Source organism: Glycine max, chromosome 12 (genome assembly GCF_000004515.6).
Source record: "Glycine max cultivar Williams 82 chromosome 12, Glycine_max_v4.0, whole genome shotgun sequence".
NCBI classification, from domain to species: Eukaryota; Viridiplantae; Streptophyta; class Magnoliopsida; order Fabales; family Fabaceae; genus Glycine; species Glycine max.
In genome coordinates this window covers 4,328,934-4,392,233 of record NC_038248.2, presented here as the reverse complement: position 1 = coordinate 4,392,233, position 63,300 = coordinate 4,328,934, and the positions used below count along the sequence as shown (strand labels likewise).

At 33.5% G+C, this 63,300-nt stretch overlaps 4 protein-coding genes and 1 pseudogene across 10 annotated transcripts; 4 read left to right on the top strand and 1 right to left on the bottom strand.

Moving 5' to 3' along the window:
- Positions 1-13,992: 13,992 nt before the first annotated feature.
- On the top strand, positions 13,993-21,295 carry LOC100787039 (pumilio homolog 2). 3 transcript variants are annotated; one of them, XR_005887537.1, is made up of 10 exons: positions 13,993-15,337; positions 16,696-18,224; positions 18,301-18,442; positions 18,528-18,635; positions 18,753-18,965; positions 19,046-19,156; positions 19,758-19,952; positions 20,365-20,539; positions 20,802-20,921; positions 20,949-21,295. XR_005887537.1 is itself a non-coding variant. In XM_006592123.4 (10 exons), the coding sequence occupies exons 2-10, from the start codon at positions 14,690-14,692 to the stop codon at positions 20,840-20,842; spliced, it is 3,162 nt and encodes a 1,053-aa protein (XP_006592186.1). In that variant the 5' UTR covers positions 13,994-14,169; positions 14,501-14,689; the 3' UTR covers positions 20,843-21,295. The 3 variants fall into 3 exon arrangements, 2 of the variants coding, with proteins under 2 accessions (XP_006592186.1, XP_003539627.1); XM_006592123.4 differs by having other exon boundaries at positions 13,994-14,169; positions 14,501-15,337; positions 20,802-21,295; XM_003539579.5 differs by having other exon boundaries at positions 13,994-15,337; positions 20,802-21,295.
- Positions 21,296-23,177: 1,882 nt separating this feature from the next.
- On the top strand, positions 23,178-28,580 carry LOC100500100 (uncharacterized). The gene is given in 5 exon segments (NM_001249872.2): positions 23,178-23,339; positions 25,094-25,263; positions 27,021-27,204; positions 28,207-28,313; positions 28,409-28,580. Coding segments are annotated over 5 exon segments (615 nt in total). The 5' UTR covers positions 23,178-23,267; the 3' UTR covers positions 28,491-28,580.
- A 12,792-nt stretch (positions 28,581-41,372) lies between these two features.
- Positions 41,373-48,520, top strand: LOC100779564 (pumilio homolog 2). Of its 2 annotated transcripts, XM_003539570.5 has the most exons (9): positions 41,374-42,553; positions 44,070-45,550; positions 45,627-45,768; positions 45,854-45,961; positions 46,086-46,298; positions 46,380-46,490; positions 47,031-47,225; positions 47,637-47,811; positions 48,071-48,520. In XM_003539570.5, exons 1-9 carry the CDS (start codon positions 41,918-41,920, stop codon positions 48,109-48,111), a joined length of 3,102 nt encoding a protein of 1,033 aa, XP_003539618.1. In that variant the 5' UTR covers positions 41,374-41,917; the 3' UTR covers positions 48,112-48,520. The 2 variants fall into 2 exon arrangements, with proteins under 2 accessions (XP_040863288.1, XP_003539618.1); XM_041007354.1 differs by lacking the exons at positions 47,637-47,811; positions 48,071-48,520 and adding an exon at positions 46,831-46,878 and having other exon boundaries at positions 41,373-42,553; positions 47,031-47,172.
- A 9,156-nt stretch (positions 48,521-57,676) lies between these two features.
- LUXB (transcription factor LUXb) lies at positions 57,677-60,500 on the top strand. Of its 4 annotated transcripts, none has more exons than XR_417058.4 (3): positions 57,680-59,023; positions 59,968-60,143; positions 60,315-60,500. XR_417058.4 is itself a non-coding variant. In XM_006592121.4 (2 exons), the coding sequence occupies exon 1, from the start codon at positions 58,094-58,096 to the stop codon at positions 59,012-59,014; it is 921 nt and encodes a 306-aa protein (XP_006592184.1). In that variant the 5' UTR covers positions 57,677-58,093; the 3' UTR covers positions 59,015-59,023; positions 60,315-60,500. The 4 variants fall into 4 exon arrangements, 2 of the variants coding, with proteins under 2 accessions (XP_006592184.1, XP_003539607.1); XR_417057.4 differs by having other exon boundaries at positions 59,968-60,229; XM_006592121.4 differs by lacking the exon at positions 59,968-60,143 and having other exon boundaries at positions 57,677-59,023.
- A 1,065-nt stretch (positions 60,501-61,565) lies between these two features.
- LOC100810761 (pentatricopeptide repeat-containing protein At5g59600-like) overlaps positions 61,566-63,300 on the bottom strand; it is a 1,843-nt pseudogene continuing 108 nt past the window's right edge.

Sequence of the window (63,300 nt, the reverse complement as noted above, 5' to 3'; positions counted from 1 at the left end):
TACCGGCGATGATAAGAAGATAAGAAAACTGACAATAAAAATCAGGTATAAAATTTATAGTATTTTTTTAATAAAAATTTATGCTTTTCAGCTAAACAAGGATTCCTTAAACCCATGTGTTCCATTTCACAACTGTGTTCTTGACCATTTAGGCCCCACTGAAAATTCCATTTTCCTTCCATACTAATCATGTCGCGCGTCTAACGTAAATGAAATAAGAAAAGTCAAATGTAGGCAGAACTAGTCAGTTGAACCAAACCATGGAATATGGATTGCACAAAACAACCATTTTCACCGCTTTCATTTGATTGATGATGGTGACTTCCCCCTTTTTCAGCTCACCTGTATATATTAATATGAATGGGCATTATAGCAATAATGAGCATTTTATAGTATACTTATTTGAATATTGTTCTTCGCAAGTTTAAGAAGGCGATGAACCGAACAGGCACACTTCGATGGACCATTGAGGATGAGTTTGAAATTATTCTTTAATTAACATCAAGTTAGCAATTGTTAAAATGCAATTGCTAATAATGTTCGTCCCTGTTATACATTCTACATTGATTAATTTACAGTTATCCACTAATGCTTATGCGATGCTTTTTGAATGAAGGGGTGATATTTGCTAATAGTAGTTATGAGAGATTCTCACAATTACGTATACGAATGATATACTAAGATTTTACATGTGTAGACTCATAAAGAGTTATTGGCCGGTTGAGTTACTCTGGTTACAGGATAGTCTAGAACAAATATGTTTTGTTAATAAATATTTATTTTATACCATTTAAATTTATAATAAATAAATGTTTTTAAATATACAAATTATATTTTAAATTATAATAGATGATATATAAGGTTTTTTAATTATTGGCAATTTTAAAAAAAATTATTGAAATTTAATTTAGAGATTGATATAAAAGATTATAGATCGAAAGAGATACATGGTTAAGATGGTCGTGTATACAAATATTGATAAACAATGATAGTTTTAGTTGGTTGAGAATTATTTTTTCTTCTAATTGCATGATAGTATGTGAAATGCACGTTTAAAGAATAAGAGATAGAATATTGTAATGTCTAATTGATAGAGTGAGAAATGTAAAAATCTCACTCTCGCTCTAAATTATGAATTCAAATTTAAAAAGGGATACATTTTTAATGAACAAACTTTTTGGCTGAGAGAATGAATTGAGTATAGTAAAAATGCAAAGCGGAATACAATCTGGGAGGTATCTCCTAATAAATCTCTATGAATAAAGCTAAGGAAAATAAAAATCTAAAAGAATATCTCTATAAAGACTATACTTAGCAAGAAGATTTGCTTCTCTTATTATATCACACCATTAGACCTAACTATCTTCAGAGGATATTTGTCTAATGTGATTAATAGGAGAAGCAATAACATGACTTGGAGGACACCCTTCATTAAGAAATTATATAAAAGAGAGTGAATCAAATTTAACAGTCCGAGATTGATGGAAAACGTCATTAGAATCTTTCTTTGGTCTTGCAAAACTCCAGCCCAGCAACATTCCCATAGTATTTTTCTACTAATAATTGAACTTTGCCTAATTATAGGTGGGGGCTTCCACAAAATCTCATTACTTCCATGAAATGGTTAGGAAATATCCTCAAAGGATGGATAATAGAGTTTGATTTCTGTAATAGATCAAAAAATTGAGGATGGCAACCACAATACTATTTGGACCATGATTTTAAGAACACCCCTAATTAATGAACCCCTTATTTGTCCTCAACCCACTAAATAATAGGTTGGGTTGAATCCATTTTGTCATTGGATAGTAAATCTCAACCCAATCCATTTATTTTATAACTGTGATCAATTTTGAATAATAAAAATAAATAAAAGATTAAAAATGTTTTTTTAAGAATTAAAAATACTGACAAAATATTTTAAAAAAAGACTAAAAATTAGAATCAACAAAAGTTAATGTACTAACTTTTTTTCAAAATGACTTTGCATATGTGGTTAAAAACTCAATTCTCACTAAATAGTTCTTTTGGTGAATTGAGAAGCATAATCTAATGAGATAATTTCAATTCATAGTTTTTGAAAACTTTTCAATTACATAAATACTATGATAGAGATAACCATATTTGATTAAAAAAAAATAAAGAAAGCCATATTTATATAGGAGTAATGCATATCTACCCAAGATTGATCACTATAAGTCTATTATTTTACAATCTATATTCTTAGTAAGATTCGTCCTAAGTAGTAAAGTTAAAACGAAAGTTTCAATCTTCACAAAGATTTTATTTGTATTTATGAAGATGAATATTTGATTAAGAAAAATATTTTGAAAGATTGTAAAAAATAGTAATTTAAATTGGCAGAAAATTAAATCAAACAAGAGAAAAAATTAAACAAAAATTTGAATTAAGTAAAGATAGAAAAAATAAGAAAATTCAATATTAGTATAGAAGAAAATTCAGAAGATGGAAATGTTGGAAACTTAGCCTACCAAAACTATTCTTTGATGTGATGTTAATGATTTTTCTCTATGTATAATTATTCAAATTTACACTTGTATCTACCAGTATACTCTAACTTTGGTCTCCTGCGTGAAAGAACTTAATTTATCTATTTTTTCTTCTAAATCCCTTTGCAGAGCTAAAATAGTACATTACATTAAGAATAAAGATGTACAACAAGCTAAGCAAATATCAACACATTCATAGTGATGACTTTATTTAGATATCATTTTTCAATTCTATTAGAAAATAACGTTTTCTAATGCTATCTCTAAAACTTATCATGCAAATGGGTGATCAAGCCACAAACAATAATATTAAGCACATGAAAAAATAATGCAAATATAATATTCATAACTAGATAGGAAGATAAATCAATAGTAGTTCTCTGTCAAGTTCCCAACAAAGAGGATTTAGTCTCTCATTGTCATAGAAACTTTACATTTGCAAGAGGAGAATATTTAGTAAAGGAGAAAAATAAGAAAGGGAATGAAGGGAAGGAATAATGTTTAGTTCTCTTTCTTTTAGCCTTTGCTTTTTATAAAGAATTGCATTCTCTTGGATTTTTTATTTGTTTTCCTTTTTCTTTTTTTCTTTTATAGGTATAGATTAACGAACTTCTGAATTAATCTGATTTCCTTAATTAGTTCTCCTTTCCTTAATTAGTTTGCTTTTCTTCATTAATCTATTTTTTTAATTTGTTCTACTCTCCTTAATTAGTCATGATTTTTTTAATTAGTCTTTTTTCTTTAATTAGTCTTACTTTCGTGAATTATCCTGTTTTTTGGACTTTATTTTACTCACTAAACATCATAAATTCATTGTTTTTAATATTCTTTGCACAAAAATTTAAATATTGTTAATTTAACAATTATTTACTTATAAAAGAAAAATTAAGAGAGAAAAATTACAAATTGTTATATAATTTAATTTTAAAATATACTCATAATTAGTCGTTATCACTACTTTTGGAGAGTTAGAATTTTCACTTGGTTTGAGATTGCAATTAGTATTAGTAGACTATATTGGGTCTTTATCATGATGAGAACCTAGTTTTGATGAAAAAGGATAACGAAATTCAATTTGTGAATTCAAATATGTAAAAATAAATGAAAAATAGTGACCAACTTTTGGTATAGATCTTGTGGGAAGGATTTAATTAGCACGGGTCAAGCTCTGCACAATATTTATTACATAGTTACCTTACCAAGCTTAATTTGTGCTTTAATATTTGAACGATACATAAGAATTGGACTTGTATAGGAATGAACTTGAAGTTAGTTTTTGTAAGTGTGATGCTTGCTTATTTGATGAATTTGTTCAATGAACAATCTGGTACAACAATGTGCATGCTTTAATCATTTTGAATATCTAGAAAACCTTTCTCTTTTATATAACTTTGACAAATGTGTTTGACTTGCGGATATGGTCAAGTGTATGTTTGCTTCTGCCTCACATACATGTGGTAACTCACAATTTCACATCAAATACACAGAAGCTACTTCTTTCTGCTTCAGCTTTACGCGCTTATACTCCTTGATAATGCCAAACCAAACACGTTGCTATATTAGTTTGTTTGAAGTCTTATGCATGAATGTTGGATAAGTTCCCCTGTGAAAGCAAATGCATGGTATCCAATACTTTTGGTTGGAATCTTATTACTGAGTATTGAAGTTTTTGCTTTGGAAAATCAATGATGATATATAGTTAAGAACTGTATATTTGAACAGAACGACAAAATCTATAATAGCGGCAACATTGTTTTGTTACGACTTTTCTAATATTAGGAGCTTCTTTGTGTTAATTTAATGGCTAGTGGCTCAGTTTATGGTTATGACTATCTTATTTACACACTCAAACTTCCCTATCCTACATATTTGAAAGCGATTTTTTAGAGATGTTATTTCGTCCTTGGGATGCAGTTTCTAATTTCTAGTTTTATTTTATGACATGCATGACACGAACCTTAAAAAAGTTGTGTGGTGTGCCTTAGCACTCTACTATCCTACATATGATGACATATCCAAGTGTTGCTTACATTTTTAATTTTGAATTTTGGTTGCATGGAATTGAAATGGTAAACCAATAATAAAGAGTAGGTCAGTGTTACAACTTACAAGAAATATGTTGTTAGCTCTCTATTATTACTAATGTTATAATAAAATTATATGATATTTGATGAAATTAATTTAAATTTATCACAGTTTTTATATATATATATATATATATATATATAAGGCAAAGATAATTTTTATAAGATAATATAAAGGTTGGTGAAACTCACAAGGAGTGGTAAGTCACAGTTACAGACTTACAGTTTCTTATATATTTGATGAAATTGTGAGAGTTTAATTCTGTTTTGGCTTTGTATATAAGAGAGAGTAATAGAATTTTAAAATTCTGTTATAAGTGCTAGCCTAAGAGTGAAGGGTTGTTACTTTGTTTTGCTTGTATAAAAGGGCAATCATACATCTTAATAAAGGGTTGTTTTCATTCTATCATTTTCAGTCTCTAGTGTTATTCCTAGTGTGTGTGCAATTCTGTGCTTAGAAAACAGTGAGTGATACACAAGTGAATGTGTGAGGGAGTGAATTGCATCTCTTGCAATTGAGTGAAGAACAGTGTGTATTCCAACAATTGGTATCTAGAGCATTGGTTTCGATAGAAGGGGCAAGAATCGCTAAAGAAAGGTTCTTGGAGGTGTTCTTGAAGGAGTTCTTTGATGGCTGCAGTATCTGGCTCAATTCCTGCAAATCTACCAGTTCTCACAGGAAAGAACTATGAAAATTGGAAGATTCAGATCAGGGTGGTGATGCAATTCCAAGGGGTTTGGGAGTTCGTAGAAGAAGGTTATATACCTGTGGGAAAGAGAGCAACAAAGGAACAAAAGGCTGCTGATAGAGAAAAAGAAAAGAAAGATTGCAAGGCACTTTTCATTTTGCACCAAAGTGTAGATGCTGCTAACTTTGAAAAGATAGCAATGGCTCAAACCTCTAAAGAAGCATGGGACATTCTGCAGAAATCTCATGATGGAGCCACAAAAACCAAGAAGATCAAGCTGCAAACTCTGAGGAGACAATATGAACTACTACAAATGGAAAAGAATGAATCAGTTGCTGAGTACATCACAAAAGTGCAGACAGTGGTGAATTCAATGAAGGGCTATGGAGAAAAGATAACTGTGCAATCAGTTGTAGAGAAAGTGCTTAGAACCATGCCACCCAAGTTTGACCATATTGTGGTAGCCATCGAGGAATCCAAAAATCTTGAAGAGCTTAGCCTAGAGGAATTGCAGGGATCTTTGGAATCTCATGAACAGAGAATGAATGAAAGGATAAATGAGAAGAAAAGTGAACAAGCCTTGCAAGCACGGTCTAATCCAAAGAAGCATGGTGATAGATGGAAGAAAGACAAAACTGAAGGGAAGAGCAATAAATGGAGGGGAAATCAGAACAGTGATAAAGACCACAAGAAAGGAGGGGGATCCAATTCCCAAAACTCTTCAAATAGAAAGAAGTTTGACAAAAGAAGTATTCAATGTTTTAACTGTCAAAAGTTTGGGCATTTTGCTGATGAGTGTTACAGCAAACCCAATAACAAAAGAGAACCTAAAGGTGATGATGCAAAATTGGCTCAGGAAGAAGATGATGACACTGAACAGGTACTGCTAATGGTAACTACTCAAATTGAAGGGGCAAGTGATAATTGTTGGTACCTAGACACAGGTTGCTCCACTCATATGACAGGAAGAAGAGAGTGGTTTCTCAACCTTGATCAATTTGTGAAGAGCCAAGTCAAATTTGCTGATGATAGAATCTTGACTGCTGAAGGAATTGGGAAGGTCCTTATCAAAACAAAGGATGGAGGTCAGTCTTGCATCACTGATGTACTCTTTGTACCAGGTATGAAAAGTAATCTACTCAGCTTAGGTCAATTATTAGAAAAGGGCTTTATGACTAAGCTTGAAAACAAGATGTTGAGAGTGTTTGACAGAAATCACAAGCTCATTTTGAAGTCCCCTCTTTCAAAAAATAGAACATTCAAAATTGAGATTGATGTGATAGAACAAAAGTGTTTTACTACTACAGTAAACAGTGAAGAGTGGTTATGGCATTACAGATTTGGCCATTTAAATTTTAGAGATCTGATTAAGCTAAACTCAAGAGAAATGGTGCTGGGTTTGCCTCAGATCAAGCCTCCTAGTGAAGTATGTGATGATTGTTTACAGTGTAAGCAATCAAGAAGCACTTTCAAACAAAATGTACCAATCAGGGCAAAAGAGAAACTTGAGGTGATTTACTCTGATGTGTGTGGCCCTATGCAAACTGAATCTCTGGGTGGAAACAAATATTTCATATCCTTTATTGATGAATTGACTAGGAAAGTATGGGTTTACCTAATAAGAAGGAAAAGTGATGTCTTTGAAGTCTTTGAGAAGTTCAAAAATATGGCAGAAAAGCAAAGTGGCTCATTGATCAAGATATTGAGAACAGATGGTGGTGGTGAATATGTTTCTACAGAATTTCAAGAATTTTGTGATCAAGAAGGCATAATTCATGAAGTGACTCCTCCCTACACACCTCAACATAATGGAGCTGCAGAAAGAAAAAATAGAACCATAATGAATATGGTAAGGAGCATGTTGAAAGGCAAGAGTCTGCCCAAGTACTTGTGGGGACAGGCAGTGTCTACAGCTGTCTTCATTTTGAATAGGAGCCCTTCAAAGAGATTGGAAGGAATAACACCTGAAGAAGCTTGGAGTGGTGCTAAACCAAATGTGAGCCATTTCAGAATCTTTGGATCACTTTGTTTTAGGCATATCCCAGATCAGTTAAGAAGGAAGCTAGATGATAAAGGTGAACAAATGATCTTACTCGGATATCACTCAACTGGAGGCTATAAGCTGTTTGATCCGAAGAGTAAGCAGATAATAATCAGTAGGGATGTGGTATTTGATGAATCTAGAAGCTGGAACTGGGAGCAGAATACTGAAATGAAGGGACCTTCAATAATGATAAGGTCAGAAGAGGAAGAAACAAGTGAAGGGAATGGTAATACCACTCAAAGAGAAGTGAGACCCCAGAGAAATGCACCCAAACCAGCTAGATTTCAAGGTTTTGAGATGTTGTCTGATGCTGATGTAAGTGCAGATGGGAATCTTGTACATTTTGCTCTGTTTTCTGAAGCAGAACCAATAAACTTTGAAGATGCTATGACTGATCAAAGGTGGGTTGAAGCTATGACAGAAGAGCTTAAATCTATTAAGAAAAATCAAGTGTGGGAGCTGGTATCTCAACCAAAATCGAAGAAGCCCATTGATGTGAAGTGGATCTATAAGATTAAGACAAATCCAGAAGGCAAGGTGGTCAAGTATAAAGCTAGACTTGTGGCTAGAGGATTTTTACAGAAAGCTGGGATTGACTACAGAGAGGTGTTTGTACCAGTTGCTAGAATTGAGACTATTAGAACAGTAGTGGCAATTGCTAGCCTAAAGAATTGGACAATGCACCAACTAGATGTGAAGTGTGCTTTCTTAAATGGTCCTCTTGATGAGGAGGTCTATGTGACTCAGCCACCTGGATTCTCTATAGCTGGCCAAGAGTCAAAGGTTCTCAGGTTGAGAAAAGCTCTTTATGGACTTAAGCAAGCCCCAAGAGCTTGGAACAAGAAAATTGACAGTTTTATGATGAAAATTGGCTTTGATAAGTGTAGCTGTGAGTTTGGAGTCTATGTAAGATCCAAATCAGTAGGTAATGTCATTATTATATGCCTCTATGTGGATGATTTGTTGATCACTGGTGGTAATGAAAGTGAGATAGCAGAACTGAAAAGGGAATTGATGAGTGAGTTTGAAATGACTGATATGGGGGTTCTATCCTATTTCCTTGGATTTGAATTCAAGAAGACTGAGAGAGGTATTTTGATGCACCAGAGCAAGTATGCAATAGAAATATTGAAGAGATTCAACATGGTTGAATGTAATTTAGCAGCAACACCAACAGAGGCAGGTCTTGTACTTGAAAAGGAGGGCAAGGAAGACAAAGTCGATGCAACTGAGTTCAAACAGATTGTTGGTTCTCTCAGGTACTTGTGTCATTCAAGACCTGATTTGGAATTTGCTGTTGGACTGGTAAGTAGATATATGAAAGGACCCAGAATTCCTCATCTCCTAGCTGCCAAGAGGATTCTAAGGTTCATAAAAGGGACCATTAATGCTGGAATTTTATTTCCAAATAAAGACAATAGCAACTCAGAGGAATTGATGGGATATACTGATGCAGATTGGGGAGGAGACAGAGATGACAGAAAGAGTACTACAAGTTACATATTCATGTATGGTGCAACACCAATATCGTGGTGTTCTAAGAAGCAATCCATAGTGGCTCTATCAACATGTGAAGCTGAGTATGTTGCAGCTGCAATGAGTGCTTGTCAAGCTGTCTGGTTGGAAACATTACTACAGGAATTAAAAATCAAGGAGAGTGATGGAGTGAAGCTTTTTGTGGATAATAAGTCAGCTATAAGCCTGTCAAAGAATCCAACCTCTCATGGTAGAAGCAAACACATAGAAACAAGGTTTCACTATCTTAGGGATCAAGTGAACAAAGAGAAATTGAAAGTGGAGTACTGCTGCACATTTGATCAACTTGTTGATATTTTAACCAAACCCCTCAAAGGGGAGAGGTTTAAAATGTTAAGGGACAGAATTGGCTTGATGGACTTAGGAGATCAGAATTAAGGGAGGGTGTGAGAGTTTAATTCTGTTTTGGCTTTGTATATAAGAGAGAGTAATAGAATTTTAAAATTCTGTTATAAGTGCTAGCCTAAGAGTGAAGGGTTGTTACTTTGTTTTGCTTGTATAAAAGGGCAATCATACATCTTAATAAAGGGTTGTTTTCATTATATCATTTTCAGTCTCTAGTGCTATTCCTAGTGTGTGTGCAATTCTGTGCTTAGAAAACAGTGAGTGATACACAAGTGAATGTGTGAGGGAGTGAATTGCATCTCTTGCAATTGAGTGAAGAACAGTGTGTGTTCCAACAGAAATGACAATTTTTTTATGATTTTGTACTATATAATAATATAAATAGTTAAAATTAATCAACTGTATTTGGCCTACTAGAGGAGATTGATTCTCCAGTGTAGTGAATTAAGATTTAAATATCTTCTGAAAAGTAATTCATATTTAATAATATCTTGAACATAATTATCTTTAAAAGAAGGATACACGTGAAAAAAAAATATAAAGTTAAAATAAAAAATTATTTCCCTCGCATATATAATTGCATAAATTTAATTTGTAAAGTAAAGGAGAGATATTGTACGTAATTCATCAAATTTATCTTTTTGTTATTTTTCATCATTTTCATTGTTTTGTTTAGATATTGTAAAAGAAAGCTTCCTCTCCTCCAATTTCATATGCTAATCCAATAACGTGCATGTGTTGGCAAAGTGTAATTCAACATTGCTAAACCAGAACAAAAGATGATAACTCGTCCTTAACTAACCTGCACGCTTTGATTTAGACTTGGTTCTATGCTGACTTTATTCTTGACAAGTATGTTGTGTTCCAAATTGATGGCACTTTTTCCTTCTTTCCACATGACCTCATTTATGACCATATTTAACTACGTTAGTAAAAGGTCAACAGGTTGTAGTTAGTAGTTACTACCAAGTTAACAAAAGTAGATCCTTGCAAGTCAATAAATTGATTCCCTAAGCTAGCCTTGATTTTGTGAATTTTAAATAGAAATTGAACTATTGCACATCAATAGCATAATAGAGAAAAAATAAAATCAAAGAGGTATATATATATATTAAATCTTGGGAAATCTATAAGATAAGAGGAAGAGGGTACAAATCTGGCATGCATAGCATTAGAAATAACATATAAGTAGTTAAAATTTGTTTGAATATAAGGTTATAATATTTTTGAGAGTTTTTCTATTGAATTTTTTTTTATCAATAGAGAAACTCTAAAAAATACTCATGACTTGTATCCAAACAAATCTATAAAAAAAAAAAACAAAATCTAAGAATATAATATGAAAATTAAAATTACATAAATTTTGAGGAATTATCCCCTATGCGACCCTCGTGTGCCAAAAGATTAAATTGTATTTATTGATACTTATTCAAGACACTCGGCTTTATTTATTACACAATAAGTCATAAGTCTTTACTTCCTTTTTGAAAATTAACACCATGTTTGAACTCCAATTGGTGCCAATTTAAAACACTTTCAAACTAATAATGCTATAGAATATCTCTCCATAGGTTCTATCTCACTTCCAATGGCATAATTCACAGGCTATATTGCCCATATGCTCACCAACAAAATAGATATGCTAAAAGGAAACATTCGCACATAACAGAAACTAGTATTTCCCTTATAGCCAATGATCCTTGCCCGGCCTTAAAAAATTGAGCTAAAGCATTTGATACAACAACCTTTATAATCAATCAACTTCCTATACTTGAATCATCTTAAATTTCCACTTGAAGTCTTGTTTCACAACAAGCTTGGCTACTCCAGTCTCAAATGCTTTGGCTGTGCTTGTTACCCTTACACTCAACCATACAACACCCACAAGCTAGAATTGACACCACAAAAATGTACATTCCTTGGTTTATAGCTCACAATACAATGGTTTCCTCTGCCCGACACCAAATGGTAAATTACTTATTTTTAGGAATATCACATTTGATGAATCTTCCTTTCCCTTTCAACATAAAAGTCCTTTGCCACCAGGATGGTTGTGTGAATTCTCTCATCTAGTTTGGACCAAGCTTGAAAAGTTTTTTATTTCTCAAACCAAAGCAAAAGTTAATCAGTTAAAAACCTAAATTGAAAGGTGTATAGAATCAAGTATCAACCTCAAAATTTCTGTTATGGATAAAAAATATCCTGGATTCCCTAACTGTAATTGGTTCTCCTTTTATGGTTGCATAACACATATGTCGTATTGGCAGATTTATTGAAAATTTTATAAATTGTCACATTGCTTGGGACTGCTATCATAGATAGGTTCATCAATAATCTTCCTCATCCCTTGGTTGGTCAAAGCAACCAACCTAGTTTTCAGCAGCAACAGGCTCTCATGGCAACTAGCAAGCCTTGATTCAACCAATTTGCAAGCCTTAATGTCTACCCCATCAACAATTGTTGATCTTGCTTGGTACCCCAATTCTAGGGCTTCCAATCATATGACTTCAGAATTAGTCAACCTTTACACAAAGTCTCAGTACAATGGTGAATAATTTGTTTAATTGGGTAACTCAGGTATTCTTGTCAAACATGTTTGCATTTCAAAAATTCTAACCTCAATCCCCATTCCCTTCAGTGTTGAATAATCTCTACATGTTCCCGGTCTATGTAAAAACCTATTAAACATTTATCAATTCTGTAAAAATTAATGGCTAGTTTTAATTATGCTTACCATTGCCATTCTCAAATGTTAACCTACCAAACAGATCCTTTTACAACACAAGCTTAGAGATGGATTGTATGTATTTGACAACCTTTTGTCTATCTCAATGTTTTGTCACACCAAGTTTGTAAATGTGTTGGTTACGATTCTTCTTTTATTTTGTTGCATTCAAGATTGATCCATGTATAAAAAAGAATATAAATCATGTATAGCAACAATGTGAACTCTGAGTAGTTGATTTACATTTTTAAATAAAATGTCTTTTGTTTGTGAATCATGTATGGGGAAATCTCTCCAATTGGCTTTTCAAACAATAACACCATTTATGCTAACATGGTATTAGAGGCAATGTGAATAAAAACAAGAGTTGAACACTAAGAGAGAAAATGAAAAGAAGACTTTCACTTTGATGATTGTAGTCTCGTTCAATAATTGTTTCAAAACATTTTATTTAAAAATAAAAGACAAACTAATTAGATTATTGTAGCTTCTTATTAAAAATTATTTTCAATTAAATTATATTTAGAATTTAAAAATGGAAACACTTATAAGTTATTTTTATTTAACGTTATTTATATGGTTTGTCAGTATAACTTTTCATACAACTATTAAACATCACAACCACATAATATAAATAAACAGGATAGTGTGATAATAGAGTGAATTTCTTCTAGATACTTGAGATACCTGTGTAAAAAAAGTTATTTGTACTGCATATTAAATTCTTTCTATTTTTAATTACCTTCACTATTTTAATTTTAGAGAGAAGATGTTGTGCATGACTTATATGTTATGGGCGGACAAATGATAGAGCATAGCAAAGCCAAGCGCAACACAGTGAATTGATGATATTGTATCGTAGGTTTAGGGTTTGTTACTATTGATAATAAACAATTGTTTGCATCTGTGCATGTGATTATCTCTTTAGAATTGTGATTGCTGTTGCTAAGAGAAGAAAAATATGCCAAAGAGGTGCTTATTTAGTAATAATGGTATATATTTAATTTTATAAATTAAATTCTAGAAACAAGGAAGTATGATAATAAACCTTATTTTATTAATTAAATCATAATTATATGTATCTTAAATATTATCTTGTATTTATTTTTAAACAATTTATTTACAATTTTTTAATATGAATGAGTTTAGATTTATTCTTACTATTTCAAAAAATAATAGATCTAATTTATTTTGTTTGGTTTCTTAAAATTATAAAAACAAAGTTAAAATACAATCAATTGAATTTTCTATTTTTATATACTTTTAAAACATATTCTCAAATAATTTTACCAAACAGATTCTTTTAATTTTTTCCATCTCTAATATTAATATTTTTTTATCTAATTCTAAAAAAAATTCTTCATAACCATTTTACAGGAGTAATTTTTAAAATAATAAACCAAAATACCATAACTCTAAATCAATCAGTGTGTAATAACATACGTAAAACTAAAAAATAACATCAAATCAAATTAAGTAAAGTAAAGGCTACTTTAATCAGTAACTTCTGTTTTGATGTACACTCAGTTACAGGACACAGTATTTCTACATCAATTGAGTATTTTGTAAAATAAAACTGAATAGCAAAAGCCTCTAATAAACTAACAATAACTATGTAAAAAAAAAATCAAACAATGTACCAAAAAAAAACTAACAATAACTGGACGAAGCAGTACTAACTACTAACCTAGTTCCGTTCCATGTAATGTAAGAAAGAAGAGGCACAAATTTGACATGACCAGTGTTGCAAGTAGCCATATAAAAAGAGGGTAGTTACTAAGAAAAGTTACAAAAATAATAAAATGTGAAAATTAAAATTACCATACCGTTGATAATAACACAGCAGAAGAGCTTAACTAAACTGAAGAAAGAGGGGTAACTGGTGCGGTATTTACTGTACTTTTGGCCCATTTTACTTTTCCAGCAAATCTAATACACCGAGGTGTCAGTCGGTGACAGCTTCTTGTTTTGGAACATGGTTAAAAAAGAAAATAAAACTCCATTTTTTTTCTCTTTCTATGGTAATAGCATCAGTCGGTTATCACTTAGTCAATTATCCCTAATGTTTAGGAAATACATCAAATATTATGGATATTTCTGAGATTCATAAATAAAAATGAAAACTTTGATAGTATATATTAAAAAAGAGAAAAAAAAAATAGATTGATTTCGCTTTGCTTCTTATCATCGTCTGTATTTAATCTTCTCCAAATGGAACAAAACCCTAAGGGTTCTTGTAAGAACCAATCGCCGCCGGATTGATTTCTCTTAATGTTTTTTTTTTCTTTTTTTATTTTATCTCAGTGCACCATTCATCACTCACTTACTGTTTCTTCTTTCTCTGGCTGTTCTTTCCAACTTTAATTTTGTTCTTGTGTATATATTATCCTCTGGGTAGGAATTTTTTGTCTATAATTATGGAAACCGATTCTGGGGAACTTAGACTGAATTTCACAATCTTGTCTTTAGTTTGATTCTTGGGGTGGTTTTGTCTCGGCTTCAGAAGTGACTTGTGCAGTTTTTAAGAGAAAAGCTTAATCTTTTTTCTTCTTTTTTTCTTCTTCCAGTAACTGCAAGTTAGAATTTTCTGAAGTTGCTAATATGGGGTGTGGCTGTTTACGCTCTGGGATGGGAAAAGTTTGAGTTTTTGTGTTGTTTTCTGGATTAGGGTTTGATTTCTGGTGGTGGGTAGTAATCAGTTTCTGCTATATGAGGTTGATGATTAGTGGGTGGTGATCAAATTGAGATTTTGAAAAATGTTGTCTGAATTGGGAAGAAGACCTATGCTTGGAAGTAACGAGGGTTCTTTTGGTGATGAATTGGAGAAAGAGATAGGGATGTTACTTCGTGAGCAACGCAGACAAGAGGCTGATGATCGTGAGCGAGAGCTTAATATTTTTAGGAGTGGATCGGCACCTCCAACTGTGGAGGGTTCTTTGAGTGCCGTTGGAGGGTTGTTTGCTGCTGGTGGTGGTGGTGGTCCTGCTACTGGTGCTCCTGCTGCCTTTTTGGAGTTTCGAGGAGCGAAGGATGTGAATGGGATTGCTTCTGAGGAAGAGCTTAGGTCTGATCCAGCGTATCTTTCATACTACTACTCCAATGTGAATTTGAATCCTAGGCTGCCACCTCCTTTGCTGTCAAAGGAGGATTGGAGATTTCAACAAAGACTTAAAGGTGGAGCTTCTGCTCTAGGTGGAATTGGAGATAGGAGGAAAGTGAACAGGACTGATGATAATGCTGGAAGATTGCTTTTTGCTACCCCACCAGGTTTTAACATGAGGAAACTAGAGAGTGAGGTGGATAATGAAAAAACAAGAGGTTCGGCCGAGTGGGGTGGTGATGGACTGATTGGTTTGCCTGGACTAGGGCTGAGCAAACAGAAGAGCTTTGCAGAATTTTTTCAGGTGGCTTGCTTCTTCTTCCATTGATTGGTTAATCAACTCAATGCTGCATTGGTTTCTATCTTTCCTGGATTGTGTGATATAGCATTTTTGTGTTTTCATTTCATCTGTGACCTATGACTAATTGATGCATATGTTGTGAGGTTGCATATGTTCTTTGGGCGTTTTATTTTTTGCTAAGTATTAATTTTTTGTTCTGATGTGTGGCATTGTTCCAAGGTTTTGATTAATGATTGTAATTCTTCTTGAGGAAAGTTTTGTTTCATGAAATGCTTAATGATGACAATTTTGTGAGTTCATCAGAATTTTTTATTTTTAATTTTTCCTATACTTCTGACAGTATCCTTCTAATTTCATACTGGCTCTATAATTTGTGTACTGATTGTTTAGTTACATCTAGTTGATTTGTTGCATTCACCATAAAATCTTTTAGGCACATTATAGCTTTTCAAACCACATTTGTGTTTAATTTTATAATATTAGAGTATACATACAGTACATTTGTATACTATTATCATACTGTAGTGCATACATTGGGCATCCTTTACTGTATACTGTAGTACTATATTGTCAACTGTAGCATGTGGCAGTCTGGGGTTGTGATACTCTCCATTCTCCAGCCAATTGATTACTGGATGACATCATAGCCATTAAAATATTTAATTTTTTCTATATAATATAATAAATATAGCATTTTAATAGAAGAGACGGTTAGATTTTTCACTGTATCCACTGCAGGGAATTTTTCCACTGCGAAGGATTCATGCCCATCAGTCTATTAGTTCAGCTAACAGATTTTGTAACTACTTTTTGTTTCTGTTATAGATGAATTAATACAGGATCTGTTCAACCAAATTAACTCAGATACAACGCTCTTCACAGTTCACTACATATTCAAAGTTGTAGTCAGAATACAGTGTGTCATTCATTTTATATCTTAAAATCAGAATTTGGTTCATGATTTGTCCAAGAAATTCATTCCAGGATTCAGTTCATGCTTCTGCACCAGTTACATTTTCTCACTCAATTTCAATCAAACCTGAACACATATAGATTGGCTTTACACTGTTTTGAAGAATTTTATATACCTCACAATCTAGAAGCGGAGTAAATGTTGATTTTGATCTTGCAATCTGTGTTTTTTTGCTATATCTTTGAATATATCGTATCTTCAGACTATTATTTGTTTGTCTTTGCATTTTGAAAGTTTTCTTGTAGCAATATTTATTTTTCTTGCTACTATCAATTCTTGACATTTCTGTAGTGAATTTAGCATATATTTGCTTTGATCTTTTCCTTAGGTTCCTTTATTTTCGTATCCTTTTCTTTCTGCCCATCATTTACAACCAGTAATTGTGCAGGATGATTTGGGGCATAATACCTCTATCACACGCCTTCCTTCTCGCCCAGCCAGTCGTAATGCATTTGATGAAAATGATATCATTAGTTCTGCTGAACCAGAGTTGGCTCATGTACGTCGTGAGTCCACTCCCACTGATGCACTAAGGTCAGGATCAAATGTTCAAGGATCATCTGCAGCCCAAAATGTTGGCTTACCAGCTTCATATTCTTATGCTGCTGCAGTAGGATCTTCCTTGTCAAGAAGCACTACTCCTGATCCACAACTTATTGCTAGGGCTCCCAGTCCCTGCATCACTCCCATTGGTGGCGGCAGAGCCATTGCTTCTGACAAGAGAGCTATTGCCAATCCAGATGCATTTAATGGTGTTTCATCTGGCATCAATGAGTCAGCAGATCTTGTGGCTGCATTATCAGTGATGAACTTGTCAGCAGATGATGTGTTAGATGGTGAAAACCATTTCCCATCACAAGTTGAATCAGATGTAGATAGTCATCAGAGATATCTTTTTGGTAGGCAAGGTGGTCAGGATCATGGGAAGCAACAGGCTTATTTAAAGAAATCTGAATCAGCACACTTGCAAAATTCAAGTAAGAGCAGCAGGAGTGGATCAGGTCTCAACAATCCATCCTTGGATAGGCAGGTTGAGCTACAAAAGTCTACTGTTCCTTCCAATAACTCATACTTCAAAGGATCGCCTACCTCCCATTTTAGTGGAGGAGGAAGTATGCCACCTCAGTACCAGCCTTTAGATGGTACAAATTCATCATTTACTAACTATGGTATGAGTGGCTATGCTGGAAATCCAGCATTGGCATCCTTGATGACTAACCAACTAGGCACTGGTAATCTGCCACCCTTGTTTCAAAATGTTGCTGCGGCATCAGCAATGGCTGCCCCTGGAATGGACTCGAGAATTCTTGGATGTGGTTTGGCTTCTGGAACTGCTGCTCCATCTGATGTGCATAATCTTGGTAGGATGGGAAATCAAATTCAAGGCAGTGCTCTTCAGGCTCCTTTTGTCGATCCCATGTATCTTCAGTACCTGAGGACGTCTGAGTTTGCTGCAGCACAACTTGCTGCTCTCAATGACCCCTCTGTGGACAGGAACTACTTGGGCAATTCATACATGAATTTGCTTGAGCTCCAGAAAGCTTATCTTGGGTCTGTCCTCTCACCTCAGAAATCCCAATACAATGTACCGCCGGGTGGTAAATCAGGCAGCTTCACTCCTCATGGTTATTATGGAAATCCTGCATATGGTGCTGGGTTGTCTTACCCAGGAAGTCCTATGGCAAACTCTGTTGTGTCCACTTCTCCAGTTGGATCTGGAAGTCCTGTTAGGCACAATGAACTGAATATGCATTTTGCTTCTGGAATGAGGAATTTAGCTGGGGTCATGGGACCTTGGCATGTAGATAATGAGAACATTGATGAAAGTTTTGCTTCTTCTCTGTTGGAAGAGTTTAAAAGCAATAAAACGAAGTGTTTTGAGCTGTCTGAAATTGCTGGTCATGTTGTTGAATTCAGGTATATTTTTTGCTATTGTTCATTTTATGCTGCCACACTGAAGAATCAAATTTGATTATTTTATTATCATTGGCAGTGCGGATCAATACGGGAGTCGATTTATTCAACAAAAGCTTGAAACAGCTACTACAGAAGAAAAAAACATGGTTTATCAGGAAATCATGCCACATGCCCTTGCTTTGATGACTGATGTCTTTGGTAATTATGTGGTTCAAAAGGTAATCATTACTCTTTCAATTTATTATTTTCTTTCATGAATCTTGCGTGAGCAATAGTTGGTAATGCTGTAATGGTATATTGCAGTTTTTTGAGCATGGACTTGCATCCCAGAGAAGAGAATTAGCCAACAAACTTCTTGGCCATGTTCTGACACTTAGCCTTCAAATGTATGGTTGCCGTGTCATCCAGAAGGTATGGACAATATAAGGTGCTGGTGGCATTAGCTGATATGTATAATATTTGACTCTGTAATTTTCTGAATGTCTTATCATTTTTCTTTTTTTCTTTCCATTATGTATTCCTCTTTAGGCCATCGAAGTTGTTGATCTGGATCAGAAGATAGAGATGGTTCAAGAGCTTGATGGTAATGTTATGCGCTGTGTACGTGATCAGAATGGTAATCATGTCATTCAGAAGTGTATTGAATGTGTCCCTGAAGATGCAATCCACTTTATTGTGTCAACATTTTTTGATCAAGTTGTGACACTCTCAACCCATCCATATGGTTGCCGGGTGATACAGGTAAGTTCTCTTCACTGCTTATGTTACTCTTATAATGTACCTTAGATCATTTGTCATATAAAATACGTTCTACGCGACAGCGAGTGCTGGAACACTGCAAAGACCCTACAACACAACAGAAAGTTATGGATGAAATTTTAGGAGCAGTTAGCATGTTAGCTCAGGATCAGTATGGCAACTACGTTGTTCAGGTTTATAATTTTTTCTGACTGCATTATTTGGGCTTCTTTCTTATTGTCATAGAGCTGGAAGCATGCTTTTATGGTTCTCACATTTTTTTGTTTTACTTCAGAAGGATTTTCTGCAGCTGCAAGCCTGCTAGCAATGTTTTTTGAAGTTACTCTCCTTTATATTGAAGTTTTTTTTTGCTGCAAATTTGTTAATTGACAATAAAATATGAATGTCTTTTCCTTTGGCCTGCATCTAATCTTTAGATGTAATGTCCTTATCAATACCTGATATCATGAAACCTTTCAACTAGAAACTTACTTTTCTTGTTTATGATTTTCAACTGAATTTATTGTTAATGTCTTTGGAATACATGTAATGCTTAAGTGACAATTGTTAGTATTTATAATTCTTTATTTTTAATAAACTGTTATTATAGCCTCTTGCCCTATTTGCTTTTTGCTTTTAACATGCCATCCAAGGTTGGTTCTCTCTCACATGTGATACAGGCTTTTGGTCCCAACTCTCTACTTCCCTAATATCCTTTACCTCCTAAATGTGAAATTGTTTGCTGTACATGTGGCTTGATCTCTTGCTTTTGGTTTCTTCTCTCCTTGATAACAGCATGTGCTGGAACATGGGAAGCCTCATGAGCGTTCTTCTATAATAAAGGAATTAGCAGACAAGATAGTGCAAATGAGTCAACAGAAGTTTGCCTCCAATGTTGTGGAGAAATGTTTGACCTTTGGAGGTCCTTCTGAACGCCAATTACTAGTGAGTCAGATGCTTGGCACCACAGATGAAAACGAACCTCTTCAGGTTTGTTGAAGTTTCTCTTCCTAATATATGCCTCTCCCTCTCTTTTATTTGAGACAAATTAGAAGGCAATGTTAATATTCGTTGTTAGGCCCACTGTAGCCTACTTTTAGGTTCAATACCATCATAAATGATCAGTAATGATCTTCATGATTCCCAATGCGATCGCATGAACTCAACTTACAACATCTATAGGATTTATTTTCGTCCAACATCTTCATGTGATTGAACAGAACAATTTTCATATTTCCAGTCTTGAACTTTGATCGATAGAAATGTTATTTGCCAGTGTTGTGAATGCTTTAGTTAACTTTCACAACCTGTAAAAAATAGATCTTGGTTTGCCACTTGTTTAAAGAGGCTTTTCCCTCCTCCCCAGTTTCTCGAAATGATAAATCAGATTCCTTATATACAGGCGATGATGAAAGATCAATTTGCAAATTACGTTGTACAAAAGGTGCTGGAAACTTGTGATGATCAACAGCGCGAGCTGATTCTTTCCCGAATTAAGGTTCATTTGAATGCATTGAAAAAGTACACCTATGGAAAGCACATTGTCTCTCGTGTAGAAAAACTTGTTGCAGCTGGAGGTACATGTTCCGTGTCATTCCTAAATTTGTAGTCTGACACATTTTTATTTTTCACCATCCATGTGTGCATTAGGAGCAATTTCATTGATAGCATGCTCCTACATGATAAATGCATTACACGAGATACATGCATGGAAACCAAGCCATTCTGCTGCTTCTAATTGTGTTATGATATGCACATTTAATTTCAAGCTTATGGTTATCATATGTGAAGTTATTTATGATATATAGTTTTATGAACCGGTCATGTAATTTATTGCAGAAAGGAGAATTGCTGCTCAGGCTCCTCCTCAACCCGCTTAGGTGCTTAGAAAATAATCTTGTACAGCTAACTGAGGCTAGTGTGCCGCTTCTTCTTCCTCTTTCTCTCCCAGATCAAGAGGTTCCTCTTTCTCTCCCAGATCAAGAGGTTATGTAGCGAATTGGAAATAAAGTGTTCGGTTGTACTGCAAAACTGTACATTTTGTAGCTTTAAGTTTATACAAAGAATTTAAGCGAGAAATGAGGCTCATCAGATGTTTTAATGCACCTGATGCCCCCTGCAGAGGAGATAAAATGAAATGACTATACAAGCCTTTTTATGGTGTAAAGATTATAAAATGGTGAGGTAGTTTATAAGTTGACCTGACTGTACAAAATGATGGCATGTGGAGGTCTGTTCTTGTTTAGACGAGGCCAGTTTTTCTTCTTTTTCTTTTAATCATGTATGGTTATTGACTTTGTTTCCCCCTTTCAAGAGTATAATTTTTCTTGCAAGTTTCCACATCCTTTTATTCTGTGATATTGATGAATGTTTAATAAGTCATTACCATGTTTCTCAAGTATTTTTAACAAGAAGTTCAATTTCCTAGTCTTTTGAATGGAAAGAACTTTGACGGGAGGAACAAAATCTACTTTGTCGAAATTTAGTCGCGTGAATTTTGTTTGAGATATTTTACTTTCAGAAAAAAAAAATGTAAGTCATCGTTAAATATGTTTTTATTCAATCATGTCTAAAAAGGGAAAAGAACCACGCGACATAGGCAAGAAATGAGTGCTATAAAATGTTAGTAAAAGTATTTAGGATAGGTTTGATTATGTTGAAGAGAAAAGAATGGAAGATAAATGTGAAAAAATATTTGTATTAAACTAGAGAAAAGGAGGTGTGAAATTTACATTATTTAAAAAAAAAATTCAATTATTTTCCTACAATCAAATCACTCCTTAAAGTTCTTTTAAACATACTGTGTTTTTAACGTTCATTTTTATAGCTCCTTTTTTAATCAAAAGGTAAAATTTAAGTGCAACTTTTATATTCTTTTGATGACTGGTGTAAACTTTTAATTAAAGTTAGAGTTTCTCTTCAATAATTAGTATTGATTTTTGTTGTGCCGGCAAATGCAGTTTTAGTTTTAGTTGAAAAATGTTATGTTGTTTTAAATTAAATTAATTTGACTCCATTCTGTGGCTTAGATGTCAGTGATTGTAGTTTTTTTTATTACATATAAAAAGTAGATTTGGTTTAGGAGGTTTAGCTGATTCGCGCACACACTTCACAACTCTCTTATTTCTAATTCATTATTCTTTCAACACAAACACATTATGTTAATACGCCTTTCTTTGTTCCTAAACCCAGAAACACCAACGACACACACTCCTTCTTTGAGTTTCTTACACGCTTAACTCAAACCAACCCATCCATATTAGCCACAAAAACTATAAACTAGCTTTCTACTACCATTTAGCAAACAAGGAACAAGCTTGAAACAACTATGTCTATTTTTCGTACTCTTTTTTTTCACGGTATGGGGGGAGTGGGATTTTAATTCTATGATCATTTTGCATGGTTTCATGGGATTGATTCCAAATCAATTAGGGTGTCTTTGATTTGCACTATTATATAAGACAAAGAGAATAATATAAGAAAATTAATTGAGTTATAAAGAGAATTTTTTATTATGTATATTTTTTATGAACGATAGCAACGGAAGCAAAATAATATATAATTTACTAAAATATTTTTTAAAAATTAATTATCTTAATATAATTTATATTATTATTATATATTACGTAAATTTAAAATATAAAATATATACAAGTAAGTTAATTAGTACATAATAAAATTGTTATAATTAGTAGATATGAATTTAAATTTATCTTCATTTTTATATATAAGAATTAGTAACTCATATCTTTTAAAAAAATAATTAATTTAATTAATCACATAATATTTGTCAATTATTTATATTTTTCTTTTAAGATTATTCTTTATTTTTTTCCACTTAATTGCTTCTCACCAAAGTGTAATTTTTATGTATATTTCAACTTTTTTACAACTTAATATTTCTAACATTTTTCATGTGTTAAATAATCAAAATTCTTTGTTCTACTATGGTGCATAAAAAATAACATTATATATTAAACTAAAATAAATATATTTCTTATAAGATAAAATATATTTTTAATCTCTAAATTATTCATGGTTTTTATTTTTAATTCTTCAATTAAATGTTGATCGATCTAGGTCCTTCAATTATTGTTTGATTTTCATTTTTTTTATCGCTGTCATTAATGTGTCAATCAATTTGTAACAATTTTTTTTTTCTTTTTCTGACCACCAGAAGTTGTTTTCATATGCAAAAGCGTAATAAGAAATAACGAGAGAAAAATTCTGGGGTTTAGAGGAGAAAAGGGGAGAAAGGGTGGGTATTGCTTCACACAAACACAACAGTGTCTGCTGCACCTTGCAATGGTTTCGCTATCAACATGGTTTCGCTACATTGCCCACAAGCTCGAATACTCCTTCTCCCTCAGCTGGAAGGTTCTTCTTCCCTTCCTCTACTCTCTCACCCTTTTTTCTTCTTTAAATTCAACTATTTATGGGTTGGTTTTTTATTATAATTTTATTCTTCCTGATAATTGTCAATGGTAGTCATTTATATTTGTTGTAAAGTTTTCTTACTTTTAATTTGCGCGATTCCTTCTTAATAAAAGAAAAATAGAAAGCGGTGTGCTTGTTGTTACCCTTGTTTATTATTTGGTGGAGAAATTTCATTTGTGGGAATATCTGGATTTTATGAAGAGGGAAAGAGATTAGAAGTGAAATTGAAATTTTCTTGGCTGTCAAATGCTATGGTGTTCTGCATAGTGTGTTCGTAATGTTTTCATTTAGGTTCTGGTTTTTAATGTTTTAAGTCTAGTGGCAGATCATGCTCGATGGTCGTGTTAGAGGATTTTGGAACTGTTTGTAACAGAAAAGATTTGGAATGAAATGTGATGCCTCTTATTGATTCTCAATCTGATATATATACAGGTAGTTTACAAACAGCTCTAACATTCCAAAATTAGTTTCCTCAATTTATGATATTTACTCCTAAACTTATGCTATGTATCCCTAAATATAAGATATGTACAGCTGGTTGCATGATATGTGGGATTAATAGTATCTCCATGATATTATGGGCAAGATAACGCTAAGAGGTTGTTTCTTTGTGTTGTTATGGAGATCATCACTTGTAAATGAATGTGAGTCTGTGTGGGTGTGGTGATAGAATTTCTCATTTGGAACAGACGAGTACGTTCCAAGAACGATGTTTTTTTGTGATTGTTAGTGGAATTAATGATTGCAAGTACATTTAAAACTGTTTATTTTTCTGTTTAAGTGTTCAGCATGGTAATGATGATGAGAAAGTTCTGTAATTTGGGTCTAAGGTGAGATCCTTCTCATAATTGTTCTAATAACTTGTCTTGTTTATTTACAATGAGATCTTTGCTCTTAGTTCATTCAAAAGTTCTTACTCAACATGAGACCTTGTTGAATTCTTTGTCAAAAGGCACTCTAGCTTGTATGTTAAATAGATCTGGGGAAAAAAGGTTAATGAATGGAAAAAAAATTGCTTGTCCTCAAATCAGGAGCTGTGTAGTTTGAAATAAATCATATTTGGTTTTCTCGTAGCAATAGAATGGTGGCTGAAATATTTAAGCGAGAAATTTAACTTTTATTTGTTACAACAAAGTGAACAAGTGGTTGTTTGGATAAACTTATGAGGAAGGAAAAATGAAATAAGCTTCCTCATAAGCTAAATTTAGCTCATGCATAAGTTAAAAATAAGTTTTTAGGGAAGCAAATATGAGAGAGCTTCTACAAATTAGTTGATGCATAAGCTAATTTTTCCTTCCTATTTTCTTCTCCTATTAGTGCTTATGAGAAGTTTATCCAACAGGTCCTAAGTTTAACTGTATGTCTAAAGTGCCTTGGATAAGAAGAAATCATAATCTTTCAAACACCTTTTGTTTTATTTATTTTTTTGCCTTACATTCGTTATTGTTCATAATTGTTGGAGGGCATGTGATTTCCAAGATTACGCTTTTATCTTGAAAAGGCTAATCTATTGGTTGTTAATCATTTCATCCTAAACAATGACATTTATAGGAATATTTTTCCTTGTAGTTTAATTTCAACAACTGTGCCAGTGCAAGGTTTTCCTGTTTTCTGTAGCTGTTTATCACATTGTTAGCACTTACAAATCCCCTCCTTTGAAATGATTTTTATTATTCAATGTTTAATGTGAACAGAACTACAAAGGAGGTCAAATTACAGACAGAGAGGTACGTGATGTTGTTTGGAAAAACTTCTTTCAAGGAAAGCTGACGTACTTGCACTGGAATAAAGGAGAGGAGATGGCCCCTACTATTGATGGAAAAGCAGTAACTCTTGTTCGGAAATTACCAGTTGTAGACCCAACGTAATTTCACACACTCCTTTTGTGCAAATCTATTGACTGTTATTGTTAGTTGTTTGGTATGGGCCTTCTAAAGCTAGAGATTCAATATACATGCTTTACATAAAAGCTTCTATTTGCTTTATATTTCTTTTTTATACTCTCGCCGTGCTGTATCTTCTTGGATAGCTGGGCAACCCTTGCTTACAAACTCTTTCAGTCACTTATTTTCTTTTCAATGTCTGTTGAGATAGATCCCACTTTTTTTACATCTGGCCCATCATATATTTGTCGTAGTGAACTCTTGAAAAACTTTTTTCTTGTTAAATTATAGTTTACCCATTGTCACTATTGAACATCTGTGTAACACAATTTAAGTCTACCCACTTTATCTTGACAACATTAAATAGCACATCATTTTGGTGCCATAGCCATCCAAAATAGCAGAATGGCATAGACATAGATATTTAATCATTGAAAGGGAAAATATATATAGAGGTTGAGTCTGTTTTGATCTTTAAGCAGTTTTTAATAATAAAAAAATGAAAATGAGGTAGGACTAATTTTGGTTTGTACCATTCTCATTTGCCCCAACTTCTTCATTTAATTTTGGCACATATAATACATATGATGATTGTAGAAAGAGAGATATTTGCAGAAAAATTTTCATTCACGTTGAATAGTTACAATACTAAGTGTTCATATATACATACTTACAACTACCCATAAATGTTAACAAAGATATTATAATTCTCATAGTTATGTGTGTGAGATGCTGTGTCCATGTTCTACATTTTAAAATTTAATCCTTGGCGCTATCAAGAGTAAAATTCTCATAATTTTCATACTTACAACTACCACAATTAAGAGCAGCTTTCCAACAATGAGCCTTGGTGCAACATTAAGTGTAGCTTCCTTGTAAACCTGGTTGTCAGGTTCTTGTGAAAATAGTCTTCTCGCTCACAGTATAAAAAATGGATTTCGTGCATCAACTCTCCATAGACCCTACAATTGTGGGTGGGGCCACTCTAGTCAGTAACTTGAACGCTGTGAGGAACGCTAAAATGTTCAGATCCCATTTTGAGTTCAGATAATGGTTTCTTGTAAATAAGTGGCCCATGCAGATTAGTGTCAGAGACTGTTTCTGTTCAAATGATTTCTCTTAAATGGTTGGGCAAATATATGATAAATGAGTCTAGAGTTTGTGACTGACTGTATTTTTTTGTTGTAACATGAACTTCATAAATTTGACTATTTAAGTTGGTAGGATTGTATTTGACTCTTTGTAAAGATATTAAAATTCTTTTATTTTCCAGCGTTCATCAGTTTTGTAGTTGAAATTCAGAACTGGTTCTTACCTGTGAGTCTGTGACATATCTTAAATATGGTAAAATTCTAGTTCAGAGCCATGGTTGGTTTTGGCAAATGTTATGTATAAAACTATAAATTAGCTGCCCTTCAGTGGTGTGAGAAACTTCATGCTCATCATGTGCAGTGGTTGAGTATTATTTCAATTTTTTTTATTTTGTTATTACATTGAAGCTTATGGATGGTATGAGTTGTGACTTGTGATCACCCTCTTCCGAAAAACAAAAAAGATTGACAACTGACTGGCAGTTTAAAAGATGTTGAAATTAGGTCTTCCTCCATTCGTTTTTGTTATTCTTTGAGTTCCACAAAAGTTGGAGATTGACTGATGATTGACCTTTCCATCTGGAGCTTATTAATTAGTGTATTATCATCTCCATTTTTTGTTATTGATAGTCTGGGTTCTTTGACAGGCGTGTTTTTGTAGGAGATGTTGTGGTTGTGAAGGACCCTGAGAAGCCAGATAACTACCTACTCAGAAGATTAACTGCAGTTGAAGGCTATGAAATGGTTTCTACTGATGAAAAGGATGAAGCCTTTGTTCTCGAGAAGGATCAATGCTGGGTAGTGGCTGAAAATGAAAAATTGAAAGCCAAGGTAAAAGCTGCCTAACTTTTCTATCCCTAGGTGGATCATTATGCACCTCTGCCACAAGTTGAACACTATTATTGTATTAATGTCATAGTAAAAGTTTTAGATTAAAACATCATTTATCAAGCAATGAGTTATCATTGATATGCAAGTATTCAAGTTGATCACATACTCTTAGTCATTTAAATTTTCTGAAATTAGTGTGTAAGATTAATTTGATAACTAGATTGTGACAGAAAAATGATAAATAGATTCTCAATAGATTGATTGGTTAAAATAATTTTATATGATGAGTTAGTAGAGGTGACTTCACCTACTGAGATAAGACTTCTGTTGTTTGTTGTTGACTTAGTGGAGTGTAAGCCAATACTTACACTTTTGTCAACAAATCTGACATTATTGACTGGATCCGGACTTATTTTTCTGTTAAACCCCCTTTTTTTAAGGCATAAAAATGAAAGACTGCAGCTTATCATGGCAATTCAGTTAATCAACTTTTGAAATTCAGTTTATGATATGGCTAGAGGTTGTATATGTTTGCGAGTTTGACTTGATTCCGCAAGTGGAAATGTTCAATCCATGTTTTAATTCATTTATGACTTTTATTTTTCTGGTAATACCAAAATTGCTCATTCCTAAACAATAACCGTGGTTGTAACCTGAAGGAAAAACAAAAAAACACCTCTAAAAGAAGAAAAAGAAATCACCCTCTAATGATTTTTAGTGTGAGACTTTCAATATTTGATTACTTTCTATGTAGCACTGTATGGTTAAGTGAGAACTGAGGATATAATTAATTAGAACCTCATATATTTGCTCCGTATTCTTTGACACCTTCTTACAGCTTTGGAATCTTGTAAGTAACCAATTATCTTTAAACTTCAAAGTGAATGTTTCCACAAAGGCTAGTAAATCTTCTGTAATATTTTTGCTATGCTTTTCCCTCCTCAATTGCTTGTAGAACACTAGGAACAATTCATTGTTTAATGCTCCCAACCCAAATGGCAGGAAGCGAAGGATAGCCGAACATTTGGTCCAGTTCAGATGACAGACATTGTAGGCAGAGTCATATATTGCCTGCGAAGTGCTGTAGACCATGGCCGGGTACAAAACAGGTGAACTAAATTTCTTGGGCTAACTAAATTATCATGCACAAAAAATGGGGATGCTCTTTTGAATTGATTGTTGATATATTTTACCCCTTCACCAGTTATTTCGGCATGCGAAAGGATACACCAGTGCTGGAAGTGGAACTTGATGTTGATGAGATGGCAAAGAGTCACAAAGCCTGAAACATTTGTCCCGAGAAACACTAACTAGTTTGCTTTACGCATGCCTTAGTTTCTTCTTGTGGATTTTCCTTGAAGCACAGATTGAATAATAAAAAATATGATTTTTAAATTGTTGCAATGGGATGATGGTGTTATGTGGATGTCCTCTGCATGCTAGGCAATTGGCTAGCTCTTCCCAAGCAGAAATTGGAAGCGGTCTGTGTTAAAGCTTGAGTTCGACATTATTGTATGCTAAGTTCTAGCAAGGACTCCTCTGCCCTTTGTTCTATTCATATTTGGCTGTAAAATTGACCGAGTTTTGGTCATTTTTGTTAATAGTCGAGGATGATAGAAAAAAAGGCTGCATTGTTAGAAATAATAGTTTCAGATATTTTCATTTTATGAAGACCTAGTGCCTCGACTGAGTGTTCACTTCTTGCCAATTTGTCTTTCTAGGGAACAATCGTTGATATCTGTTCTCTTTAGTCAGTTGAGTGAAAAAGAACGTTTAAGTGAAACTTACCTGGATCACACACTCACAATCGTTTAAGTCAATTTATGGTTAATGACCTGCATTAACATGATGCTTGCAAAGGTGGAATTGATTTCTTGGATCCTCTGTTGAGACTATAGATTATCACTTCACAGACGTTTATGGTAATTGGTAAAATTCCAGCGTAATAAAAAAAAATACTCATTTTTTTATCCACACTTCTTGAAATTAAGACAATTTTTTATTTATCATTTTCTAATACGCAAAGTGCTCTAATAAATATTTTTTAAATTAATTATTTTTCTTTATGATATTTTCCTTTTTTATTTATATCTTAAAAACAATATTTTTTAATTTATACATGTATATAATTTTAAAAAAGTTGTCACCTATGCTCAATTTTACTTTTTTATATTAAACTTTGTTCTTTCTGTTCTCAAATATAAACTGATCCAATGTGCTTTTTCTTTAAATTTAAGTTTATTATTTTGAGTTACTTATAAATTCAGTATTTTTTTTCTTTTAAAAGTCATACCTTTCATTTTTTTCATTTTGAAATTTTAATTGCTTCAGATTAGTTATGTGCATATATATATATATATATATATATATATATATATATATATATATATATATGATTTTATATATTTTATTTTAACAAAGTAAACCTTTAATTGATATTTTAAAACTATATGCAATGTGTTATGTTATTTGAGTAAAATTGAACTTTAAAATTTACTCATAACTAACAAAACTTAAATAACTCATGATTAATACTCTAGTTTTGTTTATAACACATTAAATTAAAGAGGATCAAGTAAAGAGGTTTGGGTCTTCCAAATCAAACTCTAACTCTAGTGCTTAAATTATCAACAACTTTGAGGTAAATTCCTATGTTTTTATATTATACATTATAATGATCTTTTTACATTTTTAATTTTTTTCTTAACCGTAACTAATAAGATTTTATATTCATTCATCTCAGTGAAGTTTTGGGGTGAAGTAAATCCCAAAAAAAGTCACAAAACTACAAATAGTGAGAGTAATAATCAAACATATTCAACAACCGATTCAAAATATTTACAACAATAAAAATCATGCTCAAACAAATTCTAAAGAGGTTGACCATGTCAAACATCCAGTAATGAGATGTTTTTTTTTTTTATTATTGATAGGTTTCTTATATAGTATGTGACAAAACGGTATTTTTATAGTGTTTAATTTTATATGAATAAAATCATTTTTAATTTTTATGCTCTTACAGTGAACATGATGAGATGAAAGATGTAAAAAAAATATAGATGATTTTCGTGAATTGGTGTTAAATTTAACAACACATGTAACTATTGGCACACCATTTAAGATGTAACATTCTGATCTAATCACACCATAATGAGAGGGATTCAAAGGTTGTATAGGTATGAGACTGTGCAATTAATGATGACTTAAAGGAATTAATTAATACTACCTATACCAATAAGATGCATCTATTTTTTCGTAGTCTATCATTTAAGAATTTCATAGTTAAGCATGTTTGACTTGGAGTAATTATGGGATGAATGACCTTTTAGGAATTTTTCCGAAAAGCGTGAGTGAAGACAAAACATGTTGAAAAGTCTTGTGTTGGTTTGTGGAAAATCAGTCATTGATCCTGGAACAAGACAAAGCTGATTTTTGAATTCTCGAAAAAGAGACTACCTACGGAGGGTTCTAAAAGGTGAAGAATTCTGACCAGTAAGGATATTGTATGAAATGTCATTGCGTGAAGTGTCATGGTGTGAGAGCTACTGAGAAGTCAAAAATCATGAATGTTACACAAGACGCCTTACAAACAAGGACGTCGACTTGCTATTTTTGTCACTTAGAGGATGTGTGCAGCTTGAAAAATGCCTAAAGGATTAGGGATGTTAATCAGTCATCCACACTTGCATATAACCACAAAACAATCTGTTCTGTCAGTGGAAGATTTTGCAAAGCTTGAGCAATGTTTACACTTTAACTTTTGAGTATTGTGACAATTTGAAGGTTTTGTTTAGACGAGCATAACTCACTTCCCTTGAGGTTTTGCTTGTTCAATCACGTGGGAGCCTAGAGTCCTTGCCTCTTCTCCCTAAACTGGAGGTTCTGTATGGAAGACACTGCAAGATGCTAAATCTGCCATTGAATTGTGAAAGTGCAATCCAAAGATTGAGGATGAAAGTCCTGCATCTTGAGCATTGTCCAAGGCAACAGACATTGCCTCAGTGGATTCTTGGAGCCGCTGACACTTTGCAGACATTGTTAATTATAAATTGTCATAGTCTTAAGATACTTCCCGAGTGGCTGACAACAATGACTCATCTTGAGATGCTTAATATTGTTGAATTTCCTCTGCTGTTATGTCTGCCAAGTGGCATGTATCACCTCATTGCCCCTGAAGATTTGAGCATAGATGGTTGTCCTGAATTGTGTAGAAAATGTGAGCCACAATCTGGTGAGTACTGATCCTTCATTGCTCACATCAAACGCCTATCCATTGGAGAAACAAGAGAAGAGCACCTCCTTTTTCGAATGCAGTCACCGATTCGGTTTGAATTGTGTAGTTAGTAAAACTAAAATGTTATGCTCAAATGCAGTCATAACAGGGCACTAAACAGAACCCTTCACCTTTAGCTTCTGGACATTACTGTAAGCTTTCTTATGAGCCAAATCTTGTTCCTTTGAGTTTGAAATCTCACCCAACAACATCTTCTGTTAGGGTGTGTGACTGCATAACTACTCTTGGTAAAAGAATTTTATTGACTGAATAACTACTCATAGTTATATGTGTGTGTGATTCTGTGTCCATGTTCTACATTTTTAAAATTTAATCCTTACAACTACCGCAATTTTGAGCAACTTTCCAACAGTAAGCCTTGGTGTAACATTAAGTGTAGCTTCCTCGTAACCTGGTTGTCAGGTTCTTGTAGAAACAGTCTTCTCGCTCACAGTACAAAAAATGGATTTCGTGCATCAACTCTCGGCAGACCCTACGATTGTGGGTGGCCACTCTATAGTCAGTCACTTGAACCTGTGATGAACACTAAAATGTTCACATCCCATTTCGAGTTCAGATAATGGATTCTTGTCAATAAGTGGCCCATGGACATTAGTGTCAGTGACTATTTCTATTCAAATGATTTCTCTTAAATGGTTGGGCAAATATATGATAAATGAGTCTAGAGTTTGTGACTGACTGTATTTTTTTGTTGTAACAACATGAACTCCATCATAAATTTGACTATTAAACTTGGTAGGATTGTGTTAATATTAACTATGAATTTGACTCTTTGTAAAGAGATAAAAATTCTTTTATTTTCCAGCATTCATCAGTTTCGTAGTTGAAATTCAGAACTGGTTCTTACCTGTGAGTCTGTGACATATCTTAAACACGGTAAAGTTCTAGTTCAGAGCCATGGTTGGTTTTAGCAAATGTTATGTATAAAACTATAAATTAGCTGCCCTTCAGTGGTGTGACAAACTTCATGCTTATCATGTGCAGTGGTTGAGTATTATTTCAATTTTTTTTATTTTGTTATTGCGTTGAAGCTTATGGATGGTATGAGTTGTGATCACCCCCTTGCAAAAAACAAAAAGATTGCTAATTGACTGGCAGTTTAAAAATATTAAAATATTGCTCCATTTTGTTCTTGTTATTCTTTGAGTTCCACACAAGATGGAGATTAAGGTTGACTGATGATTGTGCTTTTCCATCTGGAGCTTATTAATTAATGTATTCTCATCTGCGTGTTTTTGTAGGAGATGTTGAAGTTTTGAAGGACCCTGAGAAGCCAGATAACTCCCTAGCCAGAAGATTAACTGCAATTGAAGGATATGAAATGGTTTCTATTGATTAAAAGGATGAACCCTTTATTCTGAGAAGGATCAATGCTGGGTAGTGACTGAAAATGAAAAATTGAAAACCAAGGTAAAATCTGCTTACCTTTGGTATCCCTAGGGGGATCATTATGCACTTCTGCCCCAATTTGAACACTATTATTGTACTAATGTCATAGTAAAAGTTTTAGATTAAAACATCATATAATCAAGCAATGAGTTATCATTGATATACTAGCATTCAAGGTGATCACATAAAGCTAGCACCCTTGAATCCTCTTGCTTCTTATAGACAGAACCCAAATCACATAAAGCTCTATTAATTTGTAAGTTGCCAATAATATAATGGACTAAAAAACTCATTGGATCACTAAGCTTATGTAGCAACTTCCTTAAAATTATAGTAGAACATTCTTTATTGAGAGCAATTGTAGCAAAGTCCACCAACTTTCCTTTATTTGAAAGAATTTCTTTTAAATATTTGGCATACTTTGACATTTGAGCAATTGCCTCAACGAAGGGGATATTAATATGTACCTTTTTAAGCATCTCAACAAATCTAGCAAATTGTTCATCTTCACTCTTGTCTTTCAATCTTTGAGGAAAGAGAACACTTACATGAGGAGGTCTCAGTACCTCCTTCTTACCCTCTTTGCTTGCCACTGGATTCCCATTAGTAGAAACCTCAACTTTCCTAGGTGCTTGGTCCTTCTCAGTAAAGACGTCATCTGCAGCTTTTAGGAAAGAATTTTTCTTCTCCTCAGAGTCCTCTTGAATTCTCTTGCTTCTAGTCATCACAACATTGACATCCTCCCTTTTAGGATTTTGATTCAAGTAGTAAAGAGAGGTTGTCTGGCTGTCTTTGTGATAAGAGGGATTGTATGTTGGTTAATTGAGACTCCACAACTTCATTCTTTGGTCATTTTGGACCATATATTGAAGCACAATCTCTTGAAAAATGGGTTGTTTCTCCTCTCGTCTAGGCCTCTAATCTTGCATGGGTTGATGCCTATACATCCCTTGGTTATGCCTGAAGGCTTGTCCTTGATTGAAATTGTTGGAGTATTGATTGTAAGAATTATTTCCTCCCCCAACAAAGTTTATCTCATCCATAGTTGTAGCTAACTTGTCATTAACAGTTCATTCTCTTGTCTTATGCACAATCCCACATCTATCACAGGTTAAGAAAGGAGGTGTAATGATAGGGACTTAGGCTTGAGCTCTCATGAGTGTCTCAATCTTCAATGTTAAAGCTTGCATACGTTTTCCCAATTTAGTTTGGGAATCATCTTTCTCTACCTAGTTAACGCCTCTTTTCATAATCCTCATATCCCCTGAGTTGTTACAGGGATTAGAGCACATATCCTCAATGATCTCGATGGCATCAATAGGGGGTTTTAACATGAGGTTACCCTTACAAGCAACATCTAAACTTGTCCTATTGTGTGAGGACACTCTACCATAGAATATATGGATCAGTATCTATTGAGTAATGTCATGGTGTGGACAACTTCTGGTAATTTCTCTACGAGCCAAAAACCTTGTTTGCGACATTCCCCCTGTTATAGAAGGTATAAAAATAATAAATAATGGAATTCTTTGTAAGAGCTACAAAACTGACAACTCTATTAGAAAGTAGAATCTTGCAACCTTTCTCAAGCGCTCTCTTGTTCTCTATGTACAAAGTTTCCAATGTTTCTAATGTATTGATTTGTCTTCATGGGAGAGAAATACCTCCTTAAGAAGGAACTTGTGCACTGGTTCCATGAGGTGATGTTGTTCTCAGGTAGTGAGCATAACCAGTCCCATGCCTTCCCATTAAGAGAGAAAGGAAAGGTAGCGTTTGATGTACTTTGCGGGTACATGATTTTGTCTCAGTGTGTTGGTCAACTTGATTAACTTCCTCAGGTGCTACATAGGATCTTCATGGGTAGCACTACTAAAGAGGTTGTTCTCCAGCATTTGTAAGAACTCATACTTGAAGTCAAAAATGACTTCTTTTAGCAGCTCGGGCAGTAAGATGGGATTGGTATCCCCCAAGGTAGGGGTAAGGTAATCCATAAGGGTTTGAGCTTGACTAGTTTCCATTGCTCTTTCTCTCTATTCATGAACTTCTGCACAATGTTTTTGGATTAGCTTGTCAATATTGGGTTCATATTGCAGTAGTGGATTTTGAGACTTGGTTTGCATGCACTACAAAAGAAAGGAGAAGATCAAGTGCAGTGGGAAATAAAAGAATAAAATAAAAATAACAGAAAATTAAATAAATAATAAAAGAATTTCTATAAATAAAACTATTTGGTTTAACAAAATTAAACTAGTTGGGAATTCCGCAACTAATCCCCGGTAACGGTGCCAAAAACTTGTGCGTAAAATATGTTAGACTCACACAAGGAAAAATGTACCCAACGCAATAGTAACAGTGGACTCGAAAGTCCGAATATCGAACCAAAAGGACCAATTGTATTCCCAATTAGTCAAGTTTATTAAACTAACAATAGAAATGATTAAAAAAAAGATTTAAATATTTTTTTTGGTTTTGATTTTTATAAGAAAAAAATTAAATGAATATATAAAAGAGGTTTTGAGTTATAACTCACTAGTACTAATTTTCTCTCAATTCTAGTCTTAATGAAATTTTTTCCCTAGTTAATTACCAATTCTCAAAATCAACTAAAGTCTATGATCAAGGTCAAAAGATGTTCTTTGCCATAAATCAATACCCTAATGATCATGAATCTATCAATTTAAGTCAAAGGATAAAATCGATTCTAGGGATGATTAATTAAAGATTAATTAATCTATCAAAGATTACCCAAACAGTTTGATCGTGTAATTTGATTTGGTGTACAACATTTTCTACCTAGATCTACCAATTACATGCAAATGAACACTGATATGCAATTGATTAAGTATTAGAATGGTTGATTCCAATAAACATTAAAATAAGGAAGAAAATTAATTAACATAAAACAATGAGGAATTCTGTTAATTGCTATTCATGAGTTAGTATTGTATTGAAAATTTGCAAAAAAATAGCAATGTGCCTCCAATTTATGATTCCTTTTGCGAAAATTGTATATATTTTCTTTCTTGTGTGATTTTATAGAGTAGAAACTTCATTTTTGTGACCTAATGTTGATTTCAACTCAGTTTGTAGGTCAAAGAAGAGAAGGTGCAAAAAGTTGCTGATGAACTCGCTTAGCGAGGCAGATTGGCTAAGCGAGCCTCATCCGCTTAGCGAGACAGCCAACTCGCTTAGCGGATAGGAAACCCTAGAAGAGGATAAGCCAGAGATCTGCGCGCTCAACGCGCAACATGCTCGCCCAGCGAGGACGTTGTCTCTTCTCACGCTTAGCGCGTCCAAGCTCGCTTAGCGGATTTTCACTTACTCTCGCTCAACAAGACATACTCGTTGAGCGAGTCTTCGTGTGCTGAGAAGTCCAATAGCCTTTAAAACACTGAGAGTGGCGGAAAAAAATGACACAACCCACCACCACCACAACCAGAGTCTAGCCAAGCCTTACTATGTGTAAAACAAAGAGAAATAGGATTGAGAGGCTGGAGAAGACATTTTCCTTCATCTTCTTCCATTTTCTTTCACCAAAAACATTTTCTTTCTTTGTATTTTGAAGCTTTACTTGTAATGGAAGGCTATAACCTCTTTGTTGGGGAGTAGACTACTGAAACTCTTGATGTAATGTTATAACTATCTATTTAATGTTATTTTTTGGTATTCTTTGCTTCTATCTATATTTATTTTACATGCTTGTGGCTTGATCACCCATTTGTATGTTTAGTTAGGCTTTTTAGTATTGGAAAATGCTTTAAAACCTTAGAACTTGATAAAGCAAGCTAGAAATTTGCATGTCTAGGAATGGAGTGTAGTGATCTAGTATATTTTACATTGTATGCTTAGTGCAACTCTTTTAGAGTGAGTTTGTTGAGAAATCAAGAACAAAGGCTAAGAGAGTTAGGCTTATTCATGTGAGGAATCATGGTCTAAGTATTTTCTCGGTATAAGAACACTAGGATAATGTTAAATAGAGAAAAACCCTTTTATACGGCAAGAGAAATTTCAGTAGGAAACTGCTCAACGCTTTTAACTTGATATTTGTCACATTTTACAGCTTTAAGTATTTTAATATTGCCCAAGTAGTTAAGATTGTAGAAAACCTAATTTAACACTCAATATTTACTTATTTCCAAGCTTAAAAAGTGTTTACATATTGAATATACATATTCTAGGTGAAACAAATTCCCCGTGGATACGATATTTGGTCTTACCGTTTTATATACTACTTGTGTGAATCGGTACACTTGTCGATTGGTAAGCAAATTCTAATAAGAACAAGGAGAGGAGTACAAATGGACAATCACATCATAATCTTTGGACTAGGGGGACTAGCCACTCATGATTAGAGCAAAACTAGAAACCCTATAAAGAGTAAACAGGCATACCAATAAGCAGGAACGATGATCACGATCCATCCTAGCAGTATTGTCCACGCTCTGCCACTCTTAAAAGCTCTCAAGATTCTCTTCAATTCGTAAAAAATAAAAATAATCATTTATAAAGACAAAGACCTCTATATATAGCTTCGAAAGGATAACTACATAAAAAAAAAACACACTATGACTGTGAGTCCACCACGGCTTTGGTCAAAAGTGACGCTGAAGCCTTAGGCCATTATGGATTGACTATGACCCTCATAAGTTGACCGTGACCTTCATGATTTGACCGCAACCGCTGTCAGATCCTTGACGCTATTCTCAAAGGGTTGTTATCATCTAACTATGGTCGTGTTGATTACCATGACTATAGTGAATGAACCACAACCATTATCAAGTACAGGATCTTCAAATCTTCATAAATTTGGGTATTTTTAACTTTTTTTCACTCAATTGAGCGACTGTACTTCTGCAATACAAAACTAATGTCCAAACGTGAGTTATATAAAAAAACATACATGTAAAATGACACAAAAACTCACACAAAATACCATTTAAAAAATGGTTTATCATCATGTAAAAAAATAACATTATTATATAAAAAAATTAGTATATGAAATTATCAAACATAGAGTCAAAAACTCAAAATAGTATTTTGAAGTAATATATTAACTATTTTAATTTAAATTAATACTTAGTTTAAATTTTGGAACTTCATAAAAAGAAACAAAAATGTAAAAAGAACTAAAAGTTATAAACTAAACAAATGAAAGATTAGAATAAAAGAACTTAAAAAGAATAAAAGAAAAAAGAAAATTAGAAACAAAGAAAGAGAAGAGACTGAGATAAGAAAAAGAAGAGAAAATAAAGGGAGGAAAAGAAGGAATCCAAAGGAGGAAGGAGGGAAAATGGAACGAAAACTAAATGAATCAAGAAGACACATGACACAAGTATTTAATTTTCTCATAATAAGTAGACTAAAAACTCATGCACATTGGATAAGAAATAAGATATGAGTTTAAAATATTTCTTCTTATTTAGTTTTTTTTAAAATGGCTTCGTTTGTTGTGTTTTTTTATTATACTTTTTTTAAATCCTTTCTTCTTGGATTTCTTTCCATAATTCATAAATTTTATTCTTATATGAATTCAACAAACCATGCCACAAAACGATTTTCATTGTAAAGACTTACACATCCAAGACTAAATTTGTGGAAGATGAAAGGAAGTAATCAATCATGCATGGGTCCAATATGATCGTTTGTAGCCTTTAGGTGCCCTACTATCATCTTAATTAGTGCCTATTAGAATTTATCAATTTAACATGCCAAGACCCTCGGGACGTGGAGTAGATCAGGATTCAAATTGCATTGAATGCTATAAGTGACTACATAATAAAGACAATTATCCAATTTGGTGTACTCATTTATTATTCTTAATTTATCCTTCAACTACTTTTAAAAATCACTAACAATTACAAGTATTTATGGTCTAATAGTTTTTCAACATGGTAATTATTACAACTACATCTAACTAAATAAAAACAAAAAAGACAATTAACGCACAAGACACAGTGCCTATTTTTCAACTAGTATTATGTAAAATCAATTTAACTTACATAAACTTATTTCAATGATATTAAAAATAAAAAATACCTAAAATAATAATTTTTTAAAATATAAAATTATTAAAATTATAAGTTATAAGCTAAGAGTTGAAGAGATTAAGAAGTTTTTGATAAAATTAATTGATAAATTAGTTTACAAATCATATAATAATGTAAAATGATATATTTAATATTTGTAACAACTCATTATCTTAAAAAGTATGACATAATTTTTTAAAATTTTATACTATAAAAAATGGTAAAATTTTGGTGATTTTACTCATATTATTTAAAATAATTATTTTAAAATCTCTTTTCCTTTTTTTAAAAAATTAAATAAAATAAATTTATACTGTTAAAATTAATTTTTCATTTATATATATATATATATATTAAAATAATATTTTTTTAAACAATTTTTTTTGCAATTTTGACTTTTTTTATCAACTTTTATTTATTTACCAAATATTTTAAATTTAAATAAAAACAGAAATATAATAATTTATTAAAATAAATAGTTTGACATCAAATAAAACATATTCTTGGGAACGGACGATAAACAAAAGATTAGTTTCATCATCGATCGAAAAGATCAAAATTTATACAAATACCTCAATGTCTCACCGAATAACTAAAGAACATAATTATGTTGATTAAAAAACAAAACAAGATAAAAAAAAAGTAAAAAATCAAGTTTCATATTACTAGCAAAAAAATATGTCATCTAGTGCTAGTTTCTCACAATAAATTACTAATATTAGAATAAATATTTTTTAAAATAAATAAAAAAGTAAAAAATAAAATAAATTAATAAAAATAGTATTGAAAAAAAAAAAGCTAACAACTTATAATTTACCAACAATAGTTAATTCAATTAGCTGAGACTTCGACTCCTTAAACATGTGGTTAGACCTAGAGATTCAAATTTTGACTGGTGTGTATGAAGAAATCATTGTTGGAAGAGAACAACCAATTTATGAATATTAACCATTTACAAAAAAACCTCAATGATTGATTGAGATACTCCTTTGCATTCATATGCGCAAAATAATGTGGTCAAACTCAAGGGTTTGAATCATGACTTGTACGAGTGGAGAAATTATTATTGAGAGAAAAAAAACTCACCTATGAGTATCAATAAATTTCCTTGATTAGTTCAAATCCATAACTTAAAACAACAATTTTGCAATCAATGCATAGGAAAGAAAACAATAATTTAAAACAACTACCATACATGATTACCATACATGGTTACATATACTCCCTCCGTTTCAAAATACATGTCCATTTTTGAGAAATTGCGGTAACCAAGGACAGGCTAATTTGACACAAAAGTTCCTATTTTACCCTTGTCCTTTATTTTCTCCATTTTATATTTATTTATCCCACCTCATAATTACTCCCAATACCAAAATTAATTAAAGTTAATCAAATTACAATACCAATACATACTGGCAATACCAATACTACTAAATGGCATTATTTTTGCTTCGGTATTGAAAAGCTCAATTGGCATAGTTCGGTTATCAAAGTTTTTTAAAACTCAATTGAAAAAACTTCCCTCCATTATTAATTATACTCTAATCTTAAAATGTTTACCACCAAAGTTAAATTAAAATTTGTATTTCCCACCATTTTTTCAAAAACACTTATAATTTCAGTATATATAAGAGTTAGGTACTCATTTATCAAATTTATATTATTAATGAAGAACAAAATTTTGCTATGGATCTTAATGCTTTTCCATTTGATTTAAATGAAGAACCATTGTTTGATTTAAATGAAGAGCCATTGTTTGATTTAAATCAAGAACTACATGATTTAAATGGTGAGGAAGAAAACTTTGCTACAGGAGAAGAAAGCAACACTCACATAACTGGTATGTACTCTCATTTTCTTAAATTCTTTTTCGTTCCTTGATATACCTCCCCACCAATAGATAGAGACAAATGGGAATTAATTATTGTGGACAAAAAACTAGAATCCAATTAATTAGTAGGCAAGGGCAAAATAGTCAAAATGCATCCTTAAACTATCAAATGGACATGTATTTTGAAACAAAAAATTTCTCCAAAATGGACATGTATTTTGAAACGGAGGAAGTATGAATTATTATCTTAATTTTGTGGGTCTTATAATATTTTTCATAAATTTAAACACTCCACACAAAAAATATTTAATTGTTAAGAATGTTAAAGTAAATTATAATTTAATTTTATGAGTCTTATAATACTTAAAAAAATATATTATTTATAGTCAATAATATTTACATAAAGAACTTTATATCTTCTGTTCCAATAAATAAAAAAGTAAGTAATATTATTTAATATTAAATAACTTGTGTAAGTTCAAGATAGTCTCATAAACCAACAAAACAAAGATAACATAAGTCGGCTATCACTTGTGAATTACCCTAATGTTTTGGAAATACTTAAAATATTCTTGATATTTTTGTGATTCATAAATAAAATGGAAACTTTGCTAACTCAAAAATAAAAATAAAAATACAAACTTTGCTTCATACTATCATCATCTATATTTAATCCTCCTTCTAGTGGAACAAAACCCTCAGGGTTCTTGTATTAACTAATCGCCGCCGGATTGATCTGTTGTCCTTTTTTTTTTATTATCTCAGTGTAGCATTCCTCAACCAGTGTTTCTTCTTCTCGCAGTTCTTTTCAATTTCTAGGAATTTTTGTCTATTATTATGGAGACCAATTCTGGGAACTTAGAGTGAATTTCTCAATCTCATTTTTTACTTGATTATTGGGGTAGTTTTGTTTCAGCTTCAGAAGTGACATCGGTGCAGTTTTTACGAGCAAGGCTTTATTTCTTCTTTTTTCTTTTTTCCCAGTAACTGCTAGTTAGAATTTTGAGAAGTTGTTAATATAGGGTGTGGCGGTTTACGCTCTGGGATTGGAAAAGTTTGAGTTTTTGTGTTGTTTTCTGGATTAGGGTTTGATTTCTGGTGGTGGGTAGTGATCAGTTTCTGCTATATGAGGTTGATGATTTGTGGGTGGTGATCAAATTGAGATTTTGAAAAATGTTGTCTGAATTGGGAAGAAGACCTATGCTTGGGAGTAACGAGGGTTCTTTTGGTGATGAATTGGAGAAGGAGATAGGGATGTTACTTCGTGAGCAACGCAGACAAGAGGCTGATGATCGTGAGCGAGAGCTTAATATTTTTAGGAGTGGATCGGCGCCTCCAACTGTGGACGGTTCTTTGAGTGCCGTAGGAGGGTTGTTTGCTGGTGGTGGTGGTGGTGGTGCTCCTGCTGCCTTTTCAGAGTTTCGAGGAACGAAGGATGTGAATGGGATTGCTTCTGAGGAAGAGCTTAGGTCTGATCCAGCGTATCTTTCATACTACTACTCCAATGTGAATTTGAATCCTAGGCTGCCACCTCCTTTGCTGTCAAAGGAGGATTGGAGATTTCAACAAAGACTTAAAGGTGGAGCTTCTGCTCTAGGTGGAATTGGAGATAGGAGGAAAGTAAACAGGACTGATGATAATGCTGGAAGATCGCTTTTTGCTACCCCACCAGGTTTTAACATGAGGAAACAAGAGAGTGAGGTGGATAATGAAAAAACAAGAGGTTCGGCCGAGTGGGGTGGTGATGGACTGATTGGTTTGCCTGGACTAGGGCTGAGCAAACAGAAGAGCTTTGCAGAAATTTTTCAGGTGGCTTGCTTCTTCTTCCATTGATTGGTTAATCAACTCAATGTTGCATCGGTTTCTATCTTTCCTGGATAGTGTGATATAGCATTTTGTGTTTTCGTTTCATCTGTGACCTATGACTAATTGATGCATATGTTGTGAGGCTAATTGTGCATATGATCTTTGGTCGTTTTATTTTATGCTAAGTATTTATTTTTATGTTCTGATGTTTAGTATTGTTCCAAAGTTTTGATTAATAATTGTAATTCTTCTTGGGGGAAGTTTTGTTTCATGAAATGCTAAATGATGACATGCATCTGTGTCTTTGACTTTTGGCTTCTACTTCGTTATTTGTGGTGCTTATTGTGAAGGAAGATTGCAGCATAACATCTTGTGAGTTCATCAGAATGTTTTATTTATTATTTTTCCTATACTTCTGACAATCCTTTATGATTGTCCTATAGAAGCTATCCTTCTAGTTTCATACTGGCTCTAAATATTTGTACTTATTGTTTAGTTTCATCAAGTTGATTTGTTGCATTCACCCTAAAATCTTTGAGGCACATTATAGCTTTTCAAACCACATTTGTATTTAATTTTGTAACATTAGAGTATACATACAGTACATTTGTATACCATCATACTGTAGTGCATACGTAGTGTATCCTTTACTGTATACTGTAGTACTGTATTTTCAACTGTAGCATTTGTCAGTCTGGGGTTGTGATCCTCTCCAGTCTCCAGTTAATTAATTACTGGATAAAATCATAACCATTAAAATATTTAATTTATTCTATAAAATATAATATAATAAATATAGCATTGTATTTGCTGCTGTGAAATTTTCCACTGCAAAGGATTCAAGCCCATCAATTTGTTAGTTCAGCTAACAGATTATGTGACTACTCAGTTTTATATCTGTTATAGCTGAATTATTACGGAATCTGTTCAACTGAAGTAATTTAGTTACAACAGTCTCTTCTAAACAGTTCACTATATATTCAAAGTTGTAGTTAGAATACAGTGTGTCATGTTTCCAAAAAAGAATACAGTGTGCCATTTATTTTGTATCTTAAAAATCAGAATTTGCAGAAGCTCTTCCTGCTAAATTTTCTCTCTTCATCCCTTCTTTTCTCTTACTTTCTCTCAGTTTTGTTCATGGTTTCTCCAAGAAACTCATTCCAGGATTCGGGTCATGATTCTGCACCAGCTACATTTTCTCAGTCAATTTTAATCAAGCTTGAACAAGTATAGATTGACTTGGCTTTACACCCAGTAGTTTTAAATTTTTCTGTATACCTCAGTCTTGAAGTGGAGTAAATGGTATTTTGATCCTGCAGGCTGTGTTTTTTGCTATATTATTTGTTTGCCATTGCCTTTTGAAAGTTTTCTTACAGCAATATTTATTTTTCTTGCTACTATCAATTGTTAACATTTCTGTAGTGAATTTAGCATATATTTGCTTTGATTTTTTTCTTAGGTTTTGTTATTTTCATATCCTTTTTCTTCTGCCCATTATTTACAACCAGTTATTGTGCAGGATGATTTGGGGCATAATACCTCTATCGGATGCCTTCCTTCCCGTCCAGCCAGTCGTAATACATTTGATGACACTGATATCATTAGTTCTGCTGAAGCAGAGTTGGCTCATGTTCAAGGATCATCTGCAGCCCAAAATGTTGGCTTACCAGCTTCATATTCTTATGCTGTTGCAGTAGGATCTTCCTTGTCAAGAAGCACTACTCCTGATCCACAACTTGTTGCTAGGGCTCCCAGTCCCTGCATCACGCCTATTGGTGGCGGCAGAGCCATTGCTTCTGACAAGAGAGCTATTGCCAATCCAGATGCATTTAATGGTGTTTCATCTGGCATCAATGAGTCAGCAGATCTTGTGGCTGCATTGTCAGTGATGAACTTGTCAGCAGATTATGTGTTAGATGGTGCAAACCATTTGCCATCACAGGTTGAATCAGATGTAGATAGTCATAAGAGATATCTTTTTGGTAGGCTAGGTGGTCAAGATCATGGGAAGCAACAGGCTTATTTAAAGAAATCTGAATCAGCACACTTGCAAAATTCAAGTAAGAGCAGCAGGAGTGGGTCAGGTCTCAACAATCCATCCTTGGATAGGCAGGTTGAGCTACAAAAGTCTACCGTTCCTTCCAATAACTCATATTTCAAAGGATCGCCTACCTCCCATTTTAGTAGAGGAGGAAGTATGCCACTTCAGTACCAGCCTTTAGATGGTACAAATTCATCATTTACTAACTACGGTATGAGTGGCTATGCTGGAAATCCAGCACTGGCATCCTTGATGACTAACCAACTTGGCACTGGTAATCTGCCACCCTTGTTTGAAAATGTTGCTGCAGCATCAGCAATGGCAGCCCCTCGAATGGACTCGAGAATTCTTGGAGGTGGTTTGGCTTCTGGAGCTGCTGCTCCATCTGATGTGCATAATCTTGGTAGGATGGGAAATCAAATTCAAGGCAGTGCTCTTCAGGCTCCTTTTGTTGATCCCATGTATCTTCAGTACCTGAGGACACCTGAGTTTGCTGCAGCACAACTTGCTGCTCTCAATGACCCCTCTGTGGACAGGAACTACTTGGGCAATTCATACATGAATTTGCTTGAGCTCCAGAAAGCTTATCTTGGGTCTGTCCTCTCACCTCAGAAATCCCAATACAATGTACCGCCGGGTGGTAAATCAGGCAGCTTCACTCCTCATGGTTATTATGGAAATCCTGCATATGGTGCTGGGTTGTCTTACCCAGGAAGTCCTATGGCAAACTCTGTTGTGTCCACTTCTCCAGTTGGATCTGGAAGTCCTGTTAGGCACAATGAACTGAATATGCATTTTGCTTCTGGAATGAGGAATTTAGCTGGGGTCATGGGACCTTGGCATGTAGATAATGAGAACATTGATGAAAGTTTTGCTTCTTCTCTGTTGGAAGAGTTTAAAAGCAATAAAACGAAGTGTTTTGAGCTGTCTGAAATTGCTGGTCATGTTGTTGAATTCAGGTATATTTTTTGCTATTGTTCATTTTATGCTGCCACACTGAAGAATCAAATTTGATTATTTAATTATCATTGGCAGTGCGGATCAATATGGGAGTCGATTTATTCAACAAAAGCTAGAAACAGCTACTACAGAAGAAAAAAACATGGTTTATCAGGAAATCATGCCACATGCCCTTGCTTTGATGACTGATGTCTTTGGTAATTATGTGGTTCAAAAGGTAACCATTAGTCTTTAAATTAATTATTTTCTTTCATTAATCTTGCATGAGAAATAGTTGGTAATGCCGTAATGGTATATTGCAGTTTTTTGAGCATGGACTTGCATCCCAGAAAAGAGAATTAGCCAACAAACTTCTTGGCCATGTTCTGGCACTTAGCCTTCAAATGTATGGTTGCCGTGTCATCCAGAAGGTATGGGCAATATAAGGTGGCTGGTGGGTGTGGCATTAGCTGATATGTATATGTTTGACCCTCTGTAATTTTCTGAATGTCTTATCATTTTTTTTTGTTCTTTCAATTATGTATCCCTCTTTAGGCCATTGAAGTTGTTGATCTGGATCAGAAGATAGAGATGGTTCAAGAGCTTGATGGTAATGTTATGCGCTGTGTACGTGATCAGAATGGTAATCATGTCATTCAGAAGTGTATTGAATGTGTTCCTGAAGATGCAATCCACTTTATTGTGTCAACATTTTTTGATCAAGTTGTGACACTCTCAACCCATCCATATGGTTGCCGGGTGATACAGGTAAGTTCTCTTCACTGCTTATATTACTTTTATAATGTACCTGAGATCGTTTGTCATATAAGAATACCTTCTACACGACAGAGAGTGCTGGAACACTGCAAAGACCCTACGACACAACAGAAAGTTATGGATGAAATATTAGGAGCAGTTAGCATGTTAGCTCAGGATCAGTATGGCAACTACGTTGTTCAGGTTTCTAATTTTTTCTGACTGGATTGTTTGGGCTTCTTTCTTATTGCCATAGTGGTGGAAGCATGCTTTTATGGTTCTCATGTTTTTTTGGTTTACTTGAGCATGATTTTCTGCATGTGCACTCTTTGGCTGCAAGCCTGCTATCAAGCTTTCCATTGAGAAACAGTTCTGGTAATCGTTTTTCTGGACCGTTGATGGACTGTAGTCACACAATTCTCATGTCAATGTGTTTTGAAGTTACTCTCCTTTATATTGAAGTTTTTTACTGCAAATCTGTTAATTGACAATAAAATATGAATGTCTTTTCCTTTGGCTGGCTTCTAATCTCCTTTACATATAGTGTTGTCCTTGTCAATAAATGATATCATGAAACCTTTCAACATCCAAGGTTGGTTCTCTCTCACATGGGATACAGCCTTCTGCTCCCTACTCGCTACTTCCCTAATATTCCTTTACTACCTAAATGTGATATTGTTTGCTATATTTCCTATACGTGTGGGTTGATCTCTTGCTTTTGATTTCTTCTCTCCTTGATAACAGCATGTGCTGGAACATGGGAAGCCTCATGAACGTTCTTCTATCATAAAGGAATTAGCAGGCAAGATAGTTCAAATGAGTCAACAGAAGTTTGCCTCCAATGTTGTGGAGAAATGTTTGACCTTTGGTGGTCCTTCTGAGCGCCAATTACTAGTGTGTGAGATGCTTGGCACCACAGATGAAAATGAGCCTCTTCAGGTTTGTTGAACTTTCTCATCCTGACGCATGCCTCTCCCTCTTTATTTGAGGCAAATTAGAAGGCAATGCTAGTATACATTGTTAGGCTCACTGTAGCCTACTTTTAGGTTCAATACCATCATAAATGATCAGTAATGATCTTCATGATTTCCAATGCCATCACATGAACTCGACTTACAACATCTGTAGGACTTCTTTTCATCCACAACATCTTCATGTGATTGAACAGAACAATTTTCACATTTCCAGTCTTGAACTTTGATCAATAGAATTGCTACTTGTCAGTGTTGTGAATGCTTGAGTTAACTCTCACGACCTGTAAAATAGATCTTGGTTTGCCACTTGTTCAAAGAGTCCCTTCCCTCTTCCCCAGTTTTGCAAAATGATAAATCAGATTCCTTTTATATACAGGCGATGATGAAAGATCAATTTGCAAATTACGTTGTACAAAAGGTGCTGGAAACTTGTGATGATCAACAACGCGAGCTGATTCTTTACCGAATTAAGGTTCATTTGAATGCATTGAAAAAGTACACCTATGGAAAGCACATTGTCGCCCGTGTGGAGAAACTTGTTGCTGCTGGAGGTACTTACTCCTTCCATATCATTTCCTCATTTGCATTCCTCCATGCTCTTTTATTTCAGCATCCATGCACGTGCATGTGCACTAGGAGCACTTTCATCTGAAAGCATGCTCCTACATGAGATACACGCATGAAGACCAAGCCATTCTCCTGCTTCTTATTGTATCACTAATATGCACATTTAATTTCAATTTTATTGTTATCATATGTTAAGGTATTTATTATATATAGTGTATGAACCGGTCATTTAATTTCTTGCAGAAAGGAGAATTGCTGCTCAGGCTCCTCCTCAACCTGCTTAGGTGGCTTAGAAAAATAAACTTGTACAGCTAACTGAGGCTAGTGAGAGCTGCTTCTTCGGTTGTGTAGCGAATTGGAAATAAAGTTGTCGATTGTACTGCAGAACTGTACATTTTGTAGCTTTTAAGTTTATACAAAGAATTTAAGCGAGATGAGGCTCATCAGATGTTTTAATGCACCTGATGCCACCTGCAGAGGAAGATAAAATGAAATATGACTATACAAGCCCATTTATGGTGTAAAGAATGTAAAATGGTGAGGTAGTTTATATAAGTTGACGCGACTGTACAAAATGATGGCATGTGGAGACCTGTTCTTGGTTTTGACGAGGGTAGTTTTTTCTTCTTTTCTTTTAATCATGTATGGTTATTAACTTTGTTTCTCCTTTCAAGAGTATAATTTTTGTTGCTAGTTTCCTTTTCCTTTTATTCTGTGATGTCGATAGATAACGACTCCTCATTATTAGTATGTATTTATTCAAATCACGTCTTAAAAGAGAAAAGCACTCACAAGAAAGGAGTGGTATAAATATGTTTAAGTAAATTATACAAACTTTTCTTGAGGTATAAAGAAATTGCTCACATTTCTTCTTCTTTTTTAAAACATACATAGATTTCTCTGAAAATTTAAGAAGATTATACAAGTCTTTTCTCTATTTTTAAAATATATCTAAATTTAATATTATTGTTGGTATAGAGTTTGATTACTTGATTGTATGTTGGATCATTCATGGTTTATGGTTAAGTGATTTTGTGTGTTGGATCATTGATGATTTTTAATGGTTTTGTTTCTAAAAACCTATAACTATTCATTTGGTTTCATTTAGATCATTTATTTGTCTTATAAGTTTATTGGTATGATAATTTTATTAAGTTTTTTGCAATTTAATTATTTTTCTATCAAAATATTCTCATAATTGAAGAAGGTAGAGAAGGACATCTTCAAAGAAAAAAATACTCAGTAAATGTTATGTGCAAAGCACGTTACTATTAAATGTTTAAATAACATTTAAAAAGATTTATGTGAATTTTAAAAATTGAAGAGAAATTTATGTAATTTCCGTAAATCTTATAGGAGGTTTGTGTAGGTTTTATAAAAGAAAAAAATACATATAATTTCTTTAAATTTCATGAAAAATTGGTGTAATTTATTAAAAAAATGTTTGGATAAGTATCTAAGGTTCTTATAAACGCATTGTGTTTTTAACGATCTTTTTCATGGTTCCTTTTTAAATCAAAAGATAGAACTTTAAGTGCAACTTCTTATATTCTTCTGGTGACTGGTGTAAACTTTTAATCAAATTTAGAGTTCTACTTTAATAATTAGTATTGATTTTTGTTGTGCAGGTAAATAAAGTTTTAGTTTTAATTGAAAAATGTCAGTGAATGTAATTTTTTTTTTTATATTAGATATGGGGTTTTATCAAATCAAAATGTTAGGAGGTTTAGCTTATCTTGACCTTTCTTAAACTCAATTATGGCGGCATAAACAAGGTCTTCTTGACTTGTTTAAGAAAAAAAAAAAGCAATGCAAAACAGGTTTCTAGTTACTAATGGCTTTCACCGAATCATCTTCCTCAGTGCACTTCTAGTCTCTACGTCTATTTAGTTAGATAATTTCTCCTAAACCAGACGATAGTATTAGTAGTTTAGTAGGAGAAATTATTAGGTGCGATAATCACTAGAGTCCAGGATTGTACTCCACCTTACATGGAAAAGCATATTCGTGTTTTGCTAGCATCGCATTAATTGATCCTAACTTAGTATCCTATTCCCATCCAGTAAAAGATTTGAAGTTATATCTGTGAGCTTTTTTTAGTTTTTTTATTTTGTGGCACTTGTATCTTCCAGGGACATCAAATAAACAACGTTATCTACTACTTTTTGCATATTGAATAATGCAAGTCTTGACACTAACTTACAAGCCATTGTTTTCCACGAATATTACAAGACCGTCAGCACATTTAAATATTGAATACTATATTAATTAATGTCTTAAAAAGATGATTACAATAAATTTGTATGCTGAACGACTTTTTAAAAATTCTTTCAATATGATTTTAAATATACACTTAGTTTATTGTTTTTTTCTTTTGACGACAGAAAGATCGGATATATTATTCAATATTCAGTGGAATTGGCAAAGGTCACTACATCTGATAGTAAAAACTAAAAAGAGGATATTTGATGGGGATAATCATATCAGCATTTGGTTAATTTTTTTTTTATCTTTCAATTAACAAATTGGGACAGTATGCATACATTAAAACGAAAACAAATAATTAACACTATTTTATTTCGATATAAATTACAACGTACTCGTGAAGAAAGAAGTCTTTTGAGAATATAATCTTGTAAAAAATGCTAACAATAAATTCTAGATTAAAACTAGATAAAATATTTATTTATTTCAATATATATATTATTTTTTTTACTTTTGATATTAAAAATGGATGCATGATACACTAAATGTTTTCTTTTGTTGTTTATTTTCCAATTGATAAAGAAAAACCTTAGTGTCGTGTCATTATGTTTTACTGTATTTATTTTGTCTTTTTGACTATGATTGTGCAATTTGATATCAATTTTACTAAACTAGTATGTATATTAAAAAACTGTAATCTCGGATGGGCTAAGTCATATGTAGGATATGGAATTTCAAAGGGCTAAGTCATACACTTTTTGACTATGATGCACGGGACAATTCGTTTCTCTACATTTTTTTTTTCTTTCATTTCTTACAAATCAAACAAATCGACATCTTCTTTTATATCAACAACAAATAAATCTGTTTAAATAAACTTGAATTAAGGAATCTTTTCTACTGTTAATGTCAAATCTAATCAGGATATGAAACCATATCTTGATTAACAACAACATTACACATTAATGTTTGAGATATTTATATTATCTAACTGTGTAATTTATATTTTATTCTTTATCTCTTTTTATTCTAGTGTGTGATAGAATGATAATTTATTTCATCTATCTGTGTTATTATTTTCATGTTTATTTATGAACCAATTCCCTAATGATATCAACTTTTATAATACTTAAATTTATAATTTATTTATTGTTATTCAAAACTTATTTATTTAATGTTATGCTCTTAATTTAAAAAATAATTTTTAATTAAATCTTATATTATTTATACATTAACAAATTTGAGAAACCAATCGAATTATGCACCAATTACATACAAGTAATTTCTGAAACCAAAGCACTCATTCATTGTCATTAACTTTTCTTTGTGCTTAGAGCATTTTAATGAGAATTTCTTCAAAGATTTCTTAAGTGAAAAAATTATTTTTTATAGTTTTTTTTCATTAAAACAAATTTATGTAATAGAGAGAGTTTTTTAAAAATAAGATATATATTTTCTATGAGAAATGATAAAAAAAATTACTTCTTAATAACAAAAAATAATAATATCATTATTAAGTAAAAATAAAAATAATATAAAAGTGTGAATTCTTTGAAAAAAATTTATTATTAAAATAAAATTATATATAAATTTCTTTGCCATAATATAACACTATAAAAATTGAAAAACTCACGAATAGAAAATTATTATGAGTCCCATGGCGTCCTATGATTCTCTGTCACCTTGATTCATCATAGAAAATAATGCGTTCTGTTGTGTTCTGAAAACCAAAACCAATCACCACCGTTTCTTGAATCACCCCTCCAGCTGTCTGCCTCAACTCAAGCACTTGCTTTCGGCTTTTGGAAACTTTACGCATTCTCTTCTTTTTTTCGCCTAAAAAGAAAAAGCTCCAAAAGGATCTTTTCTTGTTGACATAATAGGACAAGACAACACGTCTTTCCCAAAGGTACCTTTTTTTTAATGATTTTTTCATTTTATGCATGAATACACCGAAATAAAAATAATAAATTTTTTCAAAAAAAAAATTAAAAATATTTTGAAAATATATTTAGCATTCCTAATTTCCTATGTAGTGTACTATTGTATTTTTTTTCATGTACTATTGTAAAACTTGGCCCCCCTCCCCCTCTAATGACTACTCTAATGACTAATACGAATGATGATCATAGAATCAGTGAGTAGTATTCGGCCGTGGACATCGGTCAAAAGAGTAAAAATCTTTAGCATTTAATCCATTTATGATATTTACACTATTATTTTTACATTTATAGTTGGCATATATAACTGAAAATAAGTGCTGAATAAAATTAGTAATATTATTTCTATTTATTTTGCATTAAATAAAACTATTAACTAATTTTAAATATTTTGTATTTATATGTCTATAATGTATAAAAAATGTTATACAAGATATAAAGAAATTGTATGATTTTTTTTACCGGCTCTTGACTATAATAAGAAATAAGGTTATTTGCTAGTTATTAGAATGTCTTTTAAGTTGATCGATAGTAACCTTTTGCAAGTGGCATAACTATATAACAATATAAATTATTCTAATTTTTAATAAAATACTAATATATTATCTAAATGATTGGTTGAAAATACATATTGGAGTGGCCAAAAGATAATAGATAATAACTGTTCATCCCACTTGCTCACAATTAGCTAACTTCTTATTTCAATTTCAATAACGAACAAACTCTTATAAATAACTTATAAATAAGGGGTATACTATTATAAATAAGAAGATACACTACAAGTAAAAATATCTTATAATTCTAATAACACTTACTATGCAAGTATCACCCTCACCGCGGGCCCGGAATATTGAGTAAGAGATCAGATTGCTGATAAAGATCGGTCTGAACACTTCAAAATCTGATAAGAACATTTGGTATTCACTGTGGGATCGAGATAAATTTTCTTCGACACAACCAACATAATCGATTAACTAACTTAACAGTGTCATCAGCAAGAAATCAAGGGGGAGTATTTTATCTACCTTCAAAGTAGTTGTTCGCAATACATTCTTTTATTAAATTTTATCTTGGCATCAATTGTCGACCTTAATATTTTCGTTCAAATTCATAGTTTACAAGCAGGAACCTTAATTCAGACTTGCATAGTAGAGATGCTAATCACGCCTGAGACCAAAATGGGCAAGCATCCTGTGCAACACTATCAAGAATTCGGCCTATATATTGAAGCGAATGATGTCGCTGCACCACCAAAATGCAAAGGAACCCATAATGACCCTATCAAGGCAGAAGTTAAATATGCGGAACGATGGCATGACGAGTTTGGTGGAAGCATGTATTGGGTGGAACCGAAGTGGCGTAGATATAGGTTTAAACTGATTCGCGTCTTCTCACAATACCTCTAGGTAAACTCCAAAGGGCCGAGGTATGTTATATCACGAGTATAAATATAAGTATCATACTACAATATCTTTTTTATGATAAAGATGTGGCATATAAAGAATTTCTCTTACCTTTTCATCCTACATCTTTGAAAATTTTGTAAAACTGTGCAAGTTAACAATATAAAAGTTCTTTTGCTTGAAAGAATTATGTCAAAGTGACCAACTTCTCTATTTATAATTTAGATACACTAATGATCCTAGTTCCCCTCCACACCCGCAGTTTCATCCTCGTTCATAAAATTTAATAGTTATTATGTTTTCTTCACATAATATAACATGATAGCAACATTTTCATGACTTTAACGTTGGCTCTGTGTCTTTAACATTTAGAAGATGCTATTTATGATATTTAGCACTTAACAACTATAAGATTCTGACTGGGAAGTGCACATTAGTGTAATGGTCAAAAAGGGTGGTACCTCATTATAGGTGAATTTCTACACAGCACATGTACCCTTTCATGTGTAAGGCTACTTGTCATTAAAGAAGAGAAAAAAAAATTCCATATTCCATAATTAACTCTTCATATTGCTTCTCGCCCATTGTACTTATTGACAATACTTGAGTGCGCATTAGAAGCTTTTACATTTTAAGTTTGGTATACTGAGAAGTGTAACTGATATCTGTTTCAATTCACACTACTATTGCTTATAGATATTGAGATTTTGTCTGAATATTTATGAACAACTTAGACACATATTACTTTGAAAAATATGACGAAAATTAGTTAATACCAATCTGCTATACATAATGATACAAATAATTCATTTGAAAACAACACCTGCAATGATTCTAAGTCATATATTTCCATAGGCCACACTTTCTGCTTGTGTCAATCATGTCCTCCGTATCCCAATCAAATTAGAAGCCCCTTTCACATAACTAATCACACCATCTTTTCCATTAGTTTAAGCTTATCCATCATGGATATATCGCTCACTTTTTTTACTGTGCTATCTAATATTCTAATTCATTATTAAATGCTCTTAGCGTTTCATGTGAAAAATATCATGTGGGTGACTAGGAAATGTAGTTCAACATCTGGCATAAATGTATATGTATCTATACATACATTAGAAGTTTGGAACAATTACGCTTTCTTTATATGCTGGCATAAATGAATAGTGATTTTCTCATAAATGGATAGTGATTTTCTCCTGAACAGAGACATGGTTTATCCCTATTGAGCAAAGGCATGATTTATTGATATGGACGTGTTACTAAGTATTCATACATGTAACTGATATAGAAAGATGAATACTAGAAATCTAGAGGACCTTTATATGCTTTTTGTCTGATACGATATTGACAAAGAAAACATTTTGTAAAACACCTCTCTATTTCTATCCTGAAACTTTTCCTGTCAACTTCAATTGAAGAACTGTTTTCCTTATGATGTTAGAGGTGGCATTGACTCGTTGAAGTTTCTATGTCACCTAACCCAGCAGTGCTGGAGTATCTACTAAAGTACCCGAGTGAAGAAGAGCTTTTTAGAGAATATTTTCAGAGAATAGAAGCCCCTTTCACAGAACTAATCACACTGTCTTGATATTGAAGAATCTTTATCAGTTCATGCTTATCCATCATGGTTCTATCTCACTTACTTTATTTACTATATTGTCTAATTCTCTAATGCACACATGCATATTGGTTGTGATCCCTAGTCTTACTCTTAGGTCTCATGTCTTTACCATGAAATATAGTTCAACATCTGGCATGATAATATATATCTATACATACGTTAGATCAATTATATTTTCTTCATATATAGACATGATTTGCTATTTGAACATGATCAATTTTCCTTCTTACAAAAAGAACATTGATTTTCTCATGAACAGAGACTAGAGATCTAGATGATCTTTACATAAATTCAAACAGACACAACAACAGCATTCGGGCACTGAAAGAATGACTCCCACTATCCAGCTGGTTAGTGCCAACGATTGTAGTTTATGACAAACACTTATGAAAGCCTTAAGCAACATATCCTATATATCTGGAGACGCAAGCAACACAGGGAAAATGGGCTTTCATTTTATACACAAATTGATGATTCTTTATTGATTCTCCTATGACATTCAATTGATGGACGAAAGGATGCTTGCTTGAAGGAGGGTGATTGAGTCTTTTACTGCTTGTTCAGTTTGTATTTTTGTTAATGTGATCAATTAACTTTGGCACAACATGCTTGTTGTCTGGGGTGCGACCGTGAGTGTGACATGAAAGGTACAAGATTAAAAGGTACACTGCTATTTTCTTACAACAATGTGATTGAGTGACACCATTGTGGAATTTCCTAAAGATCTGGTCTTCTATCTTGACAATAAAGTTCCACAAGGTTTTATGTATTCCTAATCTCTTATCTTATCGAGAATTGATTTTGTTATACTATGGAACATAGACACATTATGAATTAGTTGACAAGAGTACTAGTTGACAAGAGTACTCAACTTTCAAACATTATCTATTGAAAAGCAATATCTTATTGTAAATGACTAAGGAAAGTCCCTTATACAATTAATGTGATGTCTCATATGTGTGCTGTATTAAGGAGATATTTAATATTTCAATGTAATAATTACATCATGATATCATACTATATCATCATAGTCATGTTACTGTAGAATTCATTTCATATTTAAATTTGTGAATATCTAATCTAATGGTGGAATTAGGTAAACTAACAGTTCAATTTTTTTCTAATATTGGAAGGACATATTGGTGATATATTTTTTGATTTACACTTCTGAATTATTCATGCAATACTATATTTCTGATTTATCCATATACTATTATCTGTCTTCAATTCCAAACAAAACAAAAGTAAAAGAAAGGTAGAGGAATAAGGTTGAACTCTAACATGAGAAATAATGTTGAATCTTAACATCTCAAAGGTCGATTTTGAGCCTTCACATTTCTCAAAAACTGAGTCTCAGCTTCACATTTTTCAAAGGTCGAGTTCGAGCCTTCACGTCTCTCAAAGGCTAAGTTCGAACCTCATATTTTTCAAAGGTCGAGTTCGAGCCTTCACTTTTCTCAAAGTCCGAGTTCAAACCTTCACTTTTTTCAAAGGTCGAATTCGAACCTTCACTTTTCTCAAAGGTCGAGTTCGAGTCTCACATTTCTCAAAGGCCGAGTTCGAACGTTTACGTTTCTCAAAGGCTGAGTCCAAGTCTCACATTTCTCAAATGTCAAATTCGAACCTTCACTTTCCTCAAAGCCCGAATTCTAACCTTCACTTTTTCTCTTTGTTATCACTTGACTCATTTTAAAAAAACATATTATTCATTACTTGTTTTAACCAGTAAAATGATTTTCAAAAACTATGACTATATAAATCTATATCATCAGTCGTTTAAACTTTTAAGGATAACTACAAGTTTATAATTATGTCTAAACAAAAAATGAACGCTTCCTTTACTCTATAATAAAAAAATGATTTTAATATTTTTCAATGAGAATTAACATATACGTATTGCCTGTTTGTACGCTACTCAAGTATAATGAGTTACACACTTAAAAAAAAGTATACTGACTTATAATTAATTGATTATTACCATTTTTAGTTTGAAAAATAAACTTGAAATTGCACGAATGGTTGGCCGGTATAGTTGGTTTAAGATAAAAATTAGCATATTTGGTATTGATGGCATAGCATCAACAAAATTGTCTTTAGTTGAATTTCTAAAAATTCTTTATTAGCATGGGCTTAAGGTTATGTCATGTCAATTTCTTTAATGGATGATATTAGAAATTCTTAAGATTAAAACCAATTAAATTAGATCCCATAACATATAATCTACAAGTTTAATATATATATATAAAAAATTAATTATCAATTGAATTCCTAGATTATTTTAAATAATTCAATTTAATCTTAAATTTTTAAAAGATTCAAATTGATCTTAAAATTCTTAAAAATTTGAGAAATAAAATGATTTTAAATAAAAAAATTAAAAATCAACTTAAATCTTTTAAAAATAATTAAGAGAAAAAATTAAACTATTTAAAATAATTTAGGGTGTGAATTGATAATTAAACCATAAAACAATTAAGTATATGAATCATTGGTCCCAGTGGCACTTGGGCAAGGCGGAGGCACGTGTGTTTCGTTTCATATTAAGCGAGCGAGCGAGGTGGTAAAAAAACATTAAATCCCGAAAGTACAAATAATAAAGAAAAGAAGAAAGATAGAGATATTTAGAGGATAAAAAAATATCTGGCTAAGTCGGCCACGTAGGCACCACCCCAACACCCATCTGGAATAAGATATTGCACTTTTTCTCTCCTTTTCACAATTTCCCCTAATTTAGAAAGAAAAAAGAATTAGCAGCATTATTTCATTCATCTTTCTTTACTCACTTTCCTTGTCGCAACCACACACCCACCGCTGAATCTCCCGAAATATCTTCAAAACACAAGAAATTCAATTTGTGCTTTCTTTTCCTTCTCTTCTTTCTATCTATCCAAATCCAATTCCACGCTCCTTAATTTATTTATTTTTTTTCTCTTCGGATCCAAATTCAATACCATAACCGTTTCAGTTTCAGTTTCAGTTTCACATATATATCCCTGTCTCTGTTTGGGTTAGGGACATAGAAGAGTGTGTGAGAGACGGTTATATATATATATATATATATATATTTTTTTTTTTTACGGTTACAACTAACTGAATGGGGGAAGAGGTGAAGACGAGCGAGTACGACGAAGAGCGCGTGATGGAGTGGGAGATGGGTCTCCCAACCGCCAACGATCTCACGCCTCTCTCCCAGCCGCTGATCCCGCCGGAGCTCGCTTCGGCCTTCAGCATCTCGCCGGAGCCCCACCGCACCCTCCTCGAGGTCAACCGCGCCTCGCGCAACACGCTCTCCACAATCCGCGGCGGCGGTAGCGTGCACCAGGCCTTCTCATCCAACAACAACAACAACCACCACTACGACGGCGACGGAGACGGCGGCGACGAGGAGGAGTACGACGACGCCGATCGCGATGGCTCGGGGTCGGATTCCCGGAAGCAGCGGAAGATCGACTGCGGCGTGGCGGAGGAGGCGGACTCGGCGGTGCGGACAGAGACCTCGGCGGAGCGAACGGCGGTGAAGCGGCCGCGGCTGGTGTGGACCCCGCAGCTTCACAAGAGGTTCGTGGACGTGGTGGCGCACCTCGGGATCAAGAACGCGGTGCCGAAGACGATTATGCAATTGATGAACGTGGAAGGGTTGACCCGCGAGAATGTCGCGAGCCATCTCCAGAAGTATCGTCTCTACCTGAAACGGATGCAGGGCCTTTCGAACGAGGGCCCTTCTTCTTCGGATCAGTTATTCGCTTCCACAGCTGTGCCTCAGAGTTTGCATGACTCTGCTCCTCCCAGTGCCCATAGCAATGGCCATGGTCATCTCCCTGTTCCCATGATGTCCATGCCATATCCCCCTCCCATGATGTCCATGCCATACCCCCCTCCCATGATGTCCGGCATGCCCCATGCCCATGGCCACATGGGCATCCCCATGCCTAATTCCTCCGCCACCTCAGCTTACCATCCTTATAACATGTTGCATCAAAGGGATTGGCCTCACCTTGCTCCTAATGATAAATGAACCTCCAAGGTCAGCCATCACCATCATATGGAAAGTCAATTGTTTGAAATTTGAATTGAATACAATGTTATAGAAGGTGCTATATGTTTAAATTGGTTCACTTGAGAGAGAATTGAATGCTTTGTTTTCTGTATGGCTTGTTGATTACTTGATTATGTTAGAAGTAGGATGAGCAATAAGCATGTTGCTGTTAATGATAAATGAACCTAAGGTCAGCAGCAATCACTATCCTATGCAAGGTTAATCAATTAGTGGTTTGAATGCTCTGTTGAAGAACATGTTATTTGTTTTAATTGCATTTGGCAGGAGATCGAATTGAATAGCATTTTCTATGTGGCTTGTTCATTGTGTTAGAACTAGGAGTAATAAGCACATTTGTTTGCTCTGTCGAGGTACTGATTGTTTATGACATCATCTTTATAGCAAATGATTGATGATTGATTGGTGGTTCGCTTGGTAGAGAAATTATTACATGGTTAAAAATACTGTTTGCTCGGACAATCTGCACGTATGACAGATAACCAATTATTAACTCTTTTTTTCGAAAATTGAAAAGTTCGGTTATGTATGTGTGTCACAAGAGAAATTTAGCTGAGACTATGAACACGTGGTCTTGGATCATGTATTAATTTCTCTTCTATGTGATTCACAAGTTATCCATCTGTCTGTGATGCAGTGGAATGATGAAATAGCTTTATGTTGTTCGAAGTGATTTTTGAGGGTAGTAATATTTGCTGTTTAATGTGGAAAATGTATTTCATTGGATCTTCCTGTGATACTTTCTTTTTCCTTTAGGAGGTTAGATATTTGTATCTTCTTTTGAATTCATATTGTCATTTGATTGCCTAGATTCTTAGACATTCTTGGACATTGTTGGTGGTTGATTGTGTTTTTAATACCACTAAATTTACTTTTATGGCTGTGAAAAGATAGTAATGTGTTTTCTTTTGTAGATTCAAAGGCTTGATTATTGGTGGTGTGTAATTCACACCCTGTAATTCACATTGATGATTACCTTGTAATTCACACAAATGGATTATTGAGGAAGTATATGAACAATACTATATGGAGCTAGATTACAATCTGAATCAGTAGTGTGTAACCCTGTGGGAGATTTACAAACATATTGGTACACATCTCTAATTCCTGTCACCTAATTGTATGACGAGAATTCTGGCTTATTTCTTCTGGTCTGCCTAGACAGCTGATTCTAAAGTTAATTCTTAACTAGTTCTCTGATTCATAAATTATAGATTCTATTATATTGTGTAATCCTGAATGTGTTAACTCTCTTTTTCAGAACCATTGAATAAAAGAAAGACCGAACAACAGACAGGAAACATTTATTGGTTGCTCTGGCATTAAATGTTTTTCTTTATCTTATACCTCTTGATCATTATTTCCTTTGAAAGAGATGTTCAATTTTTTTGAATTGGGTGCTGTAGGTTATCATGTTAAAGAAATGTTACACTGGGAGTTTAACCCATAACGCGATTCACGCGTCTCCTTTTACCTGTAGAATTTCAACTTGACTTGCTGACTTTTTGGTGGTAATGAACAAACGTCAACCATCCTATGGTTTAATCGATTTAAAGAGTCTGCCCTCTTACGATCGAGAAAGGCAAAAATCTATTTTGAGCGAAATAAATAGGAGTTTGGGGAAGATCGATATTCTAAAGTTTTTTACTTCTTGGGCAACTTATCATTATACTATTGAACCCGTTCATCTTAAGAAGTGGATAAGGCTTGTTTAAGTTTGTAAATTCTCTAATTTGCTTTGCGAATTTAATTTCTTAAGGAAATGTTAAAAAGTAGCTAAAAGATTCAAATCACAAGGGGATCTAGTTGGAGGTCAATTAAAGGAAACATGAATGGATTAAAAGAAATGGCACCCTATGCCAACATCCCCCTTTAAATAAATAAAAAAGAATAATGGCGGTCTTGGAGTCATTCACAAAGGCGCAAATGCCTCTAGTGGATTAGGTTTCTTGGAGAAAATATAAAGTTTTAGGTTCTCCTAGCAATGCTTTAAATATAAAAAATGGATCACAAGTCGTTTTCGCCTGAAAACAAAACTTGGTGAAGAATGAAGCAAATTATTCGTTATATGTTTTCAAGAACAAAACTTGCTCCCGTCCTGCTTCACTCCTTTGCAAGTTTGTGATATGCAATTGAAGAACTTGTGCCATGTGTTGCGGGGTTTGTTTGAAAAGAAGTGGGGGTAAAATATTTTTTAATCACTTTTTTAAGTATTTAAATATACAAAATTACCTAAATAGGGTAGAGTTATTAAATAAACAGTAAATTTCACATTATTAGAGTTTCGCAAGTATTCTATATAATTAACATTTTGTTCCTAATGAGGAGGGGAATGAAATGAGATGAGATAAAATTAAATGAAATAGAATAAAGTTGCCATTGTCATATTTGGATTTTTACAATATAATAGAAAAAATGACTACCTCCATTCATACTACCCAAACTGGAGAAAAAGAAAAACTAAATGAAATGGAATTCTTTTCCATCACATCATATTTTAAACAATCCAAAGTATCATCCAATTTCATTTCATTTCATTTATTTTAATTCTTTTTTTTTTCAACCAAAATATTGCCTAAGGGATGGAATGGAGTGGAATGACGCTTCCATTTCATCCAACACCTTTTTCTTTACCTCCAATTCGAAAGCTATGTATGGAGCTATCTATTCCATTATAAAATATATTAATCTAGACAATGGAATGGTACTATTCCTCTCCTTTATCTTCCTTCTCATCTCATCCCCTTCTACTCTATTGAATATCTAAAAAGGATGCAGACATATATCGATAAGATATTGTTGATGTCCAATGGTGCATCTTATGGATCTGTTGTCTCATGAGGAGCACAAAACGATACATCCAAAATTATCCTGTAGGTGTGCCATTCTCTTCATGAAGAAGCAAAACCTATGGCCTCTACCAACGTATAATGTTATAAATTTTCTATCCAACTCAAACCTTGATGTTTTCTGAGTTTTCCCTTCTTTATCCTTTTCTTGACCCTCTCAAACTTTCCCCGTTTCCCAGCATCAGAATATAGGCTGGAGAGCAGAAGACGGTTTGCAACACTCTCGGGCTCTAATTCCATTAGATGCATAGCAGCCACTTCCGCAAGCTCCACATGCCCATGATTTCTACAAGCAGCCAGTTATGCACCCCACACAAATAAATCAGGTTCAATATAGGCATTGTCTTGATCATGCAATAAGCTTCGTCGAGTTTCCCTGCTCGACCAAGAAGATCTACCATGCACGCCTAATGCTCTAGCGGTGGTTCAATACTGTATTTTTCTTGCATAATCTTGAATAGCTTCTGCCCAAGTTCAATATCTCCAACATGACTGCATGCAGTGAGTGCTGCTGTGAAAGTTAAATGATCCAGCTTGGCTGCCCTTTCCTTTTCCATCTGATTGAAGAGTTCAATAGCTTCCTCGCAATACCCGTGATTCACAAAACCAAAAATGATAGAGTTCCACGTAACGTACGGTGTTCTTCTCTGGCATCCTACTAAACAAATTCCTCGCTTCAGAAATAAACCCACATTTTGCATACAAGTCAACCAGAGCACTCCTTCCATATATATCTCCCTCAACCCCGGTCACCAAAGCATAGCCATGAATCTATCTACGAACCCTAACTCTTGCTGCAGTAGCACAAGCAGGCAAAAGGGTGCTTATAGTAGCCGAAGTTGGGCAGCACCCATGACTCAACATTTGCTTAAACGTATCAAATGCTTCCTTATTACGAAATTTCTGCGCAAAACCAGACATAACAGAAGTTCATGATACAACATCAGGCTCCACTCCATCTGCAATCATCAACCTAAAAATCTCAAACACCATTCCTTGGTCACCCTTCTGCAAAAACCCAGATATCAAAGAGTTCCAAGTTACCACATTTGGCTTCAAACCCATCAACTTCATAGTTTCCACCAAACCCAGTGCCTCATTTGCAGCACCCTATTGAACATACCTAGCAACAACAGCATTTAGAGTTACAGTGTCTTTCACAGTCATCCCATCAAACACCTTGCGCGCATCCTCAACTTTCTCACACTTGGAGTACATAACAATCAAAGAACTGGACACAAACGAATCAAATTCGAACGAACACTTCAAAATGAAGCCGTGTATTTTCTCTCCGGTGATTCGATCCCCGACGTGGCCGCGAGTTTTGAGGAAGCTGGGGATGACGAATACGTAGTTGGGCGTAAGCCCTTGAACGGATTGCATCTCAGAGAACACGGC

Coding starts and splice junctions, on each gene's coding strand:
- LOC100787039 (XM_006592123.4), top strand. CDS start 14,690: ATGTTGTCTGAATTGGGAAGAAGACCTATGCTTGGAAGTAACGAGGGT. Junction 19,157..19,757: donor ATGGCAACTACGTTGTTCAG/GTTTATAATTTT, acceptor CCTTGATAACAG/CATGTGCTGGAACATGGGAA. Junction 20,540..20,801: donor AAAACTTGTTGCAGCTGGAG/GTACATGTTCCG, acceptor AATTTATTGCAG/AAAGGAGAATTGCTGCTCAG.
- LOC100779564 (XM_003539570.5), top strand. CDS start 41,918: ATGTTGTCTGAATTGGGAAGAAGACCTATGCTTGGGAGTAACGAGGGT. Junction 45,962..46,085: donor GTTGCCGTGTCATCCAGAAG/GTATGGGCAATA, acceptor ATCCCTCTTTAG/GCCATTGAAGTTGTTGATCT. Junction 47,812..48,070: donor GAAACTTGTTGCTGCTGGAG/GTACTTACTCCT, acceptor AATTTCTTGCAG/AAAGGAGAATTGCTGCTCAG.
- LUXB (XM_006592121.4), top strand. CDS start 58,094: ATGGGGGAAGAGGTGAAGACGAGCGAGTACGACGAAGAGCGCGTGATG.